General features: G+C 42.6%; 4 protein-coding genes across 4 annotated transcripts; all 4 read right to left on the bottom strand.

Moving 5' to 3' along the window:
* Positions 1-500: 500 nt before the first annotated feature.
* Positions 501-1,318, bottom strand: LOC129508975 (keratin-associated protein 17-1). Its single transcript, XM_055324309.1, has one exon. It carries the CDS (start codon positions 1,252-1,254, stop codon positions 916-918), a length of 339 nt encoding a protein of 112 aa, XP_055180284.1. The 5' UTR covers positions 1,255-1,318; the 3' UTR covers positions 501-915.
* A 26,176-nt stretch (positions 1,319-27,494) lies between these two features.
* KRT33A (keratin 33A) lies at positions 27,495-32,530 on the bottom strand. The gene is made up of 7 exons (XM_055334730.1): positions 32,108-32,530; positions 30,913-30,995; positions 30,222-30,378; positions 28,856-29,017; positions 28,636-28,761; positions 28,291-28,511; positions 27,495-28,080 (listed from the first exon to the last, which is right to left on the bottom strand). Exons 1-7 carry the CDS (start codon positions 32,453-32,455, stop codon positions 27,963-27,965), a joined length of 1,215 nt encoding a protein of 404 aa, XP_055190705.1. The 5' UTR covers positions 32,456-32,530; the 3' UTR covers positions 27,495-27,962.
* Positions 32,531-45,618: 13,088 nt separating this feature from the next.
* LOC129514482 (keratin, type I cuticular Ha3-II) lies at positions 45,619-51,887 on the bottom strand. The gene is made up of 7 exons (XM_055333075.1): positions 51,467-51,887; positions 49,908-49,990; positions 48,517-48,673; positions 47,427-47,588; positions 47,207-47,332; positions 46,862-47,082; positions 45,619-46,090 (listed from the first exon to the last, which is right to left on the bottom strand). The coding sequence occupies exons 1-7, from the start codon at positions 51,812-51,814 to the stop codon at positions 45,964-45,966; spliced, it is 1,224 nt and encodes a 407-aa protein (XP_055189050.1). The 5' UTR covers positions 51,815-51,887; the 3' UTR covers positions 45,619-45,963.
* A 13,598-nt stretch (positions 51,888-65,485) lies between these two features.
* Positions 65,486-69,319, bottom strand: LOC129516226 (keratin, type I cuticular Ha1-like). The gene is made up of 7 exons (XM_055335573.1): positions 68,907-69,319; positions 68,723-68,805; positions 68,036-68,192; positions 66,985-67,146; positions 66,765-66,890; positions 66,420-66,640; positions 65,486-65,966 (listed from the first exon to the last, which is right to left on the bottom strand). Exons 1-7 carry the CDS (start codon positions 69,252-69,254, stop codon positions 65,882-65,884), a joined length of 1,182 nt encoding a protein of 393 aa, XP_055191548.1. The 5' UTR covers positions 69,255-69,319; the 3' UTR covers positions 65,486-65,881.
* Positions 69,320-71,227: the final 1,908 nt, after the last annotated feature.

Here is a 71,227-nt window from a genome sequence, read left to right as displayed (position 1 = left end):
AGGATAGAATCTCTGTAGTGACGCCTAAGAATCTGTATTTTTTAAACCTCCCCAAGTGAATCTCATGCAGTACATGGAAGCTTTAGTCTACATCTGGGTTTCTTGTTTAAAACACAGATTGCCAGGCCACACCCTTGTGGATTCTGATTCTGCCTTTCTCGGGGAGAGCTCCAGAATTTCCATTTTAACTAGCTCCCAGGTGATTCTGATGCAAGTGGTCCACAAACCACATTTTAAAAATCCATTTACAGGGACACCTGGGTGGCTCAGTGATTGAGCATCTGCCTTCAGCTCAGGGCATGATCCCAACTATGGGATTGAGTCCCACATGGGGCTCCCTGTGAGGAGTCGGCTTCTCCCTCTGCCTATGTCTCTGCCTCTCTCTATGTATCTCTCATGAATAAATAAAATCTTAAAAAAAAAAAACTACTTCAGATGCCAGAGTAAATTTTCCTGGCCCAGTGCCCAAGAGGGAGCCAAGGAAGAGGCGGGAGAACTAATTCAGTTATGCCAGCAAGCTCGAATTTATTAAGAAGTTAACAAAGAGAAAATTTTGCACTCGAAAGCAGCAGAAAGCTGAGGAGGAGGGTCAGTCCCAAAGCCACCTTGAGTAAGACGATGTCTTATAGTGACAAGACATTTAAGTCCATGAAAATAAAGCCATGGGGATTCACCCTGTGAGCTTCGGGGATCACTTTGGATGGGACCCAGCTTCCATTCCTCACAAGCATATGGCTCTTGTTCTCAAGGCCTTGAAATACCAGGGCAGGCGTTGGGAGAACAAGCCCTCGTCTACAAATAACACGGAGGCAGGACGCTGTCTTGGGAGCCAGGGATGTCCTGGAGACAAGGGGTCTCCACCTGCAGCAAGTGGAGGCTTTGCTTGGGCCACCTCCGCGGAGGGGGCAGAGGGCTTCACTTGGTCTCGCAAACAGGCGTAGGCTGGCAGCAGACGGGCCCGCAGCACCCAGACGAGCCGCAGCAGCTGGACCCGCAGCAGCCGCTCCCGCAGCCCCCGCAGCCAGAGCCGCAGCCCCCGCAGCCAGAGCCGCAGCAGGAGGACCCGCAGCAGCCACCTCCGCAGCCTCCGCAGCCAGAGCCCCCGCAGCCAGAGCCCCCGCAGCCGCAACAGGAACCGCAGCAGCCGCAGCAGGAACCGCAGCAACCACAGCAGGCGGGCTGGCAGCAGCACACTTCACAGCAGTCTTGGTCTTGAGGGCAGCAGGTGAAGCAGTCCCCTGGGCAGCACCCCATGGTCCCGGCGGTCAGGTGGCAGGTCAGGAGCGCGGCCGGAGTTCCCCACGTCTGACGGTGGCCAGAGGCCAGCAGCTTTTATAGCCCTTCACCGGAGGGTGTTGGCACAGGGGACAGGATGTTTCCTTTGTTATTATTTATGCCAGTTTCCATAAGAACGTCTCATTAGCCGCCTGTTTATTTTCCAGCTCTGAGTACCTCAACTCATAAAAAAGCCCCACTCGGCCCAACTGCTATTTGTCCAGAGGGTAAAAATACATCTTCGAAAAGACCTGTCATCAGGCCAAACATGGGCCAGCCGTCATTAGCCAAGGTTGGAAAGAGCCATGGATTCTGGTTCTGGAATGGGTGCTCCCCTTCCACATCTCCTCTGTTGGCAAGTTGGCAGCCGACCCCTCTGATTATGAATGCTCATTCTGGAAAATCAGAATGGTAAAACCTGGATGCCCGTGCCTCTTGCCGCAGGCAGAAGCTGCTATCTGAGGTCTGGTCTGGTGGCTCCTCCCGGGCGGAAATGGCATCCTCATGCCAGCCCATGTGAGCAAAGCAAACATTTGTGACTGTGTGTGGTATGTGGAGTGTGCCACACAATTGTTTGGGCTTGGTCAGTGAGCATCAGTCATGATTAATAACTGCCTTGTGAAATAGAGAAAGACTCATCATAAAACTGCAAGAGGCGGGAGCCACATTCTCCCTTGGCCTTATGGTGAACTGAACACTCACACTCCTCTCTAAGTAGGCTGGAAGAGCAGTGGTCTTTTTTTTTTTAAATAATAAATTTATTTTTTATTGGTGTTCAATTTGCCGACATACAGAATAACACCCAGTGCTCATCCCGTCAAGTGCCCCCCTCAGTGCCCGCCACCCAGTCACCCCCACCCCCCGCCCTCCTCCCCTTCCTCCACCCCTAGTTCTTTTCCCAGAGATAGGAGTCTTTATGTTCTGTCTCCCTTTCTGATATTTCCTACCCATTTCTTCTCCCTTCCCCTCTATTCCCTTGCACTATTTTTTATATTCCCCAAATGAATGAGACCATATAATGTTTGTCCTTCTCCGATTGACTTATTTCACTCAGCATAATACCCTCCAGTTCCAACCACGTTGAAGCAAATGGTGGGTATTTGTCATTTCTAATGGCTGAGTAATAGTCCATTGTATACATAAGCCACATCTTCTTTATCCATTCATCTTTCGATGGACACTGAGGCTCCTTCCACAGTTTGGCTATTGTGGACATTGCTGCTAGAAACATCGAAAAGAAAAAAGAAAAAAAAAGAAGAGCAGTGGTCAGAACCCTTTCCTTGATGGAAGGAGATAGAGGAGGGGAGGTGGAGGAGAAGGAAGAAGAAAGGAAGGAAGGAAGAAAGATCATTGACTATTCAAACCATCACATAAAGATGGGAACATTGTACACTTTTTTTTTAAGACCTCCAACTTTATAGACCAACTAGCAGAATGAGAGATTAGCATAGGAAACACCCAGAGTACCACCGCAGGGCACAAAATGCCTTTGGAAAGAGGTTAGGATCCACGAAGGATTCAGGTCCGTGTGTAAACTCTGAGACAGGTCAAAATTCCTATCTCCGTGTTGTGTTTGGTATCTTGTCATACTCTTGGAATGGTAATGGCAATCCTATAGACTAGGGTTCAGCCTTTGGAAGGCAGCACCCAGAGAAGAGGGTGGAGTGGGAGGTGGGGATGGAAGATGGCAGTGGGTGTGGAGATCTGGATCAGGAGACACAGTCCTTCCATTTTAATTTGCATTTTCCTTTTATATGGGCCTGGAGGTAAGGCAGCCTCTAAGATAGGCTAGATGGACTGAGAAGGGTGAGGCAGATGATGGGTCGCTTGTATCTGATAGGATGCTCGGTACTTCATGGGATGTGGAAATTTAAAATTGGGAGGAAGAGATCATGTGGTCCAGGGCAGGGTTTCTAAACCTGATTTTACTCAGAATGGCCTAAGGCAGAGGCTTTTGAAAAATGCAAAGCCCCCCAACCTGTACTTCTTCCTGTTAAATCAGTTTATGTGCTGATGGGATTTTGAGAAGCTATATGTTCTAAAGTTTCCCAGATGACTCAAATTCTCAAATAGATAACGAAACACTGATAGAATTTAATGCCACCATGACCATCACCCCTAAGCCCTTTTTTTCCCTGCAGAGGTTGATACCATGGCCCAGAGAAAACACATTAATGACAGAGTGGCTTCGTAGCCCAGATGTTCTGTTTCCTGGTCCAGTGTTGCTTCCATCATTCCACATCCACAGATGGACACCTCTGGGTAAATATAATACAGGGATATCCGCAATAGACACATTCTTTTCATTCTTTTTTTTAAGATTTGTTTATTTATTTTAGAAAGAGAGAAAGAGAGGGTGCAGGAGGAGAAGAGGGAGAGAGAATCTCAAGCAGACACCCTCCCTGCTGAGCATGGACCCCGACACAGGGCTCCATCCCACGACCCTGAGATCATGACCTGAGCCAAAATCAAGAGGTAGATGCTTCACTGACTGAGCCACCGCAGGTGCCTCTCATTCTTTTAATGATAGGTGATGCATTCCCATCAGAAAGGCCCTGAAAAGTGTGCAGTGCAAATTCTCTCCTCTTTCTGTGTCCACCAGTCAGTTCTCTTGCCTTTGACCCACCCTCTCCTCTGCTCTCAATTTCATTTCACCCCTCTGTGCCTGAATTTTCTCATCTATAAAATGGTGATTATGATAATAAGAGTGCCACTCTCAAGGACCGTTTTCAACATTAAATGAGTTATATAAAGTACTTAGAACAGTATATTGGGCACATGTTATTTGATAAATGTCAGCTGTTATTTATATACAAGAAAAACAGATGTATAGATATATTTTTGTTCATCACACACGATAGCAGGTATAATAGTAGCATAATATACAGACTGGTTTTAACTCTTTTTTTTTCTCTTAACAAAGTATCTTATAGCTCATTCCATATCAGTACATCAAAAAGTTCTTCAGAGTCATCTATTGTACTGATAACTTAGTTAACCAATTCTCTTTGAAAGACATTTGTTTCTATTTCCAATATCTTGCTATTATGAACTTTTAATTTTAAATATTTTGCCCTCATGTAACTGTGTACTTACACGTATCTTGCTACATCCCTCCCGTAAACTCTTGGAAGAGAAATTGCAGGTTCATTGATTTTTTCATTTGTAATTTTTAAAAAGATTTTATTTATTTATTCATGAGAGAGGCAGAGACACAGGCAGAAGGAGAAGCAGGCTCCATGCAGGGAGCCTAATGTGGGACTTGATCCCGGGACCCCAAGATCATGCCAAAGGCAGGGACCAAACCACCAAGCTACCCAGGGATCCCCTTCATTTGTAATTTTGATGGATATTGCCTATCACCCTTTACAAAAGTTGTAAGACTTACACTCCCATCAGCAATCTGTGAGAGGATCTGTCTCCTCAAACTTCACCAACACAACTTGTAATCATAGTTTGTGGAGGCAGCCTGGATGGCTCAGTCAGTTAAGCGTCTGCCTTCTGCTTGGATGGTGATCCCGGGGTCCTGGGATTGAGCCCTGCGTCGGGCTCCCTGTTCAGCAAGGAGTCTGCTTCTCCCTCTGCCTCTTCCTCCCAGCACTCTCCTGCTCATTCTCTCTCTCTCTTTCTCTCTCTCTAATAAATAAATAAATAAATAAATAAATAAATAAATAAATAAATAAATAAAATCTTTAAGAAAAAAGTGTGATCTTGCCAATCTGATAGGAGAAAGATAGGATCTGACAATCATTTTAAATTGCACTTCTATTATTGTGAGTGAAATTAAGCAATGTTACATGTGCTTGAATTCCATATATGTTCCCTCTTATATAAATTGTCTTTTTGTATCCATTGCCCATTTTTCTGTTGGGTCGTTGGTCTTTTTACTTTGGTTGATAGGAATGCTTTGTGAATTAGAAAATAAAAGCTTGAAAATAAAATAAAATAAAAGCTTGGTCTGTATTATGATTTATAAATAGTTTTCTCAGACTGTCATTAGCCTTTGATACTATAATTAAATAATAATAGTAATAATAATAAAATAATGTTTACATTATGAACTTCATACCTGCTTATTGTGGAATTTCTGGAAAATACAAAAAATTAAAAGCAAGAAAATAAAAATCATCCATAACCCCACAACAAAGATATTCTGCTAATATTCTAGATTCCCTTTTTAGCACTTTTTCTAAAGACTTACATGTAAATATTGACATGGCTGTAGGTAGCTATACATAAACATATATATGTATAAGCATATATATATATCAGGTACAAATTTCTAAATCCATGTTCCAAGGTATGTTAAAAATCCATAACTATCTTTCTCTAAGACTGCTTAAACCTATTTCCAACCTTCATTCCAGCTTGTGGGGGAAGAAAAGTCAGTTCTGTATAAACTCAGAAATCTCTCAGAATTTTTCCCTCCCCATCCTTCATCTGGAAATGGCATCTGAGTTTTGTGTGGTTTGGACAATATTGCAGCCTTGAAGAGAGTAATAATTGGCTCCCAGTGGGCATCCACTGAAAAACACATGGTTCTCTCTTATTCTTGGCCACCATTCTCCTTGTGATGGCACCTGAAATATTTTTCTCCATGTTCTCCATAATTCTACATCCTTCCATCCTCCCTCCAGGAGTCCCAAGGCCCCCTCTGTCTGACCAGCAACTTTCCTCCAGCACAGAGATCTATTTTGAATTGCATGTACTAAGCACTGACTTGGCTCATTCTCTCTACATTTCTAAAGTAATAACCCTACCCTGGGGGCAGTGACTATAGAAATACCCCACTGATGCCCGAGTCATGAGAAAAGAGGAGCAGGGAAAGAAACTCCAGAATAAAAATAAGACCCTTGGATACTCTAGAGTTTCATCTTGACACCTATTTTTACAAAATTGAAATCAGACTGTGTAAATTGATTTCTACACCAAATATTATGCTTCATCTGAGAATATGCTCATGAAGATGTTGATTGTTAAATATAATAAAACTCTGAGAGAAATTATATTTTCAAGTTGTGGTAAACCTTCCTATTGCTGGATATCTAAGTGTTTCCAATTTTTCAATATTAAAAACAAAACACTGAGCCGAGCTTCTTTGATGTGACTCTATGCATCTTTCTTAGTATCTCCTTGGAATAAATCCCTAGAAATATAATTACTGAATCTTTAGCATGTCAATAATTTTAAGGCTATATAAATAAATATTAAAAAATCATCCTCCAAAAAAATTGTTCCCATTGACACCCATTTCAAGGGGGCCTTCACCAATACCAATTAGTATTATTTTTAAAATCTCTTTGTCAAGAAATTTGGCATGTTTGGTAGTCCAGTCATGGAATCTCATTGTACTATTTATTTGCATTGACTTCATTATTAGAGCATTTGTTCTGTAGGTCTCTTTTTCTTCTTTTGGGAATTATATGCTCATGGCAATTTTTTTTTAAGTTACTCATCTTTCCTAGCTTATTTGTAAGAGCTTACTTTATAGCTAAGTGTAGTAACTTTCCTTTCTCCCACTCACTGCAAAATTTGTTCCACTAGATCATCTCCTTTTAATTATGTCTATGAGTTTTTTCATGCATATAATTTTCTTCTTCTATAGGCACCTCTACCTGCATTTTCCTTTCTGCTGCTTTTGTGCTTCAAAACCTCTTCACCACTTCCAAACCAGACAACTATTAACTTTCTTTTTTCTTTCTTTTTTACTTTCTTTTTTACTTACTTTCTTTTTCTTTCTTTCTTTTTCTTTCGTCTTTCTTTCTCTTTCTTTTCTTCTCTTTCTGTTTCTCTTTCTTTTATAGTTTTTATCATTGCACTTTTTTACACTTACTACTGTTATCCATCAGAAATTTATTTTGGTGTGTGGCAGATACTGCTTACAAAAATGACCTGGCTTTCTTAATTGGAGCAGTTGAGTACCTATTAAATGTATGCTTAGTGCTCAAGAAAGAACGGGATGGGGAAATACCGCAGGCAGGAGTCATAATATGGCCTAGTTTCTGTTTTGGCGGCCTCTAGTGTCCATTGGGGGACATTACATGTGCAGCTTCTGGCGTTTCTTTCCGCAACAAAGATAGGTCCTGATTCTGGCTTCACCAGAAGCAATTCAATAAAAACTTGATTTGATGTGAGAAACTTATTACATAGAATTTATTTGATGTATTTTTTAAGAATTTATTTATTCATTTATTTACTCTTTTGAGAGAGAGAGAGAGAGAGAGAGAGAGAGAGAGAGCACAGCTGGGGGAGCCCCAGAGGAACAGGGAGAAACAGGGTCCCCCCAGCTGAGCAGGGAACCCGATGTAGGGCTGATTCCAGGACGCTGGGATCATGACCTGAGCAGAAGGCAGATGCTTAACTGACTAAACCACCCAGGTGCCTCTATGGCAGTGATTTTATATCATGTGTTCAATTAACCGCTTCTTGACCAAGAAAACACATTTGCAGCCCCTCCCATTGTGCCAGGCACTGCACTAAGTACTTTATATGTGTTTTCTTGGTTAATGCTCAAGATAACTATATACAATAAGCATCATGATCCTTTTAGTTTTTACATGAGAAAACTGAGACTAATGAAGATCAATTACTTTATTTTATTTACTTTTTTTTAAAGATCAATTACTTTAACTAGAAGAGGCAGAGCTTGAACTTAAACCCAGATCTGTCTGCTTCTGGAGCCCATTGCCCTTCCTCTATGTCAGGCTTTCTGGAAGGAATCGTAGAAAATTGCATCTTTGTCTTAAGGTAAGTCTTACAGTAAGAATATTTTCTATGAAATTACGTTTCAGAACCACAGAGACCATAGCTGTTTTATTTGTCAATTTACATCCAGTGGATGCTATAAGGGAGACACTCAAAAAATATTTGTTAAATAAATGAATTAATAAAATCATAAATAAGAAATGACCCCTTGTAATTCAGTACAGCGAAAGTGCCAACTAGAAGAGAGTAGGGTCTCTGCTGCCACTCTTTATTCATCTTTCATTGTTATCAGTCACTGCTTCATTCAATCTCAGGTCTGCAAGCAGCACTGCCAATAAAACTTTCTGTAATAATAGAAATGTTCTATATCTGTTTTATGGAATATGGAATCCACTAGACATATATGGCCATTAAGCACTTGAAATGTAATTAAGGCGACAGAGAAACTTTTGTTGTTGTTGTTGTTGTCATTTTTACTTTATTTTTTCCATGTTAATCGTTTTTTATTGGAGTTTGATTTGCCAACATATAGTATAACACCCAGTGCTCATCCTGAGAAGTGCCCCCCTCAGTACCCTTCACCCAGTCACCCCATCTCCCCGACCACCTCCCCTTCCACTACCACTTGTTTGTTTCTCTCATATTTTGTCACTCTCTCTAATTTTTCCCACTCGGTTTCCCTCCTTTCCCCTATAATTCCTTTCACTATTTCTAATATTCCCCATATGAGTGAAACCATATAATGATTGCCTTCTCCGATTGACTTGCTTCATTCAGCATAATACCCTCCAGTTCCAACCACATTGAAGCAAGTGCTGGGTATTAATCGTTTCTAATGGCTGAGTAATATTCCATTGTATACATAGACCACATCTTTATCCATTCATCTGTCAATGGACATCGAGGGTCCATCCACAGTTTGGCTATTGTGGACATTGCTGCTATATACATTGGGGTACGGTGTCCCAGCGTTTCACTGCATCTGTATCTTTGGGGCAAATCCCCAGTAGTACAATTGCTAGGTCATAGGGTAGCTCTATGTTTAACTCTTTGAGGAACCTCCACACAGTTTTCCAGAGTGGCTGTACCAGTTCACATTCCCACCAACAGTGCAAAAGGGTTCCCCTTTCTCCACATCCTCTCCAACATTTGCTGTTTCCTGGCTTGTTAATTTTCCCCATTCTCACTGGTGTGAGGTGGTATCTCATTGTGGTTTTGATTTGTATTTCCCTGATGGCAAGTGATGCTGAGAATTTTTCTCATGTGCTTGTTGGCCATGTGTATGTCTTCTTTGGTGACATTTCTGTTCATGTCTTTTGCCCATTTCATGATTGGATTGCTTGTTTCTTGGGTGTTGAGTATAATAAGTTCTTTATAGATCTTGGATACTAGCCCTTTATCTGATATGTCATTTGCAAATATCTTCTCCCATTCTGTAGGTTGTCTTCTAGTTTTGTTGACTGTTTCTTTTGCTGTGCAGAAGCTTTTTATCTTGATTAAGTCCCACTAGCTCATTTTTGCTTTTGTTTCTTTTGCTTTCATAGATGTATCTTGCAAGAAGTTGCTATGGCCCACCATTTGCTTTAACGTGGATGGAACTGGAAGGTATTATTCTGAGTGAAGTAAGTCAATAGGAGAAGGACAATCATTATATGGCCACTCATACGAGGAATATAAAAAATAGTGAAAAGGATTATAGGGGAAAGGAAAGAAAGTGAGTGGGAAAAATTAGAGAGGGCACTTGATTAGGGGGGCACTTGATGGGATGAGCACTGGGTGTTATACTATATGTTGGCAAATCAAACTCCAATAAAAAATAAATAAACAGGGATCCCTGGGTGGCGGAGCGGTTTAGCGCCTGCCTTTGGCCCAGGGTGCGATCCTGGAGACCCAGGATCGAGTCCCACGTCAGGCTCCCAGTGCATGGAGCCTGCTTCGGCCATTGCCTGTGTCTCTGCCTCTCTCTCTCTCTCTGTGTGTGACTATCATAAATAAATAAAAATTTAAAATAAATAAATAAATAAATAAACAAACAAATAAATAAAATCTTTTTTTAAAAAAAGAAGTTGCTATAGCCAAGTTCAAAAAGATGTTGCCTGTATTCTCTTCTAGAATTTTGATTGACTCTTGTCTCACATTTAGATCTTCCATCCATTTTGAGTTTATATTTATGTATGGTGTAAGAGAATGGTCTAGTTTCATTCTTCTGCATGTGGCTGTCCAGTGTTCCCAGAACATTTATTGAAGAGACTGTCCTTTTTTCCAATGGATATTCTTTCCTGCTTTGTCAAATATTAGTTGACCATAGAGTTGATGGCCCATTTCTGGGTTCTCTTTTTTTTTAATTTTATAAATTAATTTTTATTGGTGTTCAATTTACCAACATACAGAATAACACCCAGTGCTCATCCCATCAAGTGTCCCCCTCAGTGCCCGTCACCCATTCACCCCCACCCCCGCCCTCCTCCCCCTCCACCACCCCTAGTTCATTTCCCATAGTTAGAAGTCTTTATGTTCTGTCTCCCTTTCTTATATTTCTCACACATTTCTTCTCCCTTCCCTTATATTCCATTTCACTATTATTCATATTCCCCAAATGAATAAGAATATACACTGTTTGTCCTTCTCCAGTTACTGTGGCCAAGTTCAAAAAGGGTGTTGCCTGAGTTCTCCTCTAGGATTTTGATGGAATCTTGTCTCACATTTAGATCTTTCATCCATTTTGAGTTTATCTTTGTGTATGGTGCAAGAGAGTGGTCCAGTTTCATTCTTCTGCATGTGGATGTCCAATTTTCCCAGCACCATTTGTTGAAGAGACTGTCTTTCTTCCAGTGGATCGTCTTTCCTCCTTTATCGAATATTAGTTGACTATAAAGTTCAGGGTCCATTTCTGGGTTCTCTATTCTGTTCCATTGATCTGTATGTCTGTTTTTGTGCCAGTACCACACTGTCTTGATGACCACAGCTTTGTAGTACAACCTGAAATCTGGCATTGTGATGCCCCCAGATATGGTTTTCTTTTTTAAAATTCCCCTGGCTGTTCGGGGTCTTTTCTGATTCCACACAAATCTTAAAATAATTTGTTCTAACTCTCTGAAGAAAGTCCATGGTATTTTGATAGGGATTGCATTAGAAATGTAAATTGCCCTGGGTAACATTGACATTTTCACAATATGAATTCTGCCAATCCATGAGCATGGAACATTTTTCCATCTCTTTGTGTCCTCCTCAATTGCTTTCAGAAGTGTTCTATAGTTTTTAGGGTATATTTTGAGAACCATTTGAATGGTAAATGGTTCTCCAACCTTTTATTTTCAGGTTGTAGGTGTCCTTCTGTCTAAAATGAGTCTCTTGTAGACAGCAAATAGATGGGTCCTGCTTTTTTATCCAGTCTGAAACCCTGCGCCTTTTGATGGGGTCATTAAGCCCGTTCACGTTCAGAGTTACTATTGACAGATATGAGTTTAGTGTCATCATGATATCTATTTAGTCCTTGTTTTTGTGGATTGTTCCACTGAACTTCTTCTTAAAGGGGAATTTTAAGAGTCCCCCTTAAAATTTCTTGCAGAGCTGGTTTGGAGGTCACATATTCTTTCAGTTCCTGCCTGTCTTGGAAGCTCTTTATCTCTCCTTCCATTTTGAATGAGAGCCTTGCTGGATAAAGTATTCTTGGTTGCATGTTCTTCTCATTTAGGACCCTGAATATATCCTGCCAGCCTTTTCTGGCCTGCCAGGTCTCTGTGGAGAGGTCTGCTGTTACCCTAATATTCCTCCCCATGAAAGTCAGGGACTTCTTGTCTCTTGCTGCTTTAAGGATCTTCTCTTTATCTTTGGAATTTGCAAGCTTCACTATTAAATGTCGAGGTGTTGAACGGTTTTTATTGATTTTAGGGGGGGATCTCTCTATTTCCTGGATCTGAATGCCTGTTTCCCTTCCCAGATTGGGAAAGTTTTCAGCTAGGATTTGTTCAAATACATATTCTGGCCCTCTGTCCCTTTCGGCGCCCTCGGGAACCCCAATTAAACGTAGGTTTTTCTTCCTTAGGGTGTCATTTATTTCCCTTAATATGTCTTCATGGTCCCTTAATTGTTTGTCTCTTTTTCCCTCAGTTTCCCTCTTTGCCATTAACTTGTCTTCTATGTCACTCACTCGTTCTTCCACCTCGTTAACCCTCGTCGTTAGGACTTCTAGTTTGGATTGCATCTCATTCAATTGATTTTTAATTTCTGCCTGATTGGATCTAAATTCTGCAGTCATGAAGTCTCGGGAGTCCTTAGTGCTTTTTTCTAGAGCCACCAGTAGCTGTATAATAGTGCTTCTGAATTGGCTTTCTGACATTGAATTGTAATCCAGATTTTGTAACTCTGTGGGAGAGAGGACTGTTTCTGGTTCTTTCTTTTGAGGTGAGGTTTTCCTTCTAGTCATTTTGCTCAGTGCAGAGTGGCCAAAAACAAGTTGTATTGGAACACGGGGGAGTATCACTGGTCCGTCTAGCTGGTCTTCTGGGGGAGGGGCCTGCTGTGTTGATTTTCAGGTGTTAGCACTTGGGGGAGCTGCTCTGCCCCTGGTTGCTGCGGGGCTCAGTGGGGGTTGTTTACCCCGTGAGGCCCCAGGAGGAACAGCCGCAGTTGCTATGGCAACTCTGGAAGCCTGGATTCAGCCTCCGCAGGAACTACGGGGCTCGGGGCTCTCGGTTCTCCGTCTGCAGGGCCTGGAGGCTCCGGGGCGGGGCCGCTGATCTGCTCAGCTCGGGGCAGGAGCGTCCTCGCTGTCCTGGGCCCTCTCGGCCTCTGCCTGTCCCAGGGGAGGCCGGATCCTGGGCTGTGTCCCGGCCCCCTGTGCTCCCGGCCTGCGCGTTGGATTCGCGCTCCCGCCCCGCAGCCCCCTCCCTGGAGCCGCTCCCGAGCCCCTCCGAGCTGCTCCGGTCCCTCCGTGCGCGCTGCAGCCCTTAGGGAGCTCGGCGCACTCCCCCGGGGCGCAGGTGTCTGTTAGTGTCCCAGGGAGCCCGAGGGCATCCCCGCCCTCCTGGGGTCCTGCTCTAACTCCCTGCGGGCCCCTTTCCGCCCGGGAAGGTTGGTGCAGCTCCTGCTCCTCCGGGACGGGGCTCTCCTGTCCTGGGGACACTCGCCCCGGCCCTAGCCCGGCTCCTCGCGGGGCCCCTCCCCCTCGGAGGCCGTTTGTTTCTTTATTTCTTTTTCCCCGTCTTCCTACCTTGATAGAAGCGCGAACTCTTCTCACTGTAGCATTCCAGCTGGTCTCTCTTTACATCTCAGGCCGAATTCGTAGATTTTCAGGATGGTTTGAAGGTTATCTAGGTAATTTGGTGGGGACAGGCGATTTGGGGACCCTGCTCTTCCGCCATCTTGCCCCTCCTCCATTTCTGGGTTCTCTATTCTGTTCCATTGATTTATGTGTCTGTTTTTGTGCCAGTACCACACTTTCCATTCAAACGCAACTGAATACACATTCTTCTCAAGTGCTCATGGAACTTTCTCCAGAATAGACCACATACTGGGTCACAAATCAGGTCTCAACTGATACCAAAAGATTGGGATTGTCCCCTCCATATTTCCAGACCACAATGCTTTGAAACTATAACTCAATCACAAGAAGAAATTGGAAGAAACTCAAAGACATGGAGGTTAAAGAGCATCCTACGAAAAGATGAATGGCTCAACCAGGAAATTAGAGAAGAATTAAAAAGATTCACGGAAACTAATGAAAATGAAGATACAACCATTCAAAATCTTTGGGATACAGAAAAAGCAGTCCTAAGAGGGAAATACATCACAATGCAAGCATCCGTCAGAAAATTGGAAAAAACTCAAATATACAAGCTAACCTCACACCTAAAGGAACTGGAGAAAGAACAGCAAATAAAACCTACACCAAGTAGAAGAGAGATAATAAAAATTTGAGCATAACTCAATGAAATAGAGACCAGAAGAACTGTGGAACACATCAACAAAACCAGGAGTTGGTCCTTTGAAAGAATTAATAAGATAGATAAGCCATTAGCCAGCCTTATTAAAAAGAAAAAAAAACTCAAATTAACAAAATCATGAATGAAAGAGGAGAGATCACCACCGATGCCAAGGAAATACAAATGATTTTAAGAACATATTATGAGCAGCTTTATGCCAAAAAATTAGGCAATCCAGAAGAAATGGATGCATTTCTGGAAAATCACAAATTACCAAAACTGGAACAGGAAGAAATAGAAAACCTGAACAGGCCAATAACCAGGGAGGAAACTGAAGCAGTCATCAAAAACCTCCCAAAACACAAAAGTCCAGGGCCAGATGGCTTCCCAGGGGAATTCTATCAAATGTTTAAAGAAGGAACAATACCTATTCTACTAAAGCTGTTCCTGAAGGATAGAAAGGGACAGAATACTTCCAAACTCATTTTATGAAGCCCTCATCACCTTGTTTCCAAAACCAGACAAAGATCCCACCAAAAAGGAGAATTATAGACCAATATCCCTAATGAACACAGATGCAAACATTCTCAACAAGACACTAGCCAATAGAATCCAACAGTACATTAAGATGATTATTCGCCATGACTAAGTGGGATTTATCCCCAGGATGTAAGGTTGGTTCAACACTCATAAAACAATCAACGTGATAGATCATATCGGCAAGAGAAAAAACAAGAACCATGTGATCCTCTCAATAGATGCAGAGAAAGCATTTGACAAAATACAGCATCCATTTCTGATAAAAACTCTTCAGAGTATAGGGATAGAGGGAACATTCCTCAGTATCTTAAAAGCCATCTATGAAAAGTCCACAGTAAATATCGTTCTCAATGGGGAAACACTGGCAGCCTTTCCCCTAAGATCAGGAACATGACAGGGATGTCCTCTGTCACCACCACTATTCAATACAGTACAAAATCAATGCAGAGAAATCAGTGGTATTTCTATACACTAACAATGAGACTGAAGAAAGAGAAATTAAGGAGTCAATCCCATTTACAATTGCACCCAAAACTTTAAGATACCTAGTAATAAACCTAAACAAAGAGGTAAAGGACATGTAGTCTAAAAACTAAGGAACTTATGAAATAAGTCTATAATTCTCCTTTTTGGTGGGGTCTTTGTCTGGTTTTGGAATCAACGTGATGCTGGCTTCATAAAATGAGTTTGGAAGTATCCCATCCCTTTCTATCCTTCGGAACAGCTTTAGTAGAATAGGTATTGTTTCTTCTTTAAACGTTTGATAGAACTCCCCTGGGAAGCCATCTGGCCCTGGACTTTTGTGTTTTGGGAGGTTTTTGATGACTGCTTCAATTTCTTCCCTGGTTATTGGCCAGTTCAGGTTTTCTATATTGAAATAGCCACATGTGGCCAGTGGCTTCTGTATTGGACAGGATAGCTCCAGAGTTTCTATTTCAGATGGTATGGTAGGCTAGTTTATTTGGATTAACGTACATTATAAAAACAATTAAATATACTGTATTATTTTCTAAGTTTGAATCTTCTTAAGAGCACCACAGAGCTGACAAGATTTTAAGAATGACCCAAGAATTATCATAGAACTAAGAAAAGTAGGGATCCCTGGGTGGCGCAGCGGTTTGGCGCCTGCCTTTGGCCCAGGGCGCGATCCTGGAGACCCGGGATCGAATCCCACGTCGGGCTCCCGGTGCATGGAGCCTGCTTCTCCCTCTGCCTGTGTCTCTGCCTCTCTCTCTCTCTCTCTGTGTGTGACTATCATAAATAAATAAAAATTTAAAAAAAAAAAAAAAAAGAACTAAGAAAAGTAGCTACTCAAAAGAGGTGAGCTGAGCATTGATACCTCTTCTGCCTTAAGAGATTTTGCTGAATTTGGCAACCTTGAATTGTAGTTTTTATGGCTTTTCTGGGAGATAGAAGCAGAATATAAAATCCAGGACTCAGGGTAGAGACTCCCCCAGAAGATGTTCCGCTCCATAAAGCTGGGACCCGCAAGGGTCATGCCTTTGGTGTAATGGTGACCTAGACATCAATTCAGCCCACCCACTCCTACCATCAGGGCACTGTAATGAAAGTGGTCATTTGCAACTGACTTGTGTGCCATGAATTGAAAGAGGCCTCTGACTGACAGTGCCCTAGTGCAGTGGCAGGAACAAATGCAAATCCTTTCTGGAGGAACACACCACTATCAACACAGTCCCACAGACAATATTCTGAGGAAAATAAGTGTGACAGTCATTAGTGGCATCACCAAATATTTGTCTCTCTCCCTTTCAGAAACATGGCAGGAATGTACTTCTCTATCCCCTTTGAAGTGAGGCATGATCAAGTGACTTGCTTTGGCTAACAACACATAAATAGAAGTGATGTGTATCACACATCATTTCCAGACCAAGGCTCTATGAGCTGATGAACAATTTGCCACCTTTTCTTTACCCTCGCAAGCAGATTTCTGGAACTTATATAGAGATGGAGCTACTGCCAGCCTAAATTCCTTAAATATGTATGATGATTAGGCTATGTGGGACACAGAGCATGAGCAAGAAATAAACTCATGTTGTGATAAGATTTGAGAAATGTGGGAGTTGTTTGTTTCTGTAGCAACTGTAGCTTAGCCTACTTTGACTGACACAGTGAAAAGTTTACAGTCATACATAACTAAACACACAAGGAAACAAGGCACTGTGAGTGAGAACCAGCAGAAACAAGAGAGCATAAATAGACCACAATCCATATACTGGAATTATCAAATACAGGTTGTAATAAAGTATGTTGCTATCTTTAAAGGAATAAAAGACAAGCTGAAAAATATCTAGGGTATGATCTTTGGAAGTAAATCTGACAAAAGAAAGTCATCCCTGTTTAAAATCCCTTAGAGTTTCATGGATGCTGAAAAGTCAAGATGCAAACATCTGATGCTTTCTTTTGGTTCCTACCACAAATTAAGACAAATCAGAGAGTCTTTGTGTCAGTCACTAGTGCTGCATAACAGACAACACAAATATACTGATATAAATCCTTTTATATGTGATTAAAGCATTTTATTATGCTCATGGATTCTATGGGCCAGAAATTCTGAAAAGGCACAGTAGGATGGCTTATCTCTGCTCTGTGATGTCGAGAGCATCATCTGGAAAGACTCAAAGCCTGCTTGGGCTTCCTCAGCACAGCCCAGGAGAATGAGATGGAAGCTGCATTGCCTTTTATGATCTATTCTTAGAAGTCACAGAGTGCCACTTCCTCTGTGGTCACAAACTCACTCAGATTTGAGGAGAGGATCTATGTCAACAGAAGGGCTAACATAGTCATGCTGTAGAAAAAGTGTGGGAATAAGAGACATTATTGCATAGTCCTCTTTTCAGAGAGTCTTTCTCTTTTTCCAGGTAATCCTTTCCCAGCTTGTGGGCTGCTCATGGCCTAGAGTCATTGTCCTCTGCCTCTTTCTCCCTCTTTCTCCCCAACAACAAAACCAAGAGATGTCTGGCATCAGCCATTTCCCTCAGGTTTGCTAATACCCTTTAACTGAACCATACCTTGATGCTCAGTGTATTTCTTCTCTCTCTCTCTCTCTGTCTCTCTCTCTCTCTCTCATTACTCATTAGCAAGAACTTAGGGGAATTATTTGAAGGAAGGAGGACAAGCCCTCTCAGCTGGCCATGAGGGAAAATTTAATGCAATACCTCTGGCTTACTGAAGTCAGAGAAGTGTGAAAATCAGAAAAGATGGTCCATGCTGAATGCACACTTGTCTCCTATTTCCAGGAAAATCTTCCCAGGCCTGTATTTTATGTTTGAAGCATACATGCTACCACCAGTTCCATTACCTGCCATCTTCAAACTCTCTCTCTCCATGTATCATCAGGGCTTTTCAGAGAAACAAAACCAATAGGATATATATAAATAAATACAGATCTAGATACAGACTATAAGAAGAGATTTATTATAGGAATTAGATCACGTAACTATGGAGGCTAGGAAGTCCCACCACCTACCGTCTGCAAGCCAGAGAAGAAGATAGCTGCTAGTATGATCCAGTCTGAGTCAAAAGGTCTGAGAACTATGAGCACCAGTATCCAAGGGCAGAAGCAGATGGATGTCCCAGCTCAAACAAAGAGCAAATTCAACCTTTCTCTGCATTTTTGTTCTTATCAGGCCCTCAGTGGATTGGGTCATGCCTACTTACATTAGTCACTTTTTATTGATTCTATGGTCTTACTGACTCTATAGTATTGATTCAAATGCTAATCTCTTCCAGAAATACTCTCACAGACACACCCAAAAATAATTTTTACCAGCTTATCTGGGCATCCTGTAGCCTAATCAAGTTGACACATACAATTAATCATCATGCTTTACAGCTCCCATTTTTTTCTTTCTACTTTTATTGTAAAATTTCTGACAAAAGATCCAGCTAGAAGATATTCTTAATTAAAATCAAGGATTTGGGGATCCCTGGGTGGCGCAGTGGTTTGGCGCCTGCCTTTGGCCCAGGGCGCGATCCTGGAGACCCAGGATCGAATCCCATGTCGGACTCCCGGTGCATGGAGCCTGCTTCTCCCTCTGCCTGTGTCTCTGCCTCTCTCTCTCTCACTGTGTGCCTATCATAAATAAATAAAAATTTAAAAAAAAATAAATAAAATCAAGGATTTGCATTTGAAAAAAGAAACTCCATTTTGTGCAGGAAAGTTTCCTAAGACCATGAATTCATTAGATCAGATATCTTAGGCAAACTTGCATACCCACAGGTGGTCCCTCTTGGCAACCATACACTTATCTTATTGATGCTTTTCTGGTTGAGAGCATGTACATATTTGTGTTTGGATATGGTGCTTCCCAGTCCATCAGAGAGAAGGATGTACTCATTATACATAAATCTCATGCAGTGCTTCCATGGAAATGAGTGTACATTCAACATGGTATCTTTTCTGGTCTTCACATTTCCCTAACATCAGTGAACCCTGAGGTATTGAATTGAACTCCTCAGATACTGCAGGTGAAGCTAAAGCAGTTAGATCTTTTATAATAGGCCTTTGACTCACTTGTTCTTTCTCCTTATCATAGGAAGTATGAAAATCACAAATAACTTTACACAACCACCTTATTGAAAGGAGCCAGACAAATGTCATTCCATCATCTTGTGGCTGTGAATGGCCAGAATCAAATACAAGAATGAATATCCTCCTGGTTATTCAGCCTATCCTTAGCACCAGGTGTTTCCATCAGGTAAGCAGCACCACCAGTAAGACTCCAAGGTCTAATACCCAGGATTACCACAGTCATCATTGGCTGAAATGAAGGGATTAGCTCACTTTTCCATCCAGTTCTCTTGTGTTTTGTTTCATATTTTGATAGCAACAATTTTTTTAAAAAATCTAAGCATTAAAAAAAAGAACAGAGAAACTATATTGTAAAACCCCTGCTTCTCTACTCAGGATGAGCAGCAGTTAAATTTTTTTTCATATTTTCTCTGTGTTTAAAAATCAAGTAAATATTGTGGCACCTGGGTGGCTCTGTCAGTTAAGTGTCTGCCTTTGTTTTTTTTAATAAATTAATTTTTTATTGGTGTTCAATTTACCAACATACAGAATAACACCCAGTGCTCATCCCGTCAAGTGCCCCCCTCAGTGCCCATCACCCATTCACCCCCACCCCCCACTCTCCTCCCCTTCCCCCACCCCTAGTTCATTTCCCAGAGTTAGGAGTCTTTATGTTCTGTCTCCCTTTCTGATATTTCCCACACATTGTGTCTGCCTTTGGTTCAGACCATGATCCGAGGATGCTGGGCCTCCCGGCTCAGCAGGGAGTCTGCATCTCTCTCCCCCTCTGCCCCTTCCCCCACTCATGCTCTCTCTCTCTCTCTTTCTCTCTCACTTTCTCTCTCTCAAGTAAATAAATAAAGTCCTTTTAAAACATCAAGTAAATATAACATGAAAGATCACATAGAGAACTTTGATTTTCATAGCTATGCACATTCCAATCCCTTCTTCCCAGACACAAACACAGTCGTGAATTTAATAGGTACATTCTGTTAGCACTTTGTACTTTTATAAATGTCTATACATGTCCAAGATTTTTTTAAATGTAGGAGTAAACATTAACTAGTATTCTTTTAATCTTCTGATGTAATTGGATATGCAATTGGTATGAGTCTAAAAGAACTGATTGGTTCAACCAAGAGATTTACTTTTTTACCAGGTCTTCATTTACTGTTAGTCACAGTTTAATGAAAAAAAAAAAAGATTCTTTAAACACACCCTGATTTTCAATTAAAACTCCAAAACTTTCTAGAATGTGTACCTCGTTTTGTCACCTTTGGCCAGCTTTACTTCTAAGCAAGAGATGCCCAGCCCCTCTGTAGAGAGACGAGCCACAGGGGCAAAATTAAAGCTTTCAAATCTTGGCTCAGTTACTGGGCAGTTCTGTGACATGACAGTCACCTTTGGGGTCTCCACTTAAGCACCTCCAAAACAGAACTGGTCAAACTCTTGGCATGAATTCCACCTTTGTGTATTAAAACCACTTTAGCTCTTTACTTAATTTGTATTGTGCTGGGCTTAATTCAAAAGTTGCACTCCATACCCCTGTTCCTGTCACTAACACTATTTCATATGAAGTTCATGTCCAAACCTGTGAGTGTTGTGGTTATTAATGTAGGAACAACACCTGCCTTCAAAGCACACAGCACCAGGGTTAAGAGAAAGGGGAATTACTCCCTCTCATTAGAAACTGCCAATCATGTGCCTACATAGTTTCTCTTCTTCTCTAGTCACCCAAAGGCTTCTGCTCCCAATGAACGGAAAGCACTTTTTGCTGTGTGGCATTCCTCAAGCAACCTTTCTGTGCTTCATTCCTTCATCTGTCCTAAATGAGTTATTAATCTCGGGCAGGCAAGTTATATTTGTTACATGTTACAATCCCTTGTCTCTTCCAGGCCCTGAACAAGCTCCTTTTAGAGGGTAGATTATGTGGGTGACGCTGAGAAGACAAAGAGTGCTGGATCCCTCACAGAAGGAGTTATCAAGAGTCCCAAGAAGCATCCTGAAAACACCTGGGTGGACATAATAGATCATGTGCTTCCTACATGTCTGCCATAAAAGGCACATGAGGATCAGTTAAGAAATATGAAAATACTTCAATATTATATAAACTATTTGACTTGAGGACCAATCTAGGAGAGACAGTAACCTGGATGGGGCCCGGGGGCCAGACTGCGAGCAGGCTGCGTGGTTATTCCCAAGGCTGCCATGTGCAGCAATTGCAGGTAAAAGAACACCCAGTGGTGGGGTCACATGGAAGCTAAAGGGCAGCGTCTGTGCTCCTTCCTAGACCAGGCACCTGTGGGATGTGTCTAGCCAGAAAGAGGCCTTTCTTCAAGTCACCAACAGCACTTGTATCTTCCTGTTGGAAAATTCTGATTGCTATAATCTGCAAAAAGGCCACTAGTTTACTAGTCCCAACTATTTGCCTGCCTCTTAAGTTGACACATGTCATGCACACACATGCAAATGAGCACGTCTGAATTCATTTAACTCTGATTCTCAGGCCTCAAGCTCAGATTCCTCAGCCTCTTGCATGCATCCAGCCAGTTTTCTACAGCGCTCAACTTGAGGAAACTTGAAACCAGGCACCTAACTTGGATGCCAAAGGACTTGAATCAGCATTGAGTTAAGCACCTTTACCAACATAATCTCATCCCATCTTTATTTAAAAGCTACAAAGTGGTCATTATTCTCCCCACTTTACAGATTAAGAAACTGAGGCTCAGACAGGCCCCGTGACACACTGAATGGTAAGATTCAGGTAGAGGTCACAATTCAGTTTGAAAACTAAAGCAATCTTTTTCAAACCCAATATTTTTATGGGGCTTGCTTTGTATTTTTTCTTTTAATCTTTTAACCATTTTTTAAATTTTAAACACACACACACACACACACACCAGTGTGTCACATTCTAAGCTTTAGCTCATTAGGGCCATCACCAACTTCATTTGTGCTGCCTCAGGAAGCCACATCCTGTAGACATCAATATTTTTCTGCCGTGCTGAGCACATTTTATAAACATATAAATCTTGTAAATCTGTCTTCGACGCAGAAGCTCTACATTTTCCCTGATCTTCCTTAAATTTCTGACCTGTGCTTGTCCCTGTATGTGGAAAAATGAGAAAGAATGAGAACACTACCTTGCATACTTGCCATGGGCTCAGATAAGAGCCTGGCCAGGCCAGGGCCATCCTGCTTGGCACCTGTCCATGTAAAGGTGTCAGCACAAGTTTTGCAATAACAAGGGACAGGCCACATCATGATCATATCTTCTTACAGTTTTAGCAATTCTTGAAACTTTTGGCACTTCTTGTCTGATTTTCCTGTTTCGATGAGGAATGTGAGCAGTTGTGCGTGACTCAGTGACTCTTCTCTAAAGCAAAACAAAACAGAACAAAGCATTTGACTGTAACTGTCCCCCACTACTCCCCCAGCTTTAAGTATTATTCTGCACTCAGCCACTGAAGTGCTCCCAGGTGTTTTCAGGACGCTTCTTGAGCCTCTCGATAACTCCATCTGTGAGTGATTCAGCACTCCTTTGTCTCCTCAGAGCCACTCACAAAAAGCTGCCCTCTAAAAGGAGCTTGTATAGGAGCTGGAAGAGATGGGGGCTGCAACATACATCCAGGAGGAAACAGAGAAGGAGCGGCCATGCAGGCCCAGATCCCTTTTCCCCACATCCCTTTTATTGTTCTCCTGAGACCTCCCATCACATTCCATTCCCTGTGGTTCCTCCTCTCCTGTCAACCCCATGTTGTACTGGGACCTGGAATTCCATGGGTCAGAGAGGAAGAATGGTTCCTGGAACAATGGAAGAGATTAACCCCCTTTTGCAGAACAAAAAGTTGGTCCTTTACTACCCAACAGGACTTTTGGTGGAGCTCTCCAAGCTGGGAAAAACAGGAGCCCAGGTTACATCTGTCAAAGGCAGGAACAAAAGGACCTGTAGGAGGCTGAGTGGGATGCTCCACTGAGAACAAATCACCTCAAAATTAGAATCTGAGAGCTCGGGAATCAATATTCAAGGTCAAAGGGGTCAATGGCAATAAATAGTAAGGCTTATGTGTGAGCTGTGGCATTTACAAAGTACTTCCATACATAGAGACCATCACACAGTCTGGAAGCTGGAGAAGCTGACAACTTGTTCAAAATAAGGACTCAAAGATTTTGCCTCCAAAACAATCCATAATTCTTCTATTGTAACTGTCATCCAGTGGGTCACACTGTCATCAGCAGGTGAGACCCATTGCCCAGCCCCATCACTGCTGACTTCACACAGAGGGCAGAGTGGGGTTAGGCGGCAGACTCTGGGTTCTGATGCTGTTGCTTTCTTGCTATGGGAGCACAGTTTTCTGGGAAGGCCCGGCTCTGGAACGGTTGACCTCAGCAATGGTGGCTGGGGTCTTATGGGAGGAGAAATTGACCCTAAACCTGGGAGAGCCCAGAGCTGACTGAAAGGAATTCTTAGTAAGAGATCTTGTTCATTTTCTTTCCCTGCTTCTGTGTCACTGCTGAAAGTGTGAATGTATTGTATTTCAGTCACTGCTGAAATTGTCACTGACAATTAAAAAAAAAAAAAAAAAGAGTTCCAGACCTATTTCTTTCTCTTCTTATTCTAAGCAAGCAGCAGACATTCATTATTAATAAGTGACTTTCTACATTACTTTAATTGAGATCTGTATTGTAACCATGTTAATCACTTTTAAAGTTGATAAAACTATTATCTACTAATTCTTCTCTGGCAAAGTCAAAGAATGGAGTCTTCTACTGAAAAGGGGCACAGACTCTCAGAGCTACAGGAATGTCTATTCTCTGTTCTCTAGGAATCTGCTCCCTGGGGACAAGTGGATTAGCACGTGACTAGAGCCTTTCAGAGACCTGGCACTACTCAGCACACAGGAAGAGGATGGCCCAGAGACCTCCGGGGTGGGAAGGGAGCTGAGCAAGTGTTGAGGGCCTGTCTCCTCAGGTGTCCTCACGTATGCCTAAGTACATGGCCTGTAAGTTTGGGATAAAAGCTCTAGTTCCATTCTACCTCTCGCCTTGCCCTACTTTTTTTCATAGGTTGGTGTTCTAATTTCTACAAGAGTTCTTGTTCCTAATATCTCTCCATTCCAAATACTGATTTAGAAAAGTAGGAATCAGGAAAGGAAAACAAGAGTCAGTCTCTTTTGTGAGCTGGGCCTTGGGTTCCTTCACTTGATTGTTGTTTGTGTTCTTTTTTAACACTGGTAAGTGTAGACACCACTGAATGCAATAATATGATAGATAGATGATCCCAACTACATACAAATAAAAATGGATGGGGTGGGTATACCTGGGTGGCTCAGTTGATTAAGCACCTGACTCTTGATTTCAGGTCAGGTCATAATCTCAGGGTCATGAGATGCAGCCCTGGCATTTTCAGGCTCTGCAATGGGCATGGAACCTGCTTGAGATTCTCTCTCCCTCTGCCCCTCCCACCCTCTAAAAATTAAAAAAAAAATAGGTAGAACCAAAGCTCCAGGGCTCACTAAAATACAGAATAAACCAGCCACAGTCCTCCACCAGCTGAAGCACACTGACACCTCAGTCAATTGAGCAGGGAAGGCACAGTCCAGCATAGAGCTCCAGCCCATGTCAGAGGACTAAGGAGCAGTCCCAGGATTCTGGGTGTGGAGGAGGGGATAGAAAGAGGAAGGTGAATCCAAGGCATCTGCCCCCATCCAGCCTAGCCAACCCTGCCACTTCTCATGACCACTAGATCCTCCACCCTCTGCTGTGCTCTCTTGCTCTCTACCTACATATTGTGTGTGTGTCGAGATTTATCATAGATTAATTAATATATTGTTACATATTTAATTATACTAAGTATTTCATATAATGTGTATTAATGTGTAATTATACATTATATGACATGTATATATATGCATATGATATATATGTGTGTGTGTACATGTACAGTATGTACATGGTGTGTATATCTGTGTATAAGATATATTATACTACCTTAGTGCAATTTTTTCTTCAATTTCACCCCAGATATTAGCTGGACTTCTCTCCTCAGGGATACAGATTTGGACTATGCCACTTCCATAGCTTTTAAAGATCTGAAGACCTCCCAAGAATTTTTCTTTTTTTTTTCTCCAAAGAGAATTTTTCTTTTTTAAGATTTTATTTATTTATTCATGAGAGACAGAGAGGCAGAGACATAGGCAGAAGGAGAAGCAGACTCCCTGCAAAGAGCCTGATGTGGAATCCAATCCCAGGACCCTAGGATCACCACCTGAGCCAAAGCCAGACACTCAACCATTGAGCCACCTAGGTGCTTCTCCCAAGAACTTTTTTAATACCCAGCCACACTTTTTGAAAACATCTGCCTTGGAATCAACATACAAACCAAAAGATACAAGTGTCTTCAGCATCCAGCACCATGATTCTCTACCTACTATGTTTCCATACAGTGTGCAGTTTCTACTTGGGACCCAAAAGCATCCCTCATGCTCCCTTCCAGCACTGCCTGAAACCACCTCTCCTGTGTGCACCCCAAGTGTGACTACTCTGTGATTCCTATGAACCCTGATTCCTTCTGCTAGGCTCACTCTTGTGTGCTTCTGTATATTTACTCAATTCATCCTCCTCAACATCCTGTAAAACACACTATTATTGTCACCCTACTAAAGATGAGAAAATGGAGGAGTATGGTGTTTATGTTATTTGCAAGGTTATGCCACTCTTAAAGAGCAGAACCAGGATCCAACCCACATACAGACTTGTTCCAGAGTCACTTTCATCAGCTGAATATCATAGCTACCGACCAATAGTCCAAACCAGAGGAGTTGGATGTGTCAAAGAATAACCATTTGCCTCTACATAGCATTTTGCAGATGGTTTTGCATTTGCTCTAAGGGTTTGCATTTTCTAAATTGCATCTGGGAGCCCCATAAGGAGGCATGAAGCTTGGAGAAGAGGAGGGACTTGCCCAAGGGCCAGAGCTGACAAGGAAGAGTCAAATTTGAGTACAGCATAGACTAGGAGCCATTACTGATTTCTTCTGGTCACAAAGGACAGGAGAAACCTGAGGCCAGGAGGGTCACATGAGCTCCCTCTGACCAAGTGATGCTGAGCTTAAGTAGAGTCCCAGCCATTCTGCATCTCTCAGACTCCTTGCCTCTCTTACTGGGGCCAGGACATTTGCCCAGGACCTAGACAGCCTCTGTAGGGAGAGAAGACAATTAACAAGAAGAATGAGGCCCAGGTGAGCAGGGCTCACGCTGTCTATGAATCCAGGACTCCAGTGGAATGGCTTGTAGGCAACTGCTCTGTCCTGACAGCCCAGAACAACCTTGGGAGAGGGGACCATAGTATCCATTCGGTGCTTCAGACACACAATTTCACACAATGTAGATATCTTTGGTTAATTAATAAGCCAAAAAATTGTACATGTGTAAAGATCATGCTGTTCCCTCAATGCAGAAAGGAAGGGTCTTTTTGATGGAAACAAAATGGTCTTACTTCCAACTCTTTATTCATGCGTGAGTCATTCCAAAGAATTTCCAACCCCAGCTTTATGTCAAATTGAAATGACATATCTCAATCTGTACAGAGCGCAGGGGGTTCAGGAGGTCACTAATTTGCTGGGTTTCACAATATTTCATCTTATCTTCCTATCAGAAGAAATGTTGAGCACACACCTGCAATATGTTTACTTATCTTTATGCACTATTATATGCACTTATAATGTGTATATATGCCACCACTGTAAAATTTATGTTATAAAATATACAGTGTATGCTACTAATAAAAATTTTTAAAGGAATAAGTAATCTATGATAAAACTCTTTCAATTATATCTGCTGTTATTTTTACATAAGCATAAGCACTTGCCCTCCCCAAAATATCATGATTGAATGAAATGAAAGGTAATACCAACATTAATAATACTTTAGTGAGAGGAATGTAATTGAAAATAAGTCTTTTTTAACATTGTGGTTTGATCATTTATAATACACTGACTTGATAGTCTGGACCTGAGTTGATTTAACTCCTTTTTTTTGCCAAGCTCTGTGATGAAGTATATTATGAAATTTGTAAGCACAAACATCATTACTTGATTTGGATGGTGAAGAAAACCTCTCCAATATACAAAGATAGAAGTCAAGGAAGATAGTTGTTGGCTGAGTACATTTTTTCCAGTTCTTGCTAGGTTACAGTATTTTCATGTTGTCAAGAGGTATGGCCTTACTTTCAAGATTCATTTGCCCCTGATGAGGTCCCACTTCTGTAGTTCTCTTGCCTATTCCCTCTGAAGAGCTAGACAGAAAATTTTTGTAGATACTGTCATGTGGATTTGCCATTTGTTCCACTACCAACTTCCCCACGCACAAGAAATCCACATCAACAGGTGGGTGATGTCTGATGGAGACTCCTTTTGAAGGAAGTCACATGATCCCTTCATCTGGTAAAAGAACACCACTTACATTTTATTGATACAAAACATCCAGTTTGGGGATGAATGAACAAAGAAGGACAAATGATCATATTTGTGCAAGAATAAGAGTTTATTAGGAAGTTAACAAGGGATCCTTACTGTATCTCCAAAGACCAAAAGAGTGACAAGGAAGATTTTTTTCCCAATTATGTTCAGTTTTATAACCTGCCTTTTGGCTCCATTACACTTTCATGTCATTATTTTGAAATCACATTTAAATAAGTATTTGTTCAAGCAGAACATGTTATGCAAGTGTGTAATTGTGATAATAGATATTGCCCAATCCTGCTGTAGATTTCTCTATGTGCTCAGAAGACAGAAGAAGCTGATAAGTACTTTGCATTCTAAAGGATCCAGCCAGGAAATTCAGTGAAAGGCAGAGTTGACACTTAGAAGCTGGTACTGGTAGAAATTCTTCCTTTGTCCAAAGTGTGGTCACGTTAGGAGATGCTTGTATTAAGTAGAGTTGAGATGTGACTTTGGAACCCTTCTCCTCCTCCTGGCACCAGGGCCACTACCGCACAAAGGTGTTGCAAGGTCCACACCAAGCACGTTGGGCACAAGGATTGGAGACACAAGGCCCTATTGGCTTGTCACATGCATTGGTTGTGGCACATGGGTTGCAGGGAAGCCTGCAGACAGAAGACCATGGGTGCAAGTTAGAGAAAATGAACTGAACAGATAGGAAAATATTAAGTGTACTTTGTGTAAGAATATAACACTTGCCCAGACTACCTCCGACCAAAAGCTCGAAATTATTGATTTGTTTCCATCAAGATGACTTTCATTCCCACAGCAACCTCATGCATCCCCAAGGGGAACGGTACTAGCTTCCCACTCACTTGCAGTCCTCACTCTCCAGCAGACCCCGGTACGTGTTGATCTCACACTCCAGCCGGGCCTTGACGTCCAGCAGCACCTGGTACTCCTGGTTCTGCCGCTCCAGGTCACACCTGATCTCAGCAAGCTGGGACTCCACGTTGGTGATCATGCACTGCACCTGGTTCAGCTGAGAGCTGTAGCGCGCCTCAGTCTCTGTCAGCGTGTTCTCCAGGGAGTCCCTCTGTGTGAGGAAGACAAAGAATGTCACAGAGCCACTCCCCAGGGGGCTTCTCCATGGGGTTTCAGAGAAGTCACAGGCTTCACGGGTTCAGGAGAGCATGGGCATTACCCTGAACAACACCCACCAGGTTGTGCTGGGCCTGGAGCTCGATCTCCAAGGCGTTGACCGTGCGTCTCAGCTCGATGATCTCTGCCTGGCAGGACTGCAGCTGCTCCGAGCTGGACACCACCTGCTTGTTCAGCTCCTCAGTCTGAAATAGCACAGGAGAGAAGACAGGGTCAGACCTTGCCTCAAGGGTCCCGAGGGGCCAAGGGTCCTGAGTGGCCACGTGCTGAGATGCCCACCTGGGTGGTGAACCATTCCTCCACGTCCCTGCGGTTGGTCTCCACCAGGGCCTCATACTGACTCCTGGTCTCGTTGAGCACACGGTTCAGGTCCACAGTTGGGGCTGCATCCACCTCCACGTTGAGGCGGTCTCCAATCTGGCAGCGCAAGATGTTGACTTCCTGAGGGAGGAAGGGGAAGATGGGAAGTATCACAGAGTGTTCGGATGCTCTCTTATAAAAGCACAGATCAGCTTGTAATCATTCTTAAGCTTTCAAAGCTCTGTTCCATCAGATCCTCTTATAACTGTGTTCTATAATCAGTGACCAACCTGTGTATTTCACTTTGCAAAGTGCTTTCACACCCATGACCTCTTTCCACCCCTGAATTTGGGGTACTCCTCATTTAGAGCAGCGATTTGGCCTCCATGCTGAGATGTGATAGAACACTGTGAGCCCCAAGCACCTAGTTCAGTGTTTTTGCTCCTATACCACAGAGGTTCTTAGGTTTGATTCTTAACTACAGCTAGTAAAATGGTTAGAGTCTGGCTAAAGAGGAAATAAAGTATGCTTACTTCGGAACCTACCATCTGGGGTGAAATAGACCTAACTGGTGACTTGTCAATTCTATCAACCTAGATTTTGCTGAAGGAAATAAGTATCTGTTCACTTCCCTGCTATTCTCTTCACAGAGCCAGCATAACTTGAATCTTGGACTTAGGTAGACATCAGGCTTAAATTGAGAACCATCTCTACCACTTACTATATGGCTTCTAGAAGCTTCTAGAAACCTCAAGTTCTTCATCTGTAAAATGAGAACTACCTTTGGAGTTCCAAAGCACTTAGCATAGCGTTTGGCACAAAGTAAGCTCTTAACTAATATTAACTATCACTATTTACATTTGGTATTTAAAGTTTGCACAAAATGTCCGTCTTCTTTGTCAACTGACGAAGCAGTGACAGTGAACATTTTGCTCAACATTTCCTCTAGGCAACACTGGAGGAGAAGGAAGAGAGTTGATTTTGTTTCCAGCTGAGCCCTCTCTGCTGGGTAGCTGTCCTGGCCTCTCCAGTTGCTAAATGGCGTATTGGGATACAAGATCTCTACAGCCTGGTATGCTCTGACCTGGGAGTGGAAGAAGCTGTGGGCGCTGCCTGGTTGCTGGCCTTTCCTCATTACTGGCCTTGCCAATTTCCTTTACTCTCATTCCTACCTCTTGCAGAAACATCCTAATCTCATATCACAGGCTTTAGATTGCTCATTCTCTACAAATCCCTTTTTGTTTGGAGAACAGTTTCCTCAGTTAGTTGAGTCCCTCCCACAGCCCATGGCAGTTGGAAACAGGCCTTGGCAAGTTTGAGCCTGTTGTTCTTTGGGGAACTTCACCTGCTCGTGGTTCTGCTTGAGACTCAGCAGCTCCTCCTTCAGGGACTCCACCTGGGCCTCCAGGTCGGACTTGCATAGGGTCAGCTCGTCCAGGATCCTGCGCAGGCCATTGATGTCCGACTCCACCAGCTGCCGCAAGCCCACCTCTGTCTCGTACCTGCGATACAGGGGCATCAGGGACCCACCAGACAGGAATGGGCCTGGCCCTGACTCTGATTTGGTTTGGTTTGTCACATAACTGGAAGTTGGAGCTTGCAGTCTCTATAGCCTTCTCTTACATTTAGATTTTTAACAGTGAGCAGTAGTTCCTAGAGGAAAATGCTCTGGTAATTATTTTTTGATAAATAAGGAACCAGTAGATTTAGAGAATAAAAGTCCATAAACTGTGAGATTTCCAAAATTAATAAACTTCTCACATTCACCTGACTGCATTATGAGCATAGTAGAGCACGGCGGTGGGGGTGGGGGTGGGGCATGACTTCTACACTAGTTTGGGGATGTCATCTTGCAGAGAAGCAGCAGTAGGGGAGGGGTCTGAATCTGGAGAAGAGATCTCTGAGCTCTACTGAGCAGTGACTCTGTGGATCCTGGGGGAAATATCTAAGGAAAAGCTTTGTCAATGTTTTGTCAGTGTTGAGGACACACTAAAGGGAAAGAAAGAAGAGAGAGGACACCCCACTTGCCCACTCACTTGGTCCTGAAGTCATCTGAGGCCAACTTGGCATTGTCGATCTGCACCACCAGCCTGGCATTCTCTGACTTGTTACACAAGATCTAGAACCCAAAACGATCTGGAATGAGCTTGGTTACTTTTAACCAACAGCAATTCCTACTAATTATCTTACCTGGAAGGAACAGAATGAGAAATCACAGTGGATCTTATATGAGATTATTAAATGCTATCTATATGCAAAATGTACTCAATAAATATTTGAAAATCAAATTTGGATAAAAAGAATACTGAAATGCGCAACCAAAAGTATCAGGAAATACATAATCGTTTTCTTTCCTAATAAGCAATACTAAAAGGCTGATAATAATAACATCTATTTTTAAAAATCTACCATAGCTCCGCACTGAGCATGGACCTTGCTTAAGATTCTCTCTCTCCCTCTCCCTCTGCCTCACCACCGCCCCCCACCCCTGCTAGCCTACACATGCTCACTCTTTCTCCCTAAAAACAAAACAAAACAGAACTACCATAAATCTGGCCTGGTTCTAGGAGCTGAAGATACAAAAAAATGAGTAAATACTCCCCTCAAGAAACTTCTAGTCCAGGGAGGAAGATAAATATGTAACTGGCTTTTGGAGGGGCTGGGTCAGGGAAGGAGCCATGCCTTCCCAGCCATCCTGGGTGGCTTGGTACCATTTCCTCCTATGTGGTTTCTACTCTTTCTGATTTTTGTCAACCATTTTTATGCCCTCACTAGACACTGAACACCAAGAGAAGTCCAGAGGCATCCAGGTCAGGTAAATTAGGAACCCAGGAGAAACGACAACAAGAAGTCAGAATAGTCAAAAGTCTAGATGGGAGACAGAGAAATTTGTCCAATTCTTACAAAAGATTCTGCTTCCTCAGCTTCTTTCTGGGGCTCAGTCCTTTTTTCTTACCTCAGGGTAATATATCTGGAGCTTGGCAATGCATGGAAGCATTTGGAGGAAGCTTTTAATTACAGCTTATTTATGCAAAGTGCTGCTACCTGCACATAGACTAGCAGTATGCAAATATTCAGGCCTAACAGTCCTGAGCCTCATATACAATGGGCACTCAAGAAAAATGGAAAAGCCAGGCTCTTTAGCTGAGAATTTGCACTGTTTCTTAATCAGATCTCAGATTCTCTCCCTACAACTTCCTGCTGGAGGCAGTGGGGTGCCCACCCCCTCACCTTCTGCTGGAGCTCCTCGATGGTCCGGAAGTAGGACTGGTAGCTGGGACACACGAAAGGCACCTGCTGCTGGCACCACTCCCGGATGCGGCTCTCCAGCTCCGCGTTCTCCCGCTCCAGCTGACGCACCTTCTCCAGGTAGCTGGCCAGGCGGTCGTTCAGGAACTGCATGGTCTCCTTCTCGCTGCCATTGAAGGAGCCCTCACAGAACCAGCCACAGTTGCCCACATTGGCGGGGATGTTGCAGGCCCCAGGCAGGGTGCAGGTGTGGCAGCTGGGGGGCACGCAGGGCCGGGAGGAGCAGGTGGAGCGGCAGCTCAGGTTGGGCAGGCAGCAGTTGTAAGGCATGGTGCTGGAGGGAGCAGGGCACCTGGCTGAACACAGAGTTCAAGTTCTACAACCACAGAGCTGTGGGTCTCCTTCTCCTGAGGAGCATTTATACCCCCTCCACAGTGGGTGTGGACATGGAAGGCAACCTTTTTTTCTTACTCATTTGGTGATTGTCAAAAGCCCTTCCCCTTGGTTTTGTTATGTTTCCTCAGAAGAGTCCCTCACCTCATAAAAGACTTTACTTGGGCTTCTCGCTAAGTCAGGACTCCTCTTCCATGCTGTGCATCAATGAAGTAAGAGCTTCATGGAGTGACTTCAAAGAGCTGGACTCATGAATGCCCTGGCCTTCATTAGTGGGGCGTGGCAGGTCCAGGGACACTGTTGCTGCTTTGCCACCTGGCTTGATGGCCCTGACTCCTTGGCTTCTTGCTAAGATGAGAAAGCACAGCTCTTGCCCATGTATCTTTTGCCAGGTCAGATTTCCAAATGCCAAATTCATGGTTCTCAGAAAGAGGAATAGATCCCATCTGGAATACTTAAAACACCCTGGTTCCCAGTGGCCCTGTTTCTTCATGTGGCAGACATCATATCCATGAAAATGTAAATTAACCAAATAACAGATATTCACCAGGATAACAGTACGTACAGGGCATGGTACAAAATGGAAAGTAGGACCAGGGCTATGGTCAGAACCTTTGTTGAGCACTTGCACAGGCTTATCTTGGTACTTGACCTTTTTCACAAACATGATCTCATTAACACCTTACCATGATCTTTCAAGGTACATAATATTATTCCCATTTTACAGATGGGTAGATAGAGGCCTAGAAAGTAAGAAGTAATACATTTTGAAGCCAGGACTCCAATACATATCTCTGTTCTTTCCATCACTCCATGCTACTTAAATACAAATGAACCATCTCCTTCCCTAACTTCTTAAGACAGATCATTTCTTCTTCCTCTGTGAGCTTTCATCTCACCTTGAGCATGGCAGTGCACAGCTCCTGTGCTCATATACCTCTATATCTCAGTTCCCTGAAGGTAGGGATAGGGTCTAATTCTCTGAATCCTCAGCTCTAAGTGCATGGTACTTAGTAAACCCTCAATAGTGTGTGTCAAGTGGATGAAGGAATGAACATGAGATAATAATCTAAAGTGGGAAATGGTAAGTGGTAAGTGCAAAGTTGAGGTAATGGGGCAAGAGGGCACTGCCAGGATGGGAAGTTCACAGGTACAGATGTGTGCTGGGAGACAAGGCTTCTGAGACTCAAAGGAAGAACATGGGCCCTACAGGTGAAAGAATGGTGTGGACACACAGTGGACAGGAGAGCCCAAGGTTGGTTGGTGAGACTAGTGCCTAGGAGGGGAGAGTTGTGAAGAGAGGTGGTAGAAAAGAAAGCGTATGGGGAATGAGGGCCATATGGTAGAAGTTCTCTATGACAAAGATTACCCTGGAGGAAGAAGTTTTAGGAAATGTTTAGCAAACATTTATCTGTTTTAGCAAAATGAAGGTAAGGCTGGAGGCAAAGGGACTAGCAAGGAGGTGATTGTAGTAGTCCAGGCCAGTGGTGAGGAGGGACCAAATTTAGGTGTCTGCAGAAGAACTGTAAGAGAAGAAATGGTGTAAGAACCATTTTCAAAGAAGCAATTTGTTTTGAACCAGCACCCATTTAGAAACATGAGATGTGGAAGAGAGTCAAGAATGAAACCAAAATTTGGCAAGCAAAATATTTAGGAGAAAAACTTTATCATTCACAGAAACACAGACTATTTTTCTCATCAAGGATGAGCAGGCCACTTCCTTTAACTGACATTCAATTGAGCCCTTCCCATGTGCCAGCAACAGAGCCATGCACTGGAGACGCAATGGTGAGCAAGAGAGACAAACCTACAACCTAGTGAAGAATGTACACCAACCAGGTGCAGGATGCATCTGTGATGAGGCAAGTCCCAACTGCTATAGGAAAACGCACGAGGGGACCTAACCAAATTGAGTGGAGGTCTAGCAAGGCTTTCTGAGGGACATACACATTGCATTCAGGCATGCTTCCCATTTTTCACACAAAAGCTTATATAGGAAATGATAATACTTTATGGCTCACTGGGGCAAAGTGACTAGGCTGCCTTGGCCACTCCAGGGACTCAGAGCATCAGTACTATGGACCTCTCTAACCCGTTCATCTCAGTAAGGTTGGAAAGCTCTGCAATAGAGAAACCAAGAGAAGCTCCGTAAATACTGTTTAAGCCAGAGAGTGACATATGAGGGTGGAGAAGAAGAAAACTCTTCCATCATTTCATTCTGCTTAGATATAAATGGCCTATGTCCTCCCTTAACTTCTGACAGATCATTTTTTCCTCCTCTGTGAGCTTTCATCTCACCTTGTGCATGACATCGTCATTACTTACATGCTTATCTATCTATCTATCTATCTATCTATCTATCATCTATCTATATACTTGAGTTCCCTGAAGCCACACGAGGACTTTTATATGAAAGACTTTGTATACCTCCTTGAGGAGCTTCCCCTCGGAAGGTCAATGGGGAGCCATTGAAGGTTCTAAGAAGAAGAGTGATCTAGTTTCATTCTTGATCAGCTACATTTGAAGGAATAGCGGAATCTATACAGGGAAATGTTCATCAGGTCCTTGTAATGGCAAGCCTTAGTAATCTTGACAGTAATGTTAAGGACAGGTATGATCCAAGTGCAGATGTGAGAGTTAGAAACATGAACCAAGGGAGAAGGTACATGGAGAAGAGCAACAAGGACCTAAGGACCAAACTTTGGGGAATTTCTCCAACCAGAGAGTAGAGAAGGAAAAGGGTCAGAGAGAAGTGGAGAAACAGTGAGAGAAGAATGAAGAGAGACAGCTTATGGCATCAGAGGCCAAGAAGGAAGTTTCAGAGGGGAGGTGAAGGTCAAAAGTGTCAAGTGTGGCAAAGGGGCCCTGTAAGATCAGAACCATGGAGAGGTTCTTGGATACATTGACCAACATGTTGCCAGGACTTTTCCAGGGTCATATAGATGTGCTTACTGTATACGGTACCTGTGTTCTTGAAGTAACCCTCACATTGAACTTTAAGCTATCAAGATTTTAAACACCCAGAGTTGAGATTCCATTGTTTAAAGAAGCCTTGCCATAATCAGTTTGTACACCTTATTATAAAGCTTGTGATCTTTGGTCTTACAAATACAGACTTTCTACAATAATTAGAGTGTGCTTTAAGTAGTTTAAAGATGTATAGCTTGTTCTGATTTGGTGATTCATAATAACTGGTGATTTAGGAACATCTACCCAAGATACATACACAGTTGGAAATGCCCATGCACACTTGATGGGTTGAGCACTGGGTGTTATACTATATGTTGGCAAATTGAACTTAAATAAAAACAAATGTATAAAAAGAAAAAATGCCCATGTATATAACTCAACTTCTACTTTGTTACAAGGCATAAGATAAGACTTATTTGATATCCTAAAGAGATACTATGAAGAAATAATTCAGTTGTGTGCCTAGATGTGTTGTCTGGGAAGGGAATGGGCTCCTTATTGTTGTTCTAGCAGAGAACAGAGCAGAACTCAGAGAAAGATGCTCACAGCAAAAGTCTAAGACTCAGCTGTAGCTGCATATCCAAACCCAGACTGCCATGTATTTGACTTTTCCTTCCCCCCTTCCACTCCCTAATGTAGATACCAAATGTCAAAACTGTCAGAGACAGGGAAAATCTTAGAACAAGAGTGATATCAGGGATCTTTTTTAAAAAATATTTTATTCATTTATTCATGAGGGACACATAGAGAGAGAGGCAGAGACATAAGTGGAGGAAGAAGCAGGTACCTCGCAGGGAGCCCAATGCAGGACTCCATCCCAGGACCCCGAGATCATGCCCTAAGCTGAAGGCAGATGCTCCACCATTGAGCCACCCAGGTGTCCCAATATCAGGGATCTTAATGATCATCTTATCCAAGCTTCTCATTCTATAAATGAAGAAACTGAGACTCAGAATGGAGAAATGGCTTACTTCAGATCATATTGTTGGAAGCCGAATCTCCTCATCTCCACTGTATCCCCAGTCCCCATAACCATAGTGCAGAAATATTGAATAATTTCACAACCAATATGATCTGTCCACTGCCCAGGGGCAAAAAAATCAAAGACAATAAGAAAAGGGGGGGGGAGAAAAAAACCACTTGTTACCCATAAATATATCATGTTGAAGGAGAATAAAGGGTGAATATGGAAATAATAGAATTCAGTGATACTAAGTTTCCTTATTGCCATCCTACTTTCAATCATTATTTCTTTTTTTTCAATCATTATTTCTAAACTGATGGTATCATTTTGTTCCAATAGTTTGGAACAACTTAAATATTTAAGTAAAATGTCCCATCAGTCGGAGTGACTTAGAACACAAACAATAATGATCCTACTCAAGAGCAATATATTTACCCAAAATAAAATACACAAATATAGTCATAACAAACCTAAATATTATATGATTTTAACATTGAGGACAATTGAAAGATAAAAAGAACCACATTATAATGACAAAACTGGATGCTTTCATTTTTTTATTTTTTAAAAAAAGATTTTAATTAGGACTGCCTGGGTGGTTCAGTCTGTTAAGTATCTTGCCTTCAACTCAGGTCATGATCCCAGGTTCCTGGGATCGAGCCCCACATTGGGGCCCCTGCTTAGCAGAGAGCTTGCTTCTTCCTCTGCCCCTCACCCCTATTCATTCTCTCTCTCACTGTCTCAAATAAGTAAATAAAATTATTTTAAAAATATTTATTTATTTATTTATTTATTTATTTATTTATTTATTTATTTTAGAGAGAGCGTGAGGAGAAGCAGAAGGGGAGGGAATAAGGAGGGGTAAAGAATCCAAAGCAGACTCCATACTGAGTTTGGAGCTCTATGCAGGGCTTGATCTCACAACTTTGAGATCATGACCTGAGCTGAAACCAAGAGTTGAACACTCAAAAGATTGAGCCACCCAGTTACCCCAACATTGGATGTTTTTAAATGGTACAGTTTTGAATGCTTTTCCCCATTCTTTGTACTTTTTTGTTCTCTCCAAATTTTCTGAAAATATATCTATTCCTTCTACACAAGCAAAAGAAATAAAATTTACATTAAAAAATCCAAAAGGAAATTCTTACAAGTCTTCTAAAGAAATGAGAAGTCATAAAGGACACAGTTAAGTCATAAAGGATCCAGGATCCTATTCAAATATAATCACTAAGTTACTTGAGCTTGTTGTTCTAGAAATAAAGGCTTTGTCATGATTGACATTTACACCCTGTAATAACTGCTGACTTCGCCAATTCTGAAGAGGAGCTATTAGGGAGTGATGAAGGGACACCAAGCTTCCTATGGGATCAAACAACTTGTAGTTCATAAAGTGACTGAGGTTTGGATATGAGCTTCAGGCAAAGAAAATGTCAAGAGGAGAAATCCTTGGAAAAATGTTCTGCCAGTTGGCTGCCAGCCAAATCAAGTAGTCCAATTCCAAGATCAAGTATGACCTCACACTGAGTATGTCCTAAGAATCGACTTCCCACACAAATAAAGTATTTTAAAATTTCTCCTCTGGAAATTGTGTCTGAGTCAGATGAAGCCTAGAATCTTAGAATGTTGGAGCCACCAGGGGCTCAAGTGGTCATCTCACCCAACTATGTTGCAAATGGGAAAACATTGACCCTCAAGAGGAAGTGACTTGCTCTAAGTCACAGAGAGAGTTGGTGAAAAGAGTCTAGGTCAGAAAACAGTAAATGTAAGGGACAGGGGACAAGACCTTCAGTCCATGTAACAGAACTGGAGCTCAGACTACTGGAAAAAACCCATATCTCCCAAAAGACTGTGCCCTTAGTGGAAAGGTGACTAGAAAAAAGAAAAAAGTGTGCTCGTCGTCACAGCAAAAAAATTTTTAGACTGAACTGTCTCTTGTTGGGCTCTAAATTTAAAACATTATGCTATGTAAAAGAAGCCAGTCAAAAAATACCACAGATTTTATGTTTACATTCATAGCAATACCCAAGACAGGCAAATCTATAGACACCATCATGGTTCCCTAGGTCTGAAGTGGGGGATACTAGGGAGCAACTACTGGATAATGGGTACAAGATGTCTATTTGAGGTGATAAAATCTTCTAAAATTCTGGTAATGGTTATAAAACTCTATGAATGCATTAAAAAACATTGAATTGTAAACTTCATATGGGTGAATTTTGTGGTATATGAATTATATTTAAGCTAAATGAATTATACTTCAATAAAGCTATTTTTAAAAGGAATTCTGAAGTGGAAATAGGACAGAAGTAATATTGAAAAAATACAATGGCTGAGGATTATCCACTGGTGTTGAAAGGCATGAATCAATTAAAGAAGCACATCAATCCTACTTTGGAAAACAAAACCAGACCCACACCTAGACATAATATAGTAAAGCTACACAACACTTAAAAAGACAATCTTAGAAACAAAGAAAGGGGAAAAAATAAAAGGATCACCAAAATGGAACCACACTTAGACAGGAAGTATGATTTTCAGTGCTGATAACAAAACCCAAAAGATGATGGTATAACATTTTCAAAATGCCAAAGGAAAATAGCCAGCCATTGGAATTCCACACCAAATTAAACCATTGTTCAGGAGGGGCCACTAAGGAGACACATTTTCACACAATGAATGAGAGAATTCATCACTTACAGGTTCCATAAGAACTACCAGAGAATGTATTTCAGAAAACAAAAAATTAAAACCAGAAAGCAGGAAGAAAGTACAAGAAACACTGTGAGCAAACAAACCAGTAAACATGCATGAAAGTCTAAAAACAATAGTAATAATGACAAAATTTAGGAGTATAAAGACAAGGTAGGACTTAAAAAATTAAGAACATAAATCAAAACTCCTTTGCACCTTGTTTTATATGCAAAAAGAGAGATGAGTTAAAATCAGAGTGTTAAGTCTGCACATTTAAAAGTTAAGAATGAATAGTGAAAGGGATTATAGGGGAAAGGAGAGAAAATGAGTGGGAAAAATCAGAGAGGGTGACAAAGCATGAGAGACTTCTAACTCTGGGAAACGAACAAGGGGTAGTGAAAAGGGAGTGGGTCAGGGATGGGGTGACAGGGTAACGGGCCCTGAGGGAGGCACTGGGTGTTATACTATATGTTGGCAAATCTAATCCAATAAAAAAATACATAAATAAATAGATAAATAAATATCAACAAAGAAAACAAGATCAATCCAACAGATGTTAGGAAAGGAGAAAGCAATAAGCAAAGAAAAAAATCATGATTAATAGAAAGCACAAAAAAAGACTTTTTTAAAATTTTATTCATCTATTCATGAAAGAAACACAGAGTAGGGCAGAAATACAGAGGAAGAAGCAGGCTCCCTGTGGAGATCCCAATACAGAACTCAATCCCAGGACCCCAGGATCACAACCTGAGCCTAAGGCAGACGCTGAACCATTGAGCCACCCAAGCTCCCCAAAGTAAGATTTTTTAAATAAATCCAAATGTGTCAGTAGTAAAACTAAATATAGATAGACTAAACCCTATTTTTCTTCATCAGACATTCATTGCCCTGACCAGCCTATCTGAAAGGTTTTATCCACTAACCATCTCTGTCCTATTGCCCAGTGTCTTAGTCCATTCAGGCTGCTGTAGCAGAATACCATAGATTGGGTGGCTTATAAACAATAGAAATCTATTTGTCACAGTCTCGAGACTGAGAAGTCCAAGATATTAAGGATCCTGCATATTGAGTATTTAGTGAGGGCCCACTTCCTGATTCATGGGCAGCAGTATTCTCACTATGTCTCCTCAAAGCAGAAAGGGGGTTTATAATGGCTCTAACCCCGTTCATGAAGGTTCTACCCTCAGAACCAATCAGCTCCCAAAGCCCATTTCCCAATACCATCATAATGGGGACTAGGATTTCAACATGAGAATTTGGAGAACACAGTCTGGAGCACCCAGCTTTATTTTCTTCTTAGCAACCACCACTTGACACAGTCACGTTTGTCTGACTCTCTTTACTGCCTGTCTCCCCACCTGAAGCTCCTTAAGAGTAGATCTTAGTTTCTTTCACTACCCTGGGCCAACACCTAAGACAGTTTTAGGACATTGTAGGCATTCCATGATTGTTGAATTGAATTTACAGAAAAGAAACCTGAATGACCAATTAAAAAAACATTTTTTAATGCTTAATTCCACTAGGCATAAGAAAACTACAAACTAAAACAACAAGATGCCATCATGCCCACATGTATTGGCAGTATTTGCTAAGTCTGATGGTTCTTCTCAAATTTGAAAGTGAAAACAGGATGCTGGGTATACAACTTGATGCTTTTATATGCATATGTATACATTGTGGAAAGATCACCACAATCAAGCTAAGTTACTTATCCGTAATCTGTACTTGGTTACCTTCGGGTGTGTGTGCGTGTGCATGTGTGCTGAGATTTAAGATTTATCTTCTTAGGAAATTTCCAAAAATACAATACAGTATTATTAACTGTTATCACCATACTGTACATTAGATCTCCAAAATGTACTCATCCTCTATAACTGAAACTTTACCCTTTGACCAACATCGCTCCATCTTCCTCACCCCTCTAGTCCCTGACAACTACCATTCTACTCTGCTTTTATGAGTTCAACTTTTTAATTTTTTTAATGAGAGACACAGAGAGATAGAGAGGCAGAGACACAAGCAGAGGGAGAAGCAGACTCCATGCAGAGAGCCCGATGTGGGACTCGATCCCGGTATTCCAGGATCACACCCTGGGCTGAAGGCAGGCACCAAACTGCTGAACCACCCAGGGATCCCTGAATTCAACTTTTTTAGATTTCACATATAAGATAACATACAGAAACTAATGTAACACTATATGTGTCAACTATACTCAAAAAATGTTTTAATTAAAAAAATGTCTAAAACATAGAAAGACCACAAAATATTTGTCTGTCTGTGTCTGGCTTATTTCACTTAGTGTAACATCCTCCAAGTTCATCCACATGGTCACAAATGACAGGTTTGCCTTCTTTTTGGTGAAATACTACCAATTTACATCAACATGGATGGAACTGAAGGGTATTAAGCTGAGCAAAATAAGTCAGTCAGAGAAGGATGATTATCATATGGTTTCATATGTGGAATTTAAGAAACAAAACAGAGGATAATAGGGGAAGGGAGGGGAAAATAAAATAAGATGAAATCAGAGAGAAGGATAAACCATAGAGACACTTAACTATAGGAAACAAACTGAGGCTTGCTGGAGGGAGTTGGGTGGGGGGATGGGCTAACTGGGTGATGGGCATTAAGATGGGCATGCGATGTAATGACCACTGGGTGTTTTTTTTATTTATTTTTCTTTATTGGAGTTCAATTTGCCAACATATAGCATAACACCCAGTGCTCATCCCATCAAAGCACTGGGTGTTGTATGCAACTGATAAATAACTGAACACCACGTCTAAAATTAATAATACACTATATGTTAACTAATTGAATTTAAAATAAGTTTTTAAAAGATTGCCTTCTTTTTTTGCCCTTCTATCATACATATATTCTCTTCCTTATTTAGTTATCCATATCAACAGACATTTGTCTCCATATCATGGCTACTGTGAATAATGCTGTATTGAACATGGGAATGCAGATATCTCTTTGAGGCAGTGGTTTCATTTACTTTGGAAATATACCCAGAACTTTTTTACAAAATTGTAAAACACAACAAAACAACACCAACAAAAAAGATTTGCTGTGCCCACCCCCAGAGTTTTGGAATTAGTAGGTCTAGGGTACGACTGAAGAATTTGCATTTCCAACAGTTTCCCTGGTTCCCAGGACATACTTTGAGAATCACTGCTCTAGAGACTCATTCACACAGGTACATAAAGAGACATTGCTTGGGGCACTTGGGTGGCTCAGTGGTTGAGTGTCTGCCTTCAGCTCAGGATGATCCTGGGGTCCTGGGATCGAGTCCTGCATCAGGACTTCTTCTCCCCTGCCTATGTCTCTGCCTCTCTCTCTGTATATCTCATGAATAAATAAATAAAATCTTTTAAAGAGAGACATCGGCAAGTATGTTCTTGCAACACTGTTCATAATGATTAAAGGAAGAAACACCCTAATTGTTAGCCCTCAGCAGTGGAGTAAGTAAATAGAAACAAGATCTGTTTTCATTATGAAATACTGCAAAGAAATTAAAATAAATTACATGAATAATAGTGAAGGGGAATATAAGGGAAGGGAGAAGAAATGTGTGGGAGATATCAGAAAGGGACACAGAACATAAAGACTTCTAACTCTGGGAAATGAACTAGGGGTGGTGGAAGGGGAGGAGGGCGGGGGGTGGGGGTGAATGGGTGACGGGCACGGAGGGGGACACTTGACGGGATGGGCACTGGGTGTTATTCTGTATGTTGGTAAATTGAACACCAATAAAAATTAATTTATAAAAAAAACAAGAATAATGCATATTAACATAGTTAAATCTCAGAAACATAATGTTAAATGGAAAAAATTAATGGCAAGATTTATTACACTTATATTTTCTAGCTTAAAGTGCTACATTGAAACACACACTATACATGGGTACAAGCATGTATAATTTTTAGAAATGTTTTATTTTTTTAAAGATTTTATTTATTTATTCATGATAGACAGACAGAGAGAGAGGCAGAGACACAGGCAGAGGGAGAAGCAGGCTCCATGCAGGGAGCCCGACGTGGGACTCGATCCCGGGACTCCAGGATCACACCCTGAGCTGAAGGGAGGCGCTAAACCGCTGAGCCACCCAGGCATCCCTAGAAATGTTTTAACTGGTGAATGATACGCCATCAACTTCAGAATAGCAATTACTTATAGGGGGACAGAGGGAGAGAAGATGGATAAAGGTGGGGTTTTACGTCAACTCTTAACATTTTATTTCCAGAAACCAAACCAACCAAATAAATGAACAAAAAACCCCACAGCAATAGTGTAGACATAGCACAAGGTTAGCATCTCTTAACTGGATTGTGGATTTATAGGTGTCTTATTATTTTTCATACTTTCATATGTTTGAAGTATTTCATAGTCATTTAAAATAAGAAATAACAGCAGTGCCTTGTTACACCAAGTCGTGAATCATAGATCATTGGCAGTAGGCTTCAGCCTATGTGTGTTATCCCTTATGCGAGGTGAGTAGTAACACTGAACCCCACGCAGACATCTCAGAAATCAGTTCGGCCTGGTTCTAGGACAAAGTGATTTCCCTGGCACTCCTTTCTCTTCTTCACCAAAGAAAGCACCATGGCAGAGACCAAGACTCAGGACAGCTGCCCCCAGACCCCAATTGTCCCACTGGCACAGCCTTGTCTAACAGAGAGGCAAAGTTTCATTTGATACTTTATACAATGAACAATAAGAAAAAGTATATTTACTGTGCTGACAAATTGGAACTCTCATTTGCAAGGCAAAGAACGGGGTGTTTGGGAGGCACCTGGCCCTGATAAAGGCAGCTGCTGGTTCCTGTGGGTAGACAGTGATCCCAGCACATAGGAAGAGTGGATGGCATAGAGTGCATAAGGTACTCATATGACACATGCAGGTGGCTCCTGGGCAGGAAAGGCGAGAGGCCAAACTACACCAACTGGACCTGAGACATTCTGAGGGCAGCACGAAGTGTCACTCTGTCATCTTCTAGGGCTGTGCCTGAGGTCTGGATAAGGGAGCTCCAGCAGCACCACAAATATCAGCAATAGCAAAGCAGATGCTAAGAGAACCACAGTGTGTTCAGACAAGGATTTATGACCAACATTGGAGCAACCTTCGTCACAGCAGGGGGACATAGTGCCAGCTTCATCTCCAAGAGAGAAGACATAACTAGCAGTTTGGCTCAAGATAGGACAGCGGCCTTGCACGAGCCACAGAACACACAGCTGCGGGAGCCATCGAGCATGACCAGACATCATTAGGTACCAGCAGGGGCAAGGCACTAGCATAACTGTTGCTTTAATACTGGCAGACACAGAGACTTAATATCCTAGTTTCATTCTAAAGAACTTCTGGGGTAGGGAAGGGAACTGGTTCCTAAATCCAAATTTAGTCCTTGTGGTTGGTTACAAAAAGTCAAACAAGAATAAAAACACTTTAAAAATCTGCTGTGTACTATCCAGATATAAGAGATGCCATTTTTACTGTTAAAAATTCCTCAGTATTTCCCAAGGCAAGTTTTAGAGATGTCTGGGGTACTAAAAGCATCATCTTCTCCCCTTGTGATAGTGTTGAAGGTTGTATAAGATCCAGGAGCTTGTTAAGGATGGGGTTCATTCCCTCACAGGCATACCTCATGTATAACTGACACTCAGAAAATGACCTCTGAGCTCCTTACTGTGTGAATAGGAAAGAAAATGAGTCAGGCTTCTGGGTGGTTCAGTTGGTTAAGCATCTGCCTTCGGTTCAAGTCATGATTCCACAGTCCTGGGATCGAGTCCCACATCAGGATCCCAGCTAAGCAGGGAGTCTGCTTCTCCCTTTCCCTCTGCCTTCCGCACTGTTCATGCTCTCTCTCATGCACACACTCTTTCTCTCTCTCTCAAATAAATAAATAAGATCTTTAAAAAGAAAAGAGAAAGAAAGGAAAAGAAAGAAAGAAAGAAAGAAAGAAAGAAAGAAAGAAAGAAAGAAAGAAAGAAAGAGAAAGGAAGGAAGGAAGGAAGGAAGGAAGGAAGGAAGGAAGAAAGAAAGAAAGAAAGAAAGAAAGAAAGAAAGAAAGAAAGAAAGAAAGAAAGAAAGAGAAAGAAAAATGAGTCCTACAGCTCCTGGTATTTAGTTGGTGTTCAGTAAATGTTATCTCCTGTTCCTCTTCTATCTAGCAGGCACTTAGAAAGAAAAAGTGGAACTTTCTAGAAATGTTAATAGTGTGGTACCAGTCAGCTCCCATAATGAATATTCACCGTATTCGGATGAAGCCTCTTACCTTAGTGGTCCCACCGGTTCCTGGCTGGCCCAAGTAGACGGACGCCAGGCTCACTGCACCTAATGAATGTTAATTAATGGTGATGAAGCCCTCTGGGGAGAGGATTAATGACACAGTCCTTCTGTGCTTTCAAGTGGCTTTATAAAAAGCACATACAGAGTAAACACTTTGGAAAGAATGAATACAAATGGGAACCATCACTGCTTTGCAAGAGGAAAGTTTATTAGATTTACAAAGGGATTTAGGGACCTGTGAGGAAGGTCAAAGCAACAGAGAGAACCACAATACACCTCCTATGACACCTTCCCAGCCCAGACCCATCAGACCATCAGGTCACAGAATAACAGAGAGAGCAGCCTTGAATAAAGGGGATCTGGTGGGCTAGGCTCAGAGCCAGGCCACACCTGGGCATTTGCTCTCTTTCCAGACCATGATTTATGGAGATGCCTGGGGCAGCTTCTGGGGCTGATGCTTGTCAGAGAAGCAGGACTGGTCCATCAATGGCCTTTCTGTTTTCATGCAATCCTCTTGCTGGTCCCAGGATATCTAGCATCCAAAGGTGTTGCAGGGCCCACAACGGGAGCGTGGGCCACAAGGGGTACAGGGATTGGTGACACAGGGTCCGATGGGCTTGTCACATGCGTTGGTCGTGGCACAGGGGTTGCAAGGCAGCCTGGGACACAGAATTAATAGCTTGTCAGCATGAGAGGTACAATTTTAAAAAGGGAAGAGCTCAACCCAAGGAGACAGAAAAAGCAGAAACTGTTCTCTGACATCTTGGGAAGTCAAAGCCTCGTTTGGATTGCTCTTTTTATCAAACTCTGAGACAGTTGGCAGAAAAGAACAAAAAAGACCGAAGGTGGAATTCCAGCCCTGATTCTATAAGCCTGGAGTCATGGGGAAGTCACTTCACCTGCCTAAGCATCAGCCTTCTTGCCTGCAAGATAGGATTGGTAATACCTACCACACAGAACGTGTTCATGAAAATACTGTCAGGTGACAAGTACTGTACTCCATGAGCTAACAAATTGTCTTCTTTATAGATGTTCATCTATAAGATAGTTATACTGTCCCCATTCTGCCTCTATCAGATGATTCCAACAAGGATCAATACTAAAGCACTACTCAAATATATGTGATGGTTTTTACAATTTTGTTTTCCCTTTTGCTATGACAGGCCAACCGCGAATGTAGGTTTTATTTACCCATCAGCTCCAAAAGCTTATAATTTGGAGAAAACAATCAGGTCTCATGAGTATCTTTTGAGACAGAAAATACCTTCCAGCCAGGTAATGACAAAAATATCTTCCATGGTACACCACTGCAACAGAAAACTCTGGTCTATGCAGACACATTGGCCTCTGAAACTTGACCTTCAAACTCTGTTTTGTCCTTGAGTAAAACTGCATGTGCCTTGCAAGAATGTGGCCTGCTCCCTACTCACTTGCAGTCCTCGCTCTCCAGCAGACCCCGGTACGTGTTGATCTCACACTCCAGCCGGGCCTTGACGTCCAGCAGCACCTGGTACTCCTGGTTCTGCCGCTCCAGGTCACACCTGATCTCAGCAAGCTGGGACTCCACATTGGTGATCATGCACTGCACCTGATTCAGCTGAGAGCTGTAGCGTGCCTCAGTCTCTGTCAGCGTGTTCTCCAGGGAGTCCCTCTGTGTGGGGAAGACAAAGAATGTCACAGAGCCACTCCCCAGGGGGCTTCTCCATGGGGTTTCAGAGAAGTCACAGGCTTCACGGGTTCAGGAGAGCATGGGCATTACCCTGAACAACACCCACCAGGTTGTGCTGGGCCTGGAGCTCGATCTCCAAGGCGTTGACCGTGCGTCTCAGCTCGATGATCTCTGCCTGGCAGGACTGCAGCTGCTCCGAGCTGGACACCACCTGCTTGTTCAGCTCCTCAGTCTGAAATAGCACAGGGGAGAAGACAGGGTCAGACCCTGCCTCAAGGGCCCCGAGGGGCCAAGGGTCCTGAGTGGCCACGTGCTGAGATGCCCACCTGGGTGGTGAACCATTCCTCCACGTCCCTGCGGTTGGTCTCCACCAGGGCCTCATACTGACTCCTGGTCTCATTGAGCACACGGTTCAGGTCCACAGTTGGGGCTGCATCCACCTCCACATTGAGGCGGTCTCCAATCTGGCAGCGCAGGGTGTTGACTTCCTGAGGGAGGAAGGGGGAAGAATGAACCCACAGGGGGAAAAAATAGGCTATAAATAAATTCTTTTTGAATGAGTCCAGTTTGGTGGGGAGAAGATTGCAATGGAACTTAGGAAGTATGAGTTGAAGCCCAGTTGATACAGAATCCTGCTAAGTTACCTCTGTGTGATTCACGCTTCCTTTCTGAGTGTCTCCTCCTTCTCATGATGAGGCTGCTTGAATAAGTAATTGCTAATGTCTCTTTCCATTCCAAGATTCTATCATTTCTTTCTGATTTTTCCCTTTGCTCAGTAATGAGTCTGGCATGGTACCTGGTTTATAATTATTGCTACTTAAATATAGAGAAACCAGGTATAACTCCTCCCATTTATTTCATGGTCGTGTACCTTTATATATTGTCTACTTGGGGTAGTTTCCTTTGCTTCAAAACATCTAATCTTTGATATGGGTATCTGATGTCCTACTATTACATTCAACCATGAAGTCTGAGTCAACCACTATTTGAATTCCTTCATCTCTCATTTTTCCCATCCATCCCTCCATCCATCCATCCATCCATCCATCCACTGAATTCTAGTATCTAGGTGACATATAATATGAGGAAGTTTGCTGTCTCCTTCTAGTCTTAGTCCTTAATATGGCACCTACACAAGATAATAGATCTTGTCAAGCATTAGGAAATATTTTAAAGATCTTTGTATGGATTTTTGGCCATATATCTGGCCCCAAGTGGAAATAAGTCAGTTGACCATATTCTCTTAAGTAAGAGAAGTAAGCTTATGACCCATTCCCCCAGAATCCCCCAAGTGTGTTTTGAACAAGCAGCAAAATGTTGTGTTAGTTCTAGGGTGCTTAGCAGAGACCAACCTTATGCTGCTCAAAGGAGGTATAGAACTTCCATATGAGATGATGTGGGCTAGAACTTCCTCACCTGCTCATGGTTCTGCTTGAGACTCAGCAACTCCTCCTTCAGGGACTCAACCTGGGCCTCCAGGTCGGACTTGCACAGAGTCAACTCATCCAAGATCCTGCGCAGGCCATTAATGTCCGACTCTACCAGCTGCCGCAAGCCCAACTCTGTCTGGTACCTGCACACACAGCAAAAGATCAAAGGGAGTGAAAAAAGAAAACTTTTTCAGGGCTTTACTAGGCTGGCCTAGTCAAATGTATTACATTTTTTAAGTTTTTGAACTTTTTTTAAAAAATTCCCTTTTTGGAAGGGGAAAAAAAAATATCACCATGCTGAGTAAGAGGATCTATTTCCTGAGATCCCTGAGATCCACAGAGAAGGTTTTGGAGGGCGGGGGGGGGGGTCTATGTACAGTTTTAATCTGATATTGACTGCATTTGTTCTAAGAATTTGCACAGACTGCTATGGACTAAGCCCTGGCTTGCCTCTTTAAGTGAGATGGTGAACTTCATAAGCCTGTTGTATAGATTATCTCACCATCCTTTCCAGCCACCTTGAAAGCAACCTGGTCTTGTAATAAAAGCACTGAAGTAGAAATCAGTTAGCTTCAACCTTGCAATTATGACCATGGATAAATTCCTTCATGTCTCTGAGCCTTCATTTATAAAATGGAAACCAAACTAACACTTCACAGGGCTGATCTGAAGATGAAGAAATAGGATAGTAATTACAAATGTGTTGTAAACTATAAAGTCCCACAAAAATGCAAAGAATTCTTATGATTGCACACAGAAAATGATTGCAATTATATGATTGCACAAAAAAATGATATTCTGAAATCGATTTTGCCTCCTATTTTTGTGATTTAATAACTTTTTTTCTGATGGGCTTATAGTGACAAACCTATATTAAGAAACAGGTGTTGGGATGCCTGGGTGGCTCAGAGGTTGAGCGTCTGCCTTTGGCTCAGGTCGTGATCCCGGAAACCTGGATTGAGTCCCACGTCGGGCTCCCTACATGGAGCCTGCTTTTCCATGTCTTTGCCTCTCTCTCTCTCTCTCTCTCTCTCTCTCTCTCTCTCTCTCTCTCATCTCTATCTCTCATGAATAAATAAATAAAATCTTTTAAAAAAAGAAACAGGTGTTAAATTCACTTTTAAACTTGGTCTACATGTTAAGTTGAAAAAAGAGAAAGAATGGGTGATTTCTTTCACTCCTTAAAAAGAAGTTTAAAATGCAGCACTCATGCATTCAGTGAGGAAACTGACTTTTAACCCAAATAACCTAATGCAAGAAATCTTCCCAATGCCATCCCAGACAACTGCTGCTTGCACGTGCCCAGGACAGAGTTCATCGTGTTGTAATCCAGCCTGTCCATTACTAAATTGCTCTGATCATTAGAAAAAATCTTACTTGGTCCTGAAGTCATCTGCAGCCAGTTTGGCATTATCGATCTGCACCACCAGCCTGGCGTTCTCAGACTTGCTGCACAGGATCTGCGGACAGGATTCATTATAAAATGAATTCTATTAAGAAGGAATGCCTTCTGCTTTATAATGAAAAGCCATTTTTTTCAAACACACATTCTTTCCAAATAGCTTTGAGTTTTCTCAGATGTTCAGTTTGGGGACAAAAGGAGAATTCATTAAAAGCACTGTTCATTTCAAAACTAAAACAATCAGGAAAATGTGTCCTTTGTCATGAATTCTTCTCCCCATGATCTGCCTCTGGCTTCCTGCAGAAATTGAGCATACTGGGTATTGGGCCTCCCTTAAAGTGACCTGTGTCCCCGTTTCCTGAGATGCTAAACCCAGAAAAATCCCAGCCAAACGAGGACAGGTTGGTTTTCCTACCCTCACACCCCCTTATTCCAGTCCTGTTGACCTCTTTCCACTCTCCCTCATATTACCCTTGTCCATTCTTTTGCACGGAGCTTCTCCCTCTATCTGGAATGCCCTAAGATGTCCTCACACACCTAACAAGACCATTCCATGACCCACATTCCCCCTCCAGCCCCTAGCTCCTCCTGCAGGGGGTCACTTCCTCCACGCGCCCCCACAGTACTTTGCACTTAGCCAGTTATGCTTCTCCCCTTCACTCTAGCCATGTGTTCCATGTCTGTCTCCCCTATTAGACTGTGAGCTCCTGAAGGAAAGAGACTGCCTTACTCTACACTTTATCTCTCACTCAAGCACTGTGCCTTGTATTCAGTAAATGAGGACAAATGAATGCATGCTCCTCAAATTCCATGTCCCTTTCTGGCATTCACTTTGCCAGCACTACTGAGCAGTGGGCAGGTAATCTCCTTGGAGAATCAAAGGTTTGTGCCATTGAATATAAACCCCTCCTCATCCATCAAGCCCTGCTCAGATATTCCTCTTCTGGGAAGTCTTCCCTAATCTATACCACGTATCAAGTCCCACCTCTGTTTTGACTCTTTCCTTATCTCCACCTCTATGCTTGCATTTCTGGCCTTAAATTCTCACCTGCATACTTGTTCTAATGGATGGTACAGGGTCTGTGTATATTAGTGAGGCTTATGGGGTCAATAGCTCTTTTGCTTTTCTATGGACACAGTCTCTTGCTCTTTAAATATTTGAGGATCTACTTAGGAAATTCCTAGCTCCAAGAAATAATTCAGGGGCATATTTTTTAAGGCTTTAGGCCTAAAACCAAGACCAAGATATCATAATAGAACTAAAAAATTAGTTACTCTGTTTTTAGGTAAGAAGCAATGTAGGATTGCTATGACTGATCATAGTCTAATGTCTTATCCTGCCCCAGTCCATAGCCTTCCCTGTAGGGTTTTCCAAATAGATTCTCTAAGATGATTTGATGTGTCCTACCTAAGCCAATGAAGTCGGCGTCTTTATTATCACAGCTTTGAATAGTCTTAGATCCATTCAGAAGTGGGTATGTTTCATTTAAATAAATACTTAACTAAATCGGCAATGTGGTGCCCACCCCCTCACCTTCTGCTGGAGCTCCTCAATGGTCCGGAAGTAGGACTGGTAGCTGGGGCACACGAAAGGCACCTGCTGCTGGCACCACTCCCGGATGCGGCTCTCCAGCTCCGCGTTCTCCCGCTCCAGCTGACGCACCTTCTCCAGGTAGCTGGCCAGGCGGTCGTTCAGGAACTGCATGGTCTCCTTCTCGCTGCCATTGAAGGAGCCCTCGCAGAACCAGCCACAGTTGCCCACATTGGCGGGGATGTTGCAGGCTCCAGGCAGGGTGCAGGTGTGGCAGCTGGGGGGCACGCAGGGCCGGGAGGAGCAGGTGGAGCGGCAGCTCAGGTTGGGCAGGCAGCAGTTGTAAGGCATGGTGCTGGAGGGAGTGGAGCTCTGAAGGGCAGTTTCAAAGGCTGATTCCTCTCTCTGGTGTAAGCCCTGGTCCTTTTCAGGGCTTTATATTCTGTCAGCAGTGGGTGTGGTGACCACATGCAGTATTACCCCCTTTTACCGTATTTTCCAATTTTCCCATTTGTTATTTAGCCACCTCACGCGAGTCCTTTACCTCATAAAATGCTTTATTCTGGCTTCCTGCTAAGTCAGGACTCCTCACCAATTATGCTGGTTAGTTAAGTAAGACCTTCAAAGTGACCAACCCATTACCTTGCCAACAGCATCGATTGTTCACAGGGTGTTGAGTTAGAGTGACAGCTGTACCCTGCCCCCCAGAGAGGGGCATGTCTATGCCTCTTTCTCCTAAAGGAAGAAACATCTGTGTCTTACCCAACTCCTGTTCAGTGAGGATTCTGTGAGAAAAGCCATTTAAGAGAGCCTACCCAGAGACTAGACTGTTTGATAGAGAATCCTGGAAGCTGAGATCAGAGCAACCCACGAGGCCATTCTGTTCAACAGCCTTTTGCCCTTCCATCCAAGCAAGATGGAGGCAATTCTCCTCTCTCCTTACAGGGCTGTTGGAAGCCTCCCTGCCCACACCAGGCTCCATTTCTACTCTTACTCAATGTTCATAGAAAATTAAGGAAACTAACAACTTGGGAGAACCCACCCTGCATGAAGACTGTACTGTGTGCTTACACACAACATGAATGCTATCAGAATGGCTGATCATTGAGCACCCACTGTTCAAAGCACAGAAACCCCCTATAGGGTTTGTAGATGAGAACACCAAGTCTCTGAGAGGCTGCCTGTGGTCCCAGAGCTCCTATGTGGTAATCCAGCATTCAAACCCAAATCTCTCTGATTCCAACAGCCATGCTCTCTCCATCACACCAACTGTCTTCCAACCTCCTCACACTGAGATGTGATAGTGCATACATAGATTGAGTTCAATGAAGCTCAATCACTACTAGACAGTATCCCCTCCTAAATTAGAGTGGGCCAGGAAACAAAAGCCTGTTCTTTATCCAAGGTAATTTCTATTCTAATGGAAGGAAGTCTACTGAGTACGTATAATACTTGCTAAAAGCTTGAAAAAAGGAAACCCCTGATTTGATGTAGAAACATCTGAGCCCAGTTCTCCAAAGGATGTAATCCTGAAAAAACACCACATCACAACATGTTTAATAGCATCTTGTGATCATCAATACATCTTGGCAAACAAATGTTCTGCCCTTGTGCTATTCCAGATGAAGATACAAACTATGAGGATTTTATGTTTAATCTATCACTGCTCAAAACAGGACAGATACTCCTTAAAGCAGTTCCTTTTGGAAGCTACTTACTAATTCCTCCTGTATACCCACCACTCAGATCACCCCTTCTACAAAGTTGGCCTCACAGTCTGGGACACTTTTTTTTTTTTGGTTATCCACATTGAAAGCAAATCTTCATCTTCTGAAGGTGTGTTTATTTTTGAAATCAGCCAGATATCATTTGGAACCAAGCCTAGTGAGTGGGTTAAACAACCAAAGTAGCATCTTTAATGGGTCAGAAACACATTGTGACTATAAAATAATAATGTATATTTTCTTGGGTGATTCTGAAAGTCATTTCCAATGTGGAGCCTCAAATATGAATCCATAAAATATAGCAGATTTGGAGCTAATGTGTGATCTCCCAGAATGTAATTCTTTGAAGGCACTGCCATCCTTAACCACATTCACAATCCACAACTCTTTGCCCCTTCTGCCTGAATTTCTACCTTTAGAGATATGGAATGGGTGTGCTGATTTAAAATTATACCAAACTGAAGCCCTATTGGATCAGATCAAATAACATAAAGCAAATAGATAGATTAATTAGCTTTTCTGTTTCCGCCCCCCCTTCTATGCCCCAAATTTCAAAAGGGAAAAATCTAGACAATGGTAGTTTTTTAAAGAATAAGAAAGGAACGTTATGTTGTAGATTGGCAAAAATGCCCATGGGGATCCCTAAACCATTGCAGCAGCTTCCACCTCAGAGCAAAATGATCCAGAGGTAAGTATCCTTGTATCTTCAAAAGTGGTCAGAGTTTAGAAAACATTACTACTCCCACTTCTGGAGTAGAAATAATCATGATTGTTGCATAGCTGCATGGTCATTAGATTAAAATAACTGAGAGGATTTGGATTTATTGAGAAAAGAGCCAAGTTTCAAGTCATTTCCCAGGAATTACAGAAGGCAGTTGCTTTTTATTTATTCCACTTACTGTGGGCTGTGAATCCTTACCTTTACATAAGCAATGCCATTGTCTCTAGTCAATGACCCTTCAATAAACATGATGAGCAAATCAAATCCTAACAAACAAAAAGATTTTATTATACCTGCCCATGTAATTGTGGCAGACGCCGTGGTAAGGCTTCTGGTCACCAGATGTGAGAAAATTGCAGTTGAGTTTTAAAGATACTATTTATTATGGAAGCCAAGGCTATTTCTGTGGGAGAGATCACATGCAAACTTATCAAGTGACACTTAACCACAGAGTGGAATCAGGGCAGATCTACCAAGACTATCCTCCCCATGGCAGAACTTTAAAGGTATTAGGAAGTCTCCCCATTCTTTTTGAAAACTGTCTTCTTTGATGGCCAGGTACTAGAACTTAAAATTCTCACCATGAGAAATGTATTTTGCATTCTTTGGAAAATGCAAAGTAACATATTGGGCCACTTATGGATTTATTCTATTTTAATGTAGACAAATGGCAAGGGGAGGCCAGGAGTGCTGTCACTGGGCACACACAGACCAAGATACGGATGATTGCCTGAAAGAGATGAAGAGTGACCCACTGGAGGATTTAAAAAGCAAAAACACTGTTTTATGCCAACACTAGCCTATCCTGCTGGGCCAGCCCTAGTTAGAACTAATTATAAGAACAAGATATAAAGCTTCCATAGACTGTTTCCTAAAGGTGTCTGTTGCAAATTTGTCAATCACTCAGCCTTATCACATTGAGGGGATAAATTATGATAGGGATCCAGGAACTAAAACAACAAGATTGGCTTTGGGAATATGCTCAAACAACATTTCCAGGGAGGGACAAGCAGGGGAGGACATGAAGTATTAGCCAGGTCAGTAGTAATGTTGGCTGGGCAAAGAGAAGTACAGCACCCTAAAATAGAATTCAGAGCCCAATACGCAAATCCTCTCCAGAGCTGTCATTGTTTCTCTTACATTCAGTCTTCAGCTCCCAATGGGAATGGAGCTTGGAAGTCTTTAGGAACCAAGCCAAACCAGAAAAATGCAGTGTATCAGTATGTTTTTAACTCTATCCAATCTAGAATAGAAGAGTCAAGAAGAACATGAAACAATCCAAGACAATGTAATTTAATAGTCCTAGTCTTCTGGGAAGACTGGATTTGGGAACCACTCAGAAGAAGGATGAAAACCTGTTTATGCGACTGCTTCATAGATCAAAGGGAAGAACAGATGCCAAAACATTTTAAAGAGTTACACAGAGGATAAAGCAAATTAAGCTTCATGTTTAGTATGAATATGTTGTGTTGAACTGTGCACTAAGTTTACTATCAAGTTGGTTATTTGAAACAGATGTGAAAGAGCCACTGAAATATGGTTTCTTCCCCCAGCATCTCACAGACTCTGCCCTCTCTGTGGTCACCAGGGATCTCCCTATTGCTATGCCCACTGACTTTTCTGAATCCTCAATTTTCCTGGCCCTTCAAGAGAGACAGTATCTTCACCTAATTAAAGCCTAGTGTAAACCATAGAATACTGTAAATGGAATAAATAAGGAACAGTAACACTAATGAGGATTCATGAGAAGGATGCCATTGACTAGCCCTTCATCAAAACCTCAACTTATTTTGACTTCTGTAGTGCTTCAGCTGCTTCCCACTCCAACTGCTCATAACAAGGTATCACCTCTCTCCTTGAGAACTGGGCCAAACCAAGGAGGAACCTCATGTCAGGGACTTTGGAGAGGCTAAGGCTCTGTCATTTCTCCCAGTGGTTCCCAAGTTTATCCCTAGTCTAACATCATCCCTCTTGACAGTCTTAACAACTCCTACAGCTCTAATGGATCATCTCTGCTTAGGTAACTCCCTGACATATCTCTCAAATTCAGTCATTCTCTTCTAGTTCTCTCCACTGGACCCCCACTGGTGTTTCACTTCTCAGGCTCAAAAATATCTTTCATGTTGACCTAAAAAATAGGTATTCAATCAGTACTAGTTTCCTTCCTTCTCTCTCCATTGTTCCTCTATTTCCAATCAGTTTCCACATCCTGGGCTGAAATCTACCCCTCCCTGGGCCCTCCACTCTCCCCCATCTCAGTCAGTCCTGTTGTCTCTCATCAGCCTCCCAACTGTTCTTCCTTCTTTCCCATCCAACCCCACCAATTTCTAGGACCCATCACAACCCAGTCTATACATAGCTGCTCGACAGATCATATGCCAAACTTCCTTACAAGCAAATCTCACAGATAACCATGAAAAGCACCACCAGATATGGTCCTCTATGACTACTTTGCAGTTTCATCTTCCACCATTTCTGTGGGAAATGCTTTGCTCCAGCTACAAACTTTTCTGTTAAGCTATAGTTACACATCTTGCTTCCTCATTTCCTTGCCAGGCAAAGCTCATTTTTGGAGAAACTTTCCCTCTTGTCAGACCTGCACACATTCATCTGTTTAAACACAGCTCATCAAACTTTATTTCAGAATTATGCTAATATCATGTAGTAATCATTGATTGAAGTTGGAACAAGTTTTAATAACCTCATGAATACTTATTAGCATTACTGTTCCTTTATTCCACTTACAGTATTCTATGGTTTACACTAGGCTTTAATTGGATAAAGATACAATCTCTCTTGAAGGATAGGCAAACAATATGTGTATGAATGGAATGTTTAGGTTTTCAAAGCCCTGAATGAGGGCTACCTCCTCATAAAGCCTTTTCTTACCACTCTTTCACACTTCAAACTATAGAAATGATCCCTGAAAGTATAGTCTTTCTCTCACACTTCAGAAATTCATCATTTTTCATTTACACCCTTCTTGAGCCCCACTGCTGTTTGTCTGTATGAGGGTTGCTTCCTTGTCTTGTTCACTCTAGATTGTGAACATGCTGTGGGCCAGGCCTGGGGCTCACTTATCCATGTGCTCTCAGCATCTACACAGTATTGACACACACAGAAGATGGTTGATTGCAGTTGTGTAGGTTAAATAGTGTCAAATCAAATGAAAAATTGAGATGGTAGCTGATTAAATAGAGAGCTTTAATAATTTAGATATGAGTCAAGTAGGGAATAGGATTAATGTCTGTTGGTGGAGACAATGAACACTGGCCTTTCTTGAAATTATAGAAAATAAAGTGTTCTTATTCATTTGGGGAATATAAATAATAGTGAAAGGGAATAGAAGGGAAGGGAGAAGAAATGTGTGGGAAATATCAGAAAGGGAGACAGAACATAAAGACTCCTAACTCTGGGAAACGAACTAGGGGTGATGGAAGGGGAGGAGGGCGGGGGGTGGGGGTGAATGGGTGACGGGCACTGAGGGGGGCACTTGACCGGATGAGCACTGGGTGTTATTCTGTATGTTGGTAAATTGAACACCAATAAAAAATATTCTTTTTTTAATAAAAAATATTCTTATTAAAAAAAAGAAAATAAAGTGATATAGAAGTTAGTTATAGAAGAACATTATAAATAGGAGCAAAGACCTAAAGAAAAGAGCAAACTTGAAAAGAGGGAGGTGGGGAGAGGTGCTTGCCTTCATTTAAAGGGTCTTTGGGAAAAAAATAAAGGGTCTTTGGATTACAAAGTGTTGGGGATAACAAGTGGGTAACAAGAATGACAAAGATAAGTTGGAGTCAAATTAAATGTAATGTGGCAACCTAATACCAAGTCAAACTGTCTTGTGCAACTGAAGACCCAGGACTTGAGTTAAAATGAGAACTTCAGGGGTCGTCAGCATAGAGGAGCTAGTCCTCCCTGAACAGGGATGGAGAAAAAGAAACATGGCAGAAGATCTAGGCCTATCCCCTGGTTGGGACAGAAAGGGGAAGTCAGGTTAATTGGGAGCTGGGGAACCTGTAATAGGAGATAAAACAAGAGTTATAACCCATAATGGGGGGGGCAGGGCAAGATGGCGGAAGAGTAGGTTCCCCAAGTCACTTGTCCCCACCATCTTACCTAGGTAACTTTCAAATCATCCTGAAAACCTACTAATTTGCCCTGAGATTTAAAGAGAGAGCAGCTGGAATGATACAGTGAGAAGAGTTCGCGCTTCTACCAAGGTAAGAAGATGGAAAAAAATTAAATAAAAAAATAATCCAGCGCGGGGGGGGGGGGGGGGAGGGCGCCGCAAGAAGCCAGGCTAAGGCCGGGGTGAGAGCCTCCAGGACAGGAAAACCCAGTCCCAGAGATGTAGGAACTTTAAAAATCTTCCCAGATGGAAAGGCGCTCCCAGGGAACTCGGACACGATCCCAGGAGGAGCAGTGGAGCCCCCAGGTTCCTGGGGTCATTAACAGAGGAGGTGCGCCCCGGGGAGAGCGAGCCACACACCACGGACCAAACACCGTAAAGGGACCTCGGGAGCAGCTCTGGCCGCGGCTCAGGCAGAGGCACCGCAGAGGGGGCTGCGTGCCCTGGGAGCGCCATTCCAGCTGCACAGGCCCTGGAGACCAGGGCGCCAGAGGACATAGCCCAGGATCCGTTGCTCCCCTTGGGACAGGCGGAGGTGGGGAGGGCACAGGACAGAGAGGACCCTCTGCTGCTGGGCGGTCCAGCCCCGTGCAGATGAGTGTCCCCCGCCCCCGGAGCATCCAGGCCCGTGAAGACTGGGAGACTGTGGTAGTTACTGCGGGAGCTGACTCCAGGGCTGCAGAACTGGCCGCTGCCAGTTTTGTTGTTCCTCCCTGTGTCACCTTGTGCCTGGGATGGAGCAGGGCTGCCAGGGACCAGGGGCCTCACAGGATAAAGAACTCCCACTGAGCCGAGCACCTGGCAGGGGGTGGGGCGGCTCCCCCAGGTGCACACACCTGAGAATCAGCACCCCAGGCCCTCCTGACAAAGACCAGCTGGAAGGACAGGGGAAGAGCAAATTCTTGACAGAGCAGCTCTGGAAAGCTCCAGGGGAAGTAGAGGGACTTACTGTATATAGAATCAGAGGATACCCCTCCTTGTTTTTCCTTTTGTTTTTGTTTTTGTTTTGTTTTGCTTTTGCTTTTTGTTGTTTTACCCCCTTTTTCTTTCTCTTTTTTTCCTTCCTTTTTCCAGCACAACTTGTTTTTAGCCACTCTGCACTGAGCAAAATAACTAGAAATAAGAACTCATCACAAAAGAAAGAATCAGAAATAGTACTCTCTCCCATAGAGTTACAGAATTTGGATTACAATTCAATGTCATAAAGCCAATTCAGAAGCACAATTATTTTTTTAATAATAAATTTATTTTTTATTGGTGTTCAGTTTACCAACATACAGAATAACACCCAGTGCTCATCCGGTCAAGTGCCCCCTCAGTGCCCGTCACCCATTCACCCCCACCCCCCGCCCTCCTCCCCTTCCATCACCCCTAGTTCGTTTCCCAGAGTTAGGAGTCTTTATGTTCTGTCTCCCTTTCTGATATTTCCCACACATTTCCAGAAGCACAATTATAAAGCTACTGGTGGCTCTGGAAAAAAGCATAAAGGATCCAAGAGACTTCATGACTGCAGAATTTAGATCTAAGCAGGCTGAAAATAAAAACCAAATAAATGAGATACAATCCAAACTGGAGGTCCTAATGATGAGAGTTAATGAGGTAGAAAAATGAGTGACTTAGAAGAAAAGTTGATGGCACGGAAGGAAGCTGAGGAAAAAAGAGAAAAACAATTAAAAGATCAAGAGGAAAGGTTAAGGAAAATAAATGACAGCCTCAGAAGGAAAAATCTATGTTTAATTGGGGTTCCAGAGGGTGCCAAAAGGGACAGAAGATCAGAAAGTGTATTTGAACAAATCATAGCTGACAACTTTCCTAATTTGGGGAGGGAAACAGGCATTCAGATCCAGGAGATAGAGAGATCCCCCCTAAAATCAATAAAAACCATTCAACACCCCGACATTTAACAGTGAAACTTGCAAATTCCAAAGATAAAGAGAAGATCCTTCAAGCAGCAAGAGACAAGAGATCCCTAACTTATATGGGGAGAAATATTAGATTAACAGAAGACCTCTCTACAGAGACCTAGCAGCAAGAAAGGGCTGGCAGGATATATTCCGGGTCCTAAATGAGAAGAACATGCAGCCAGGAATACTCTATCCAGCAAGGCTCTCATTCAGAATAGAAGGAGCGATAAAGAGCTTCCAAGATAGGCAGAAACTGATAGAATATGTGACCACCACACCAGCTCTGCAAGAAATATAAAGGGGAACTCTGTAAAAGAAAGAGGAAGTCCAAAGAAACAATCCACAAAAACAAGGACTGAATAGGTATTATGATGACATTAAATTAATATCTTTCAATTGTAACTCTGAATGTAAATAGGCTTAATGATACCGTCAAAAGGTGCAGGGTTTCAGACTGGATAAAAAAGCAAGACCCATCTATTTTCTATCTACAAGACTCATTTTAGACCTAAGAACACCTACAGCCTGAAAATAAGAGGTTGGAGAACCATTTACCATTCAAATGGTCCTCAAGGGCAACCTGGGTGGCTCAGCATTTAACACTGCCTTAGGCCCAGAGCCTGATCCTGTAGACCCAGGATCGAGTCCCATGTCAGGCTCCATGCATGGAGCATGCTTCTCCCTCTGCCTGTGTATCTGCCTCTTTCTCATTCTCTCTGTGTCTCTCATGAATGAATAAATAAAATCTTTTTAAAAATGGTCCTCAAGAGAAAGCAGGGGTAGCCATCCTCATATCAGATAAAGTTTATCCCAAAGACTGTTGTAAGAGATGAAGAAAGACATTATATCATACTTAAAGGGTCTATCCAACAAGAGGACCTAACAATCATGAATATTTATGCCCCTAATGTGGGAGCTGCCAAGTACATCAATCTATTAATAACCAAAGTTAAGACATACTTAGATAATAATACACTAATCCTGGGAGACTTCAACACGGCACTTTCTGCAAATGACAGATATTCTAAGCACAATATCTCTAAAGAAACAAGAGCTTTAAATGATACTCTGGACCAGATGTACTTCACAGATATTTACAGAACTTCATGTCCAAACGCAACTGAATACACATTCTTCTCAAGTGTACATGGAACTTTCTCCAGAATAGCCACATACTGGGTCACAAATCATGTCTTAACAGATATCAAAAGACTGGGATTGTCCCCTGCATATTTTCAGACCGTAATGCTTTGAAACTAGAACTAAATCACAAGAAGAAATTTAGAAGAAATTCGAACACGTGGAGTTTAAAGACCATCCTGCTAAAAGATGAAAGGGTCAACCAGGAAATTAGAGAAGAATTAAAATGATTCATGGAAACTAATGAGAATGAAGATACAACCATTCAAAATCCTTGAGATACAGCAAAAGCAGTCTTGAGAGGGAAATACATTGCAATACAAGCATCCCTCAAAAAACTGGAAAGAACTGAAATACAAAACTGAAATACAAAAACTAACCTTGCACCTAAAGGAACTGGAAAAAGAACAGCAAATAAAACCTACACCCAGCAGAAGAAGAGAGTTAATAAAGATTCGAGCAGAACTCAATGATATAGAGACCAGAAGAACTGTGGAACAGATAAACAAAACCAGGAGTTGGTTCTTTGAAAGAATTAATAAGATAGATAAACCATTAGGCAGCCTTATTAAAAACAAAAGAGAAAAGACTCAAATTAATAAGATCACGAATGAAAAAGGAGAGGCTACAACCAATACCAAGGAAATACAAACAATTTTAAAACATATTATGAGCAGCTATAGGCCAATAAATTAGGCAATCTAGAAGAAATGGATGCATTTCTGGAAAACCACAAATGATCAAAACTGGAACAGGAAGAAATAGAAAATCTGAATCTGAACAGGCCAATAACCAGGGAGGAAATTGAAGCAGTCATCAAAAACGTCCCAAGACACAAAAGTCCAGAGCCAGATGGCTTCCCAAGCAATTCTATCAAATGTTTAAAGAATAAACAATACCTATTCTACTAAAGCTGTTCAGAAAGATAGAAAGAGATGGAATACTTCGAAACTCATTCTATGAGGCCAGCATCACCTTAATTCCAAAACCAGACAAAAACCCCACCAAAAAGGAGAATTAGAGACCAATATCCCTGATGAACATGGATGCAAAAATTCTCAACAAGATACTAGCCAATAGGATCCAACAGTACATTAAGATTATTCACCATGACCAATTAGGATTTATCCCCAGGATGCAAGGCTGGTTCAACACCAGTAAGGCAATCAATGTGATAGATCATATCAACAAGAGAAAAAACAAGAACCATATGATCCTCTCAATAGATGCAGAGAAAGCATTTGACAAAATACAGCATCCATTCCTGATCAAAACTCCTCAGAGTGTAGGGATAGAGGGAACATTCCTCAGCTTCTTAAAAGCCAGTATGAAAAGCCCACAGCAAATATTATTCTCAATGCGGAAACACTGGGATCCTTCTCCCATAAGATCAGGAACATGACCAGGATGTCCACTCTCACCACTGCTATTCAACATAGTACTAGAAGTCCGAGTCTCAGCAGTCAGGCAACAAAAAGAAATAAAAGCCATTCAAATTGGCAAAGAAGTCAAACTCTCCCTCTTTGCAGTGACATGATACTCTACATAGAAAACCCAAAAGACTCCACCACAAGATTGCTAGAATTCATAAAGCATTTCGGTAGTGTGGCAGGATAAAAATCTATGCCCAGACATCAGTGGAATTTCTATACACTAACAATGAGACTGAAGAAAGAGAAATTAAGGAGTCAATCCCATTTACAATTGCACCCAAAAGCATAAGATACCTAGGCATAAACCCAACCAAAGAGGTAAAGGATCTCTATCCTAAAAACTACAGAACACTTCTGAAAGAAATTGAGGAGGACACAACCCACAGGAAATATTCTCAATGGGGGAAACACTGGGATCCTTTCCCATAAGATCAGGAACACGACCAGGATGTCCACTCTAACCATTGCTATTCAACATAGTACTAGAAGTCCTAGTCTCAGCAGTCAGGCAACAAAAAGAAATAAAAGGCATTCAAATTGGCAAAGAAGTTAAACTCTCCCTCTTTACAGAGGACATGATACTCTACATAGAAAACCCAAAAGCCTCCACCCCAAGATTGCTAGAACTCATACAGCAATTTGGCAGTGTGGCCGAATACAAAATCAATGCCCAGAGGTCAGTGGCATTCTATACACTAACAATGAAACTGAAGAGAAATTAAGGAGTCAATCCCATTGCACCCAAAAGCATAACATAGCTAGGAATAAACCTAACCAAAGAGGTAAAGGATCTCTACCCTAAAAACTACAGAACACTTCTGAAAAAAATTGAGGAAGACACAAAGAGATGGAAAAATATTCCATGCTCATGGATTGGAAGAATTAATATTCTGAAAATGTCAATGATACCTAGGGCAATTTACACATTTAATGCAATCCCTATCAAAATGCCATGGACTTTCTTCAGAGAGTTGGAACAAATCATCTTAAGATTTTTGTGGAATCAGAAAAGACCCCAAATAGCCAGGGGAATATTAAAAAAGAAAACCATAGCTGGGGGCATCACAATGCCAGATTTCAGGTTGTACCCACAAAGCTGTGGTCATCAAGACAGTGTGGTACTGGCACAAAAACAGACACCTAGATCAATGGAACAGACTAGAGAATCCAGAAGTGGACCCTCAACTTTATGGTCAACTAATATTCGACAAAACAAGAAAGACTGTCCCCTGGAAGAAATACAGTCTCTTCAATAAATGGTGCTGGGAAAATTGGACATCCACATGCAGAAGAATGAAACTAGAGCATTCTCACACCACGCACAAAATAAACTCAAAATGGATGAAAGATCTTAATGTGAGACAAGATTCCATCAAAATCCGAGAGGAGAACACAGGCAACACCCTTTTTGAACTCGGCCACAGTAACTTCTTGCAAGATACATCCATGAAGGCAAGAGAAACAAAAGCAAAAATGAACTAGTGGGACTTCATCAAGATAAGAAGCTTTTGCACAGCAAAAGATACCATCAACAAAACTAAAAACAACCTACAGAATGGGAGAAGATATTTGCAAATGACGTATCAGATAAAGGGCTAGTTTCCAAGATCTATAAAGAACTTATTAAACTCAACAGCAAAGAAACAAACAATCCAATCATGAAATGGGTAAAAGACATGGACAGAAATCTCAGAGGAAGATATAGACATGGCCAACAAGCACATGAGAAAATGCTCCGCATCACTGGCCCTCAGGGAAATACAAATCAAAACCACGAGATACCACCACACACTAGTGAGAATGGGGAAAATTAACAAGGCAGGAAACCAAAAATGTTGGAGAGGATGTGGAGAAAGGGGAACCCTCTTGCACTGTTGGTGGGAATGTGAACTGGTGCAGCCACTCTGGAAAACTGTGTGGAGGTTCCTCAAAGAGTTAAAAATAGATCTGCCCTACGACCCAGCAATTGCACTGCTGGAGATTTACCCCAAAGATACAGATGCAGTGAAACACCGGGACACCTGCACCCCAAAGTTTATAGCAGCAATGTCCACAATAGCCAAACTATGGAAGGAGCCTCAGTGTCTATCGAAAGATGAATGGATAAAGAATATGTGGTCTATGTATACAATGGAATATTACTAAGCCATTAGAAATGACAAATACCCACCATTTGCTTCGATGTGGATGCACCCGGAGGGTATTATGCTGAGTGAAATAAGTCAATCGGAGAAGGACAAACATTATATGGTCTCATTCATTTGGAGAATATAAAATAGTGAGGATGACAGATCATGAGAGACTCCTAACTCTGGGAAATGAATATGGGGTAGTGGAAAGGGAGGTGGGCGGGTGGTTGAGGTGACTGGGTGACAGGCACTGAGGGGGGTACTTGACGGGATGAGCACTGGGTGATATGTTATATGTTGGCAAATTAACTCCAATTAAAAAATAATAATACATAAATGAATAAATAAATAAATAAAAACCCAGAATGTGTGGATTTATGTAAATCATTGAAGGTACATTTTTGAGGGAAAGCCAGGCTTCTATACTTCATTTAGATATAGAAGACAAGTTGAAAGGGGAGAGGGCAGCTGCTCTTTAAGAGTAGTTTCTACAGAAGTCAGCCTTTAGGCAGTTTGGGAGAAAGGGAAGCAGAGAATCAACCCCTGGTGATGAGGGTCACCATGAGAGGCAGCAGTGAGGTTTGAGGTGACACTTAGTATTGCCAAGGACATTGCAGCCAAGGCAAGATGGGCATGAGTGTTGGAGGCCAGGTTTCTGCATGGTCTCCCCTTGGTAGGAGCCTCCTAGGATGACAGGCTCCCTTCCCCTTCAGTATTTTCCTGGAACATAATGGCTGGTGTCAATCATTTAACCCATTTCATCTTAACAAAGGGGTATTTTTAGGAAACAGCCACGATAGATACTTTACAGTGCATAAATATGAATGAGAAACAAATTTGCTATGCCAGAGAAATAAAGTTTATTGGGAAGTATATGAAGTAGCTTCCTTGTATTCCAGAGAATACCAAAGAAGCTAGAAAAGCAGAAAACACAATACATACAGAAAATGCCCTAAAAGTAAACCCTGGAGCTTGGATTACAGGGAGCTGTACATCTTTAGAAACAAAGACACTCAAACTTCAACAGGAAGGGATTTTCCAGACATTAGAAGTTGATGATGTGTGTCTTTTCTTGTTGAATCTGGAAAGAATTTCCATGTCTAGAAATATATTTGGCATGTCTAGGTTTCTAATTGGCAGCTGAGCTCCAGCAAAGGCAAGACCCAAGGACCTTTCCTGTGCTTGATCTGAATAGCTTCATTGTCGTCTTCAAAGAGGATGCAAGTTCTTATTTAAGAGCAACGTGTTTGAGAGTTGCCACAGCATCCACAGGAATTGCCGCAAGCATTGGTGGTGGCACATGGGTTGCAGGGGAGCCTGGGAGGACACAGAGATTTAGAATGGATTGAGGATGGTTGTGGAGAGAGCCCTATGAATTACACCCATGAATTTTCAGTGGTTGATGATAGTTGGAATCAAATTTTATTGTTACCAAATCCTTCTCCCCATCCCAGAATACCATGTGCTAAGGTGGAAAACTGTCCTTTTGAAAAATATGCTCCTTAGATTTCATGGAGCCAACACAATCCACCTTACCCAGAAATTATTGTCATAACACTCTCTCCACCACCACTTCTCCATCCTTAGCTCCCTGAGGCAGGGATGTATGCCCTTCATCTTTGACCTTCAATATCTGCTTAACTGTCACCTAGTGGACTCTTCTATAATTGCATGTTGTTTTGTGAGTTGAAAATGTGGACCACATGTATATGCCCACAATGTCTTGTAGTCCCACCACATGTTTTCCAGAGTTCTTTGTCTCCCACTCACTTGCAGTCCTCGCTCTCCAGCAGACCCCGGTACGTGTTGATCTCACACTCCAGCCGGGCCTTGACATCCAGCAGCACCTGGTACTCCTGGTTCTGCCGCTCCAGGTCACACCTGATCTCAGCAAGCTGGGACTCCACGTTGGTGATCATGCACTGCACCTGGTTCAGCTGAGAGCTGTAGCGCGCCTCAGTCTCTGTCAGCGTGTTCTCCAGGGAGTCCCTCTGTGTGAGGAAGACAAAGAATGTCACAGAGCCACTCCCCAGGGGGCTTCTCCATGGGGTTCCAGAGAAGTCACAGGCTTCACGGGTTCAGGAGAGCATGGGCATTACCCTGAACAACACCCACCAGGTTGTGCTGGGCCTGGAGCTCAATCTCCAAGGCATTGACCGTGCGTCTCAGCTCGATGATCTCTGCCTGGCAGGACTGCAGCTGCTCCGAGCTGGACACGACCTGCTTGTTCAGCTCCTCAGTCTGAAACAGCACAGGGGAGAGGACAGGGTCAGACCCTGCCTCAAGGGCCCCAAGGGGCCAAGGGCCCTCAGTGGCCACGTGCTGAGATGCCCACCTGGGTGGTGAACCATTCCTCCACGTCCCTGCGGTTGGTCTCCACCAGGGCCTCATACTGACTCCTGGTCTCGTTGAGCACACGGTTCAGGTCCACTGTGGGGGCAGCATCCACCTCCACGTTGAGGCGGTCTCCAATCTGGCAGCGCAGGGTGTTGACTTCCTAATGGAAGAAGAGAAATAAATGAGCCACAGAAATGGATTTGCTGTCTATCTTCCTATTGTAGGAAAGTGAGTACAACCCTGACAAAAATGCACTGAAGGGAATATCCTGATCATTCCCCAAGACTGGCACAGATATGATGTAGGAATAAACCCAAAAAGGGATCACATCAATTTCTTTCCCCAAAACCTGAAAGAAGCTCACATTTCCAATAAGAGTAAGTCCAAACCCCCTGGCAAGTGCAGGTCCTACCTCATTTTCCATCACATCTCTATAGGTAATACATACCCAGCCATATCAACTCATGGGCCAAACCCAGTATACCTGCTCTACCACTTCTTTGTCTTTGCTCAGCATTTTCCCCCAGATTGAAACACCCAAATGTGAAATCTTCTTTCTTCCCATGACATGCCTCTGAGAAGAATTCCTTATCTCTTTCCAGGTAGACTGGATTATTCCCTGAATATACTGCTTGTACATCTTATATAGTACTTCTTTTCCTCTGCCTGTATTATATCATTGTCTTTACGTGGCATCTCCCCAGGCTAGACTGGGAGCTCATTGAAAAGAGGGTGCATGTCTTACTTCTTTTTTCCTCCATCTCTACCACCAAATTTAGAAATTAATAGTGACAAGAAGAGAGCAGGGCCCAATAAATGAGTGCCCTTCTTCAGCAGCTCCAACACCAGCCCAATCCTCATCCAGCTGCTTGAGAATAAGGACCCCACCTCATTCCATGCTATGGATATAGCATGATCATTCTCTGGCTGATCTTGAGTTCTTCAGAGAAGGATCCCAGCCCAAGAAGCTTGATGGTAATTGCCTCCCACTTGCCGATGCTAAAGGCTTGGCTCTAAAGATTACTTTTATTTTCCCCTTTTCCTCTCACCTCCTCGTGGTTCCTCTTGAGGCTCAGCAGCTCCTCCCTCAGGGACTCCACCTGGGCCTCCAGGTCAGACTTGCACAGGGTCAGCTCATCCAGGATCCGGCGCAGGCCATTGATGTCTGACTCCACAAGCTGCCTCAAGCTCAGCTCTGTTTGGTACCTACACACATCAGGTTGGGAGGATGAGGCAGGAAAGAATCCCATCCCCTTGTACTGTGTTTTGTGTGGATAGGTTGGTCTCCATCTCTTTGAGATAATACAGTTCTCTGCTTCTTTTCTTTCCTGTCTCTCTAAAGCTCCACACAGACTGGAGCGGCCCCTGACTCACCCTAACACCAGAAGTTGCCCATAGGGATTCATGAAATGGAGTCTCTCATTCTCCTCTAAATTTTGTTGGTTAATATACCACCATTCCCAAAGAACCGATCCATTCCCCAAGAATAGTTCATGTCAGTCTCTGAATTTGGGAGCTTAGGGGGGCCTTCTGGAAAGACCATATTGACTGAAGAGCATGCAGTATATGAATCTGGATTCTTATTTGAAAATGGTTTTATATAAGGCCAGGCTTGAGAAGAAAAATGAAAAGGGTGAAATGGCTGCCTCCTCCCTTCCAGGAAGTATTAGTCACAGGAGACCATGTAAGAGCCATAGGGATCTTAGATGTCACCTAGCCTGAGAGTCTCAACATACTTGGTTCTGAAGTCATCAGAGGCCAACTTGGCATTGTCGATCTGCACCACCAGCCTGGTGTTCTCAGACTTGGCACACAGGATCTGAAAACAAGATTCTACTGTGAGGGCCACTTGAACTTGAGAACATCTTATTGTTCAAGGACAGTCGGCTGCTATTGCAGCCTCACATGGCACCCCCTCACCTTCTGCTGCAGCTCCTCGATGGTCCGGAAGTAGGACTGGTAGCTGGGACACACGAAAGGCACCTGCTGCTGGCACCACTCCCGGATGCGGCTCTCCAGCTCCACGTTCTCCCGCTCCAGTTGACGGACCTTCTCCAGGTAGCTGGCCAGGCGGTCGTTCAGGAACTGCATGGTCTCCTTCTCGCTGCCATTGAAGGAGCCCTCGCAGAACCAGCCACAGTTGCCCACATTGGCGGGGATGTTGCAGGCCCCAGGCAGGGTGCAGGTATGGCAGCTGGGGGGCACGCAGGGCCGGGAGGAGCAGGTGGAGCGGCAGCTCAGGTTGGGCAGGCAGCAGTTGTAAGGCATGGTGCAGGGAGAGGTGATGGAGAGCAAGTAAGCTAATATAGCTAGATGTGGTGAGGTTTGAGTCTCTCCATCCTCCGTAGTCCTTTTATACCCTTATTGGTGGGTGGGGGTTGGCATACAGCATAGTTTCCCTTCCCCATGCTTCAGCTAATTTTTTCCTCCAAAATATGCTAGTTAGTTGCTTCCAAAGAGTCCCCTCAACCCATAAAATTATTCCATTCAGCTTGTGTCACACCAGATTCCTCCTGAGTGCTAGTGGTTGGTAAAATCAGAGTTTCATCAGATGGCTTCAAAGAAGACAGGAGCATCACAACCCCAAATGGCTCTTCCCATTACTCAGAGGGGAGGAGAGCGAGGGACATGGGGTGGAGTTGTTTGGGACTCCGCACCCATGAGGTTCTGCCACTAGATTCCCTGGAAAGAGTCTGGAGTGAACAGTCTCCCAGGTGGCCCTAGAGGTGTGACTCTGCCCACCTGAAAAGGCACACCAAGTCACAACCCATGAGAATGCACCTCCACTCTGTTGTCCCTAAGAAGTGGGCATCATCTCCGATGAGTGTGCACCTCTCTATCACCTCTGGGATCAGATAGATACCTTTGGACACTTCCAAACTCTTGGGAGTCTTCCTATTGCCCAACAAAGAATCTTAATGAAGTAGCCCTCCTCATTTCATCTCTATTCCTTGTCACTTTATCTGTCCTTTGTTCTACACAGAAACAAAATCATGAGCTTCAGACAGAAGTTCCAAAAAATTATTTGTGCAACACAATATACATCATTTATGAAGGATATGTCTAGATTTCAAAGGAAGTATGAAGGTAACAGAAAAGCACACATTTGAAGCTAGCCTACCTGAGTTCACATTCTTACTGATGACATGAGCTCAGAGAAGTGAGTTCCCTTTGACCCATTTTCTTCATTTTTAAATTAAAAATATGCTGCCCACCTCATCATTTTATTGTAAAATTTAAGTAATATAGTGTGTGAATATGGTTGGGGGTGGGATGATGATTATTTCTATAAACTTCCTCCTTCCTATTCTTGGCCCAGATGGCTCAGATGTAGAATTTTCTGAAAATTCAGTTCTGTTGAGAAGACCCCTGAGCACATTGCCCATACCTACCCAATGGTGATAAAAACCTCATTTACCTAATATGCAAATGCTAGGAGCACAGAATTATATTCATGAATTAATCAACAAAAATGCAAATTTTAACATTAAGTTGGTAGCCAGAATAGGAAGTTGACAGAAGGCCCATTGTCCCTACGTTCTCTGATAAGTTACTGATCTTATGGATTTGGTTATCTTATTTGGGTTGGTTCTTGAGGACGACAGGTTCTCTACACTGGGTTGTATTGCCACCAAAGCCTTCTTTTTGTACAGGCATTGAAATGGGCTCTACTCACTTTCTGGACATCTCCCAGCCTTGTGTTTCTGTGCTAACATCCATAATGATAATGGTGGTTTGGGTGATGCTTATGATTTTACTTACCACTTCATGAATAACTTATTCTGTGCCAAACAAGGCACTAAGTGCTATGGAACATTTCTCATTTGACTCTCCCAACAAGCCTGTAAAATTGGCCTATTAAAATTATTCCCATTTTACAGATAAATTAACAGATTGAGAAAGACTCAGAGTTTTCCCATGACACAGCCAATAAGTGGAAGAGCTGGGATTTGAACAATTCATTGTCTAACCCTTAAGCCTGGATACCTAAACATAGTGAAAACATTCGGCACAGAAGTTGCTCTGATTTTGTGAGGGAAAGAAAAATCTTAGATTCTTTTCTTCCCATTGCCCCTCTCTTTATAGTTTTTGCTTCTGATTCTCACTGGGGCCCTGTCCCAACCTATCAATGCCCCAAAGTCTTTCTGTCCAAAGGCCTCTCTCATTTAGCTGCTCTCTATTGTACCCTCTTGAACCAAATTACACTATTTATTTTCTCCATAGGCAAATGGCTGCCCTCT

The sequence above is a fragment of the Nyctereutes procyonoides genome, unplaced genomic scaffold (genome assembly GCF_905146905.1).
Source record: "Nyctereutes procyonoides isolate TBG_1078 unplaced genomic scaffold, NYPRO_anot_genome, whole genome shotgun sequence".
Classification (NCBI taxonomy): domain Eukaryota; kingdom Metazoa; phylum Chordata; class Mammalia; order Carnivora; family Canidae; genus Nyctereutes; species Nyctereutes procyonoides.
Note: the sequence above shows the minus strand (reverse complement) of the source record. Positions and strands in the feature narration are given on the sequence as shown.

Bases quoted from the DNA above. Each gene is read 5' to 3' on its own strand.
- LOC129516226 (XM_055335573.1), bottom strand. From the start codon at position 69,254: ATGCCTTACAACTGCTGCCTGCCCAACCTGAGCTGCCGCTCCACCTGC. The intron at 68,806-68,906 runs GTGAGGGGGTGC...TCTTGTTTTCAG, and splicing joins TCGAGGAGCTGCAGCAGAAG to ATCCTGTGTGCCAAGTCTGA. The intron at 66,891-66,984 runs GTGGGCATCTCA...GTGCTGTTTCAG, and splicing joins AGGAATGGTTCACCACCCAG to ACTGAGGAGCTGAACAAGCA.
- LOC129514482 (XM_055333075.1), bottom strand. From the start codon at position 51,814: ATGCCTTACAACTGCTGCCTGCCCAACCTGAGCTGCCGCTCCACCTGC. The intron at 47,589-48,516 runs GTGAGGAAGTTC...TTCCTCCCTCAG, and splicing joins TCAAGCAGAACCATGAGCAG to GAAGTCAACACCCTGCGCTG. The intron at 46,091-46,861 runs GTGAGTAGGGAG...TCTGTGTCCCAG, and splicing joins CTGGAGAGCGAGGACTGCAA to GCTGCCTTGCAACCCCTGTG.
- KRT33A (XM_055334730.1), bottom strand. From the start codon at position 32,455: ATGCCTTACAACTGCTGCCTGCCCAACCTGAGCTGCCGCTCCACCTGC. The intron at 30,996-32,107 runs GTGAGGGGGTGG...TTTGGGTTCTAG, and splicing joins TCGAGGAGCTCCAGCAGAAG to ATCTTGTGTAACAAGTCAGA. The intron at 29,018-30,221 runs GTGAAGTTCCCC...TTCCTCCCTCAG, and splicing joins TCAAGCAGAACCACGAGCAG to GAAGTCAACATCTTGCGCTG.
- LOC129508975 (XM_055324309.1), bottom strand. From the start codon at position 1,254: ATGGGGTGCTGCCCAGGGGACTGCTTCACCTGCTGCCCTCAAGACCAA.